Source organism: Pan troglodytes, chromosome 1, assembly GCF_028858775.2.
Source record: "Pan troglodytes isolate AG18354 chromosome 1, NHGRI_mPanTro3-v2.0_pri, whole genome shotgun sequence".
In the NCBI taxonomy this organism is placed as follows: Eukaryota; Metazoa; Chordata; class Mammalia; order Primates; family Hominidae; genus Pan; species Pan troglodytes.
This window is the reverse complement of record NC_072398.2, coordinates 96,581,959-96,654,047: the sequence shown is the minus strand read 5'-3', so window position 1 is coordinate 96,654,047 and position 72,089 is coordinate 96,581,959. Positions and strand designations below refer to the sequence as shown.

The following is a 72,089-nucleotide window of genomic DNA, read 5'->3' as shown; positions in this document are numbered from 1 at the left end:
AAGTGAGGACAGGCACTCCTGGTTTTGCACCCAAATGTTGCATTTTCTAAGCCCCACTCTGACCCACCATGCCTCACATCCTGGGCCCATAAAATCTTCAAGACCCTAGTGGGCATGGACACAAGTGGCTGGACGTGGAGAGGAGCAGAAGAGCACACTGACTGATACCAGCAGACGCCAGCAGTCCATCAACAGCAGGACCTCGTGGAATTCAGTGGGGGCAGTTGGAGGCCAGCTGGCCGCTGGGTGGTCCAACTCCAGCTGAAGCCTATCTTCCCACCCCATCCCCTTGCTGGCCCCCCCCATCCATCTCACTGAGAGCTACTTCCACCACTCAATAAAACCTTGCAGTCATTCTCCAAGCCCACATGTGATCCGATTTTTCCAGTACACTAGAGCCTACAGAATATGGGATACAGAAAGCTCTCTGTCCTTGTGATAAGTCAGAGGGTCTAATTGAGCTGATTAACACAAGCTGCCTGCAGACCGCAAAGCTGAAAGAGCACACTGTAACACACGCCTACTGGGGCTTTGGGAGCTGTAAACACTCAACCCTAGACACTGCCATGGGGTCACAGCCCAAAAATGCTCCCAGGACCTGCCCATTTGCATGCTCCCCCTAGCGGTTCGAGCAGCAGGACATCAAAGAAGCGAGTCACACCCCTGTTGCATGCCCTGCAAATGGGATAAGGGAACTCCTCCCATTTCAATGGCACACTCTGTGCTGGGCAAGGCATATTCAAGAGTAAAGATACTATCCCTACCCTTAGGCTGATAAGGTAGTGGGGCTGAGAGATAAGTAGGAAACTAAGTCTGAGCCAAGTGAGGGTGCTGAGATACACGTGTGTGGGAGTCATCAGGCCTGAGGTCAGAGTTGTTGGAGGTTAGTCCCTTGTTGTTCTGCAGTGACTTGTAGTGAATGATGAATACAGATGGTGTCACCTGCTGTCACTTGGGATGGTTGACGGGGTGAGTAAGATGTGGATCCTGTGTCCGTCCAAGGACAGTAAACTCAGGCATGGCAACTAAGAGGAACTTGTGGACCCAAGAAGCATGAAGGGGGTGATGAGGAGGAAGAGATAATGGTGGGGTGAGGAAGGATGGGGCTGACAGAAGCATTGGGGCATCTACAATCTTGAGGACAAGATGATATGCTCATTCAGAGCATCTGTTTTGAGACAGGAACTTCCTAGTTTAATCTTTGGCCACTTCTCCTAATAGCTGTGTCAAGGTAGAGATGCCCGAGGCAGAAAAATCTATATGGAGACAAGATGATCCAGGGATGTCCCAGGTAAAACCAGAGACAGGGATAAGAAATCTAAAATGGCTGTGATGGTAATGTGTCACAGATTAACATACATTTAAGACATTATGTCAAGATCTTAGTGACTATAGTATTGATTCTAAGAGAGCCAGGAAAGAGAGTGATTCGAATGGCTGGGATGGCTAAGAGAGATTAGTCCAACGATTAATGGTAATTAATGGGTGTGTTATAATGAGGTTGATGGGATAAACGTGAACACCTGACATAAAGTAGACTAAGTTTGCAGAGACAGATCTAAACTCTATACTATTTTCCATACTATTTATTTTATATATATATATACACACACATATATATGTATACACACACACACACACATTTCATCCTGAATCATGATATATTAAAAATAAGTAAAAATGAGGCCAGGATTGGTGGCTCACATCTGTGATTCCAGTGCTTTGGGAGGCTGAGGTAGGAGGATCCCTTGAGTCTGGGAGTTTGAGGCCAGCCTGGGCAACATAGGAAGACCTCATCTCTACCAAAAAAAAAGGAAAAAAGAAAGTAAGAAAAATATTTAAACTTCAAATATATGCTCAAATCGCAATATTTTGATAAAATATTCTTATTTATTTTGGTTTAAAATGGTTGACTAGAAGCAGCAAGTGTGCACTGCTCTTATGGAGAGGATACAAAGCAGTGAGTAAATACTAGCTCTTCAAGTGAATTGTCAAAGAGATCATATTGGGATTTACCAAGGAAGTGACAGGACCCACAGAGAGCAGAGAGGAGCAAAGCTGGGCAGCCATTCATCTGAGACTGGCACAGAGCTGGGGGAAGCTCCCTAAAGCAGAGAAAGAGTGAGTGAGAGTTCCCGGGAACTCACACTTCTGCCATGAACCTTTGCAATACTAGGCATAGGAGAGCCCCTCTGACTCCTCGAGCCTCCAGACCAACACAGAGAGCCTGTGCAGAGGCACCAGTTAAGTCCACTTGGAGCCCCATAGGCCTTGTATCCCTAACAGCCAGTGCCAGCTGCTTTAGGCCAGCCAAAAGGGGGCCTGGGCTCTTTTGCACACCCCTGGGATAGCTGCTGCTGCTGCATGGCTGAGGAGTGGCCAGGATTCAGACTCCATCCCCTGCTGCTACTTAGCAGATAAGGCCTGCATGCCTGGGCTCCCTGAGCAGTGGCCTCACCCCCACCTGAACAGTGCAGTTAGTCATGGTCCTATACTCCTCTGCAGCAAAACTCCCAGAGTAACAGACAAGGCTTGGCACTTTTGCATACCCCCAACCACAAAATCCAGTGGCAGCAATGGAGACTGGTGGCTATGGGGGCACATAGCATGCTGAAAATGGGTCCCCAGTCTCTTCCAGCTTGTAAGGTTTCTGATGAGTAGTCCACTGTTAGCCTGATGGGCTTCCCTTTGTACGTGATTTGACCTTTTTCTCTAGGAGCCTTTAAGTCTGACTATATGCCTGGGTGATGTTCATTTGTATATGCATCACTTGGTGGGAGAGAAGTGTGAGCATATCATGTGCCCCCATAGCCACCAGTCTCCATTGCCACCACGGAGAGGCCCTGCCCTCCCCAGTGAAAGGCCCACAGCACAGCAACCTGCCCTGCCTGAACATTTCAGCTACAGCCCAGAGCCCTTCTAAAAACTGAACCCTCACAGGCCTATAATACTTCCTAAGGCTTTACCACCCTAAGCATTCTGTCTGCCACTGCCTAAGAGTTTGGCCCATGACCCAGCCCAGCCCTTCCCATCACAGCCAACACCTGAACTTTGGGCTAGCCTGACCCTTGTCCAACCCCTTCAGGACTCATATGCACTGTCCAGGGGGCCATGTAGGAACTGGGGAACTCCCCACCCCATTACAACTCTGCTGGCACCTGACTACTTGCCTCATGGCCTGAAGTTGGGCTGACCTAACCAACCAACACCACCACAACCAGTACCCACTCACACAGCCCCGGTGATGTAGCCCCTCTACTTACAAGAAGTGGCTGTATTGCCTCATTAGAGAACAGGTGAGCAATAAAGCTATCTGTTTTAGGCTGAGTGACAACATTAGGCTCTGAAAACACTCCCATGGAGTATCACAAAACATGCATTTCCCATGGCTGTCAACCACATTGTGGTCAAGAGATAGACTACAGTGTGCTTCTGAACTAGGAGTCATGAGTTCTGGGTCAAGGGTATGATAGGGAAACAGATCAACTTCCTGCCTACCTAAGATGAGGAAGCAGTGCAGCTTCCTTGTCTCCCCATGGAGACTTCAGTGTGCTTCACCAGAAGTTCCTGTCAGCCACCTTTTTCAGGGCTTGTGCCTGTGCTTGCCATTGGAGTGTTCATGGGCAAGCCAGGGACTCCAGTTCTGCCCAGCAGTGTGCCCCTCCTCCTGTGGAGCAGGAAGCTCAGGGCACTGGGTGCTCCACTGTCCATCCTGTCACCTGAAATAACAAAGAGCCCTTCACAGTAAACAAAAATTATACCCACCTGCTTGTGCTGCAGCTGGATCTTACCTGCAAGCCCTGTCTGCTGGCCTGTAGGTTGAACTGCACAGCCCAATATAAAACCTACTAACATAAGTGCACAGCGCTATAAAAATAAAGCCAAAAGACTTTTCCCAATATACTTTACAGTCATACCCTAAAGGGAAAGAAAGAATATATAGGAAAAGAGAAAAAAAGTCTATTTTCATGAAAATAATTACAATAATTAGAAGTGCCAGCCTTTCTAGATGAGAACAAACTGGTATAGGATCTGGCACCATGAAAAATCTGAATGTTGACACACCACCAAAGTATCACACTAGTTCTACAGCAATGGTCCCTAACCAAATGGAAAAACAGAAATGACAGATAAAGAATTCAAAACATGGATTTCAAGGAAGTTCAACAATATCTAAGATGATGTTGAAAAACAACACAAAGAAAATTCTAAAGCAATGCAGGAAACAAAGGAAGAGATAAACATCTTAAAAATAAATCAATTGGAGGTAATGAAATGGAAAAACTCACTTAGGAATTTCAAAATAAAGCTGAAACCTTTATCAACAGACTCAACCAAACAGAATAAATAATTTAATAGCTTGAAGACTGGTCTTTCTTTTTTGTTTTTTAAATTATACTTTAAGTTTTAGGGTACATGTGCACAAAGTGCAGGTTTGTGACATATATATATACATATGCCATGTTGGTGTGCTGCACCCATTAACTCGTCATGTAACATTGGGTATATCTCCGAGTGCTATCCCTCCCCCGTCCCCCGACCCCACAACAGGCCCCCGTGTGTGATGTTCCCCTTCCTGTGTCCATGTGTTCTCATTGTTCAATTCCCACCTATGAGTGAGAACATGCGGTGTTTCGTTTTTTGTCCTTGCAATAGTTTGCTGAGAATGATGGTTTCCAGCTTCATCCATGTCCCTACAAACAACATGAACTCATCATTTTTTATGGCTGCATAGTATTCCATGGTGTATATGTGCCACATTTTCTTAATCCAGTCTATCATTGTTGGACATTTGGCTTGGTTCCAAGTCTTTGCTATTGTGAATAGTGCCGCAATAAACATACGTGTGCATGTGTCTTTATAGCAGCATGATTTATAATCCTTTGGGTATACACCCAGTAATGGGATGGCTGGGTCAAATGGTATTTCTAGTTCTAGATCCCTGAGGAGTCACCACACTGACTTCCACAATGGTTGAACTAATTCACAGTCCCACCAACAGTGTAAAAGTGTTCCTATTTCTCCACATCCTCTCCAGCACCTGTTGTTTCTTGACTTTTTAATGATCACCATTCTAACTGGTGTGAAATGGTATCTCATTGTGGTTTTGATTTGCATTTCTCTGATGGCCAGTGATGATGAGCATTTTTTCATGTGTCTTTTGGCTGCATAAATGTCTTCTTTTGGGAAGTGTCTGTTCATATCCCTCACCCACTTTTTGATGGGGTTGTTTGTTTTTTTCTTGTAAATTTATTTGAGTTCATTGTAGACTCTGGATATTAGCCCTTTGTCAGATGAGTAGATTGCAAACATTTTCTCCCATTCTATAGGTTGCCTGTTCACTCTGATGGTAGTTTCTTTTGTTGTGCAGAAGCTCTTTAGTTTAATTAGATCCCATTTGTCAATTTTGGCTTTTGTTGCCATTGCTTTTGGTGTTTTAGACATGAAGTCCTTGCCCATGCCTAAAGTCCTTGCCATGTCCTAAATGGTATTGCCTAGGTTTTCTTCTAGGGTTTTTATGGTTGTACATCTAATATTTAAATCTTTAATCCATCTTGAATTAATTTCTGTATAAGGTGTAAGGAAGGGATCCAGTTTTGGCTTTCTACATATGGCTAGCCAGTTTTCCCAGCACCATTTATTAAATAGAGAATCCTTTCCCCATTGCTTGTTTTTGTCAGGTTTGTCAAAGATCAGATAGTTGTAGATATGCGGCATTATTTCTTAGGGTTCTGTTCTGTTCCAATGCTGTATATCTCTGTTTTGATACTAGTACCATGCTGTTTTGGTTACTGTAGCCTTGTAGTAGAGTTTGAAGTCAGGTAGTGTGATGCCTCCAGCTTTATTCTTTTGGCTTAGGATTGACTTGGCAATGCGGGCTTTTTTTTGGTTCCATATGAACTTTAAAGTAGTTTTTTCCAATTCTGTGAAGAAAGTCATTGGTAGCTTGATGGGGATGGCATTGAATCTATAAATTACCTTGGGCAGTATGGCCATTTTCACGATATTGATTCTTCCTGTCCATGAATGTGGAATGTTCTTTCATTTGTTTGTATCCTCTTTTATTTCATTGAGCAGTGGTTTGTAGTTCTCCTTGAAGAGGTCCTTCACATCCCTTGTGAGTTGGATTCCCAGGTATTTTATTCTCTTTGAAGCAATCGTGAATGGGAGTTCACTCATGATTTGGCTCTGTGTTTGTCTGTTATTGGTGTATAAGAATGCTTGTGATTTTTGCACACTGATTTTGTATCCTGAGACTTTGCTGAAGCTGCCTATCAGCTTAAGGAGATTTTGGGCTGAGACAATGGGGTTTTCTAGATATACAATCATGTCATCTGCAAACAGGGACAATTTGACTTCCTCTTTTCCTAACTGAATACCCTTTATTTCCTTCTCCTGCCTGATTGCCCTGGCCAGAACTTCCAACACTATGTTGAATAGGAGTGGTGAGAGAGGGCATCCCTGTCTTGTGCCAGTTTTCAAAGGGAATGCTTCCAGTTTTTGTCCATTCAGTATGATATTGGCTGTGGGTTTGTCATAAATAACTCTTATTATTTTGAGATACATCCCATCAATACCTAATTTATTGAGAGTTTTTAGCATGAAGGGCTGTTGAATTTTGTCAAAGGCCTTTTCTGCATCTATTGAGATAATAATATGGTTTTTGTTGTTGGTTCTGTTTATATACTGGATTACGTTTATTGATTTGTGTATGTTGAACCAGCCTTGCATCCCAGGGATGAAGCCCACTTGATCATGGTGGATAAGCTTTTTGATGTGCTGCTGGATTCGGTTTGCCAGTATCTTACTGAGGATTTTTGCATTGATGTTCATCAGGGATATTAGTCTAAAATTCTTTTTTTGTGTGTGTGTGTCTCTGCCAAGCTTTGGTATCAGGATGATGCAGGCCTCATAAAATGAGTTAGGGAGGATTCCCTCTTTTTCTATTGATTGGAATAGTTTCAGAAGGAATGGTACCAGCTCCTCCTTGTACCTCTGGTAGAATTCGGCTGTGAATCCATCTGGTCCTGGACTTTTTTGGGTTGGTAAGCTATTAATTATTGCCTCAATTTCAGAGTCTGTTATTGGTCTATTCAGAGATTCAACTTCTTCCTGGTTTAGTCTTGGGAGGGTGTATGTGTCGAGGAATTTATCCATTTCTTCCCGATTTTCTAGTTTATTTGCGTAGAGGTATTTATAGTATTCTCTGATGGTAGTTTGTATTTCTGTGGGATCGGTGGTGATATCCCCTTTATCGTTTTTTATTGTGTCTATTTGATTCTTCTCTCTTTTATTCTTTATTAGTCTTGCTAGTGGTCTATCAATTTTGTTGATCTTTTCAAAAAACCAGCTCCTGGATTCATTGATTTTTTTGAAGGGTTTTTTGTGTCTCTATTTCCTTCAGTTCTGCTCTGATCTTAGTTATTTCTTGCCTTCTGCTAGCTTTTGAATGTGTTTGCTCTTGCTTCTCTAGTTCTTTTAATTGTGATGTTAGGGTGTTAATTTTAGATCTTTCCTGCTTTCTCTTTTGGGCATTTAGTGCTATAAATTTCCCTCCACACACTGCTTTGAATGTGTCCCAGAGATTCTGGTATGTTGCGTCTTTGCTCTCATTGGTTTCAAAGAACATCTTTATTTCTGCCTTTATTTCGTTATGCACCCAGTAGTCATTCACGAGCAGGTTGTTCAGTTTCCATGTAGTTGAGTGGTTTCGAGTGAGTTTCTTAATCCTGAGTTCTAGTTTGATTGCACTGTGGTCTGAGAGACAGTTTATTATAATTTCTGTTCTTTTACATTTGCTGAGGAGTGCTTTACTTCCAACTATGTGGTCAATTTTGGAATAGGTGTGGTGTGATGCTGAAAAGAATATATATTCTGTTGATTTGGGGTGGAAAGTTCTGTAGATGTCTATTAGGTCCACCTGGTGCAGAGCTGAGTTCAATTCCTGGATATCCTTGTTAATTTTGTCTCATTGATCTGTCTAATGTTGACAGTGGGGTGTTAAAGTCTCCCACTATTATTTTGTGGGAGTCTAAGTCTCTTTATAGGTCTCTAAGGACTTGCTTTATGAATCTGGGTGCTCCTGTATTGGGTGCATATATATTTAGGATAGTTAGCTTTTCTTGTTGAATTGATCCCTTTACCATTATATAATGGCCTTCTTTGTCTCTTTTGATCTTTGTTGGTTTAAAGTCTGTTTTATCAGAGACTAGGATTGCAACCCCTGCCTTTTTTTGTTTTCCATTTGCTTGGTAGATCTTCCTCTATCCCTCTTTTTTGAGGCTATGTGTGTCTCTGCACGTGAGATGGGTTTCCTGAATACAGCACACTGATGGGTCTTGACTCTTTATCCAATTTGCCAGTCTGTGTCTTTTAATTGGAGCATTTAGCCCACTTACATTTAAGATTAATATTGTTATGTGTGAATTTGATCCTGTCATTATGATGTTAGCTGGTTATTTTGCTCATTAGTTGATGCAGTTTCTTCCTAGCATTGATGGTCTTTACAATTTGGCATGTTTTTGCAGTGGCTGGTACCGGTTTTTCCTTTCCACTTTTAGTGCTTCCTTCAGGAGCTCTTTTAGGGCAGGCCTGGTGGTGACAAAATTTCTCAGCATTTGCTCATCTGTAAAGGATTTTATTTCTCCTTCACTTATGAAGCTTAGTTTGGCTGGATATGAAATTCTGGGTTGAAAATTCTTTTCTTAAGAATGTTGAATATTGGCCCCCACTCTCTTCTGGCTTGCAGAGTTTCTGCTGAGAGATCAGCTGTTAGTCTGATGGGCTTCCCTTTGTGGGTAACCCGACCTTTCTCTCTGGCTGCACTTAACATTTTTTCCTTCATTTCAACTTTGGTGAATCTGACAATTATGTGTCTTGGAGCTGCTCTTCTCGAGGAGTATCTTTGTGGCGTTCTCTGTATTTCCTGAATCTGAATGTCAGCCTGCCTTGCTAGATTGGGGAAGTTCTCCTGGATGATATCCTGCAGAGTGTTTTCCAACTTGGTTCCATTCTCCCTGTCACTTTCAGGTACACCAATCAGACATAGATTTGGTCTTTTCACATAGTCCCATATTTCTTGGAGGCTTTGTTCATTTCCTTTTATTCTTTTTTCTCTAAACTTCTCTTCTCACTTCATTTCATTCATGTGATCTTCCATCACTGACCATTTCTTCCAGTTGATCCAATTGGCTACTGAGGCTTGTGCATTCTTCATGTAGTTCTCGTGCCATGGTTTTCAGCTCCATCACATCCTTTTAGGACGTCTGTGCATTGGTTATTCTAGCTAGCCATTTGTCTAATTTTTTTCAAGGTTTTTAACTTCTTTGCCATGGGTTCAAACTTCCTCCTTTAGCTTGGAGTAGTTTGATCATCTGAAGCCTTCTACTCTCAACTCTTCAAAGTCATTCTCCATCCAGCTTTGTTCTGTTGCTGGTGAGGAGCTGCATTCCTTTGGAGGAGGAGAGGTGCTTTGATTTTTAGATTTTTCAGTTTTTCTGCTGTTTTTTCCCCATCTTTGTGGTTTTATCTACCTGTGGTCTTTGATGATGGTGACGTACAGATGGGGTTTTGGTGTGGATGTTCTTTCTGTTTGTTGGTTTTCCTTCTAACAGTCAGGACCCTCAGCTGCAGGTCTCTTGGAGTTTGCCGGAGGTCCACTCCAGACCCTGCTTGCCTGGGTATCAGCAGTGGAGGCTGCAGAACAGTGGATATTGGTGAGCAGCAAATGTTGCTGCCTGATTGTTCCTCTGGAAGTTTTGTCTCAGAGGAGTACCTGGCCTTGTGAGGTGTCAGTATGCCCCTACTGGGGGGTGCCTCCCAGTTAGGCTACTCGGGGGTCAGGGACCCACTTGAGGAGGCAGTCTGTCTGTTCTCAGATCTCAAGCTGCATGCTGGGAGAACCACTACTGTCTTCCAAGCTGTCAGACAGGGACTGTTAAGTCTGCAGAGGTTTCTGCTCCCTTTTGTTTGGCTATGCCCTGCCCCCAGAGGTGGATTCTACAGAGGCAGGTAGGCCTCCTTGAGCTGTGGTGGGCTCCACCCAGTTCGAGCTTCCCGGCTGCTTAGTTTACCTATTCAAGCCTCAGCAATGGCGGGCGCCCCTCCCCAAGCCTCGTTGCTGCCTTGCAGTTTGATCTTAGACTGCTGTGCTAGCAATAATGAGGCTCTGTGGGCGTAGGACCTTCCTATATACACATATCAGATAAAACAGACTTTAAATCAACAAGTAAAGAAGGGCAAAGAAGGGCACTACATAAACTATAGTTCAACATGAAGATTTAACTATCCTAAATATATACACATCCAACATTGGAACACTTAAATTTATAAAACAAGTACTTCTAGACCTATTAAAAGACTTAGACAGCCATACAATAATAGTGGGGGACCTCAATACCCCACTGACAGCATTAGACAGAGCATCAAGGTAGAAAACTAGCAATTCTGGACTTAAAATCAACATTTGACCAATTGGACCCAATAGACATCTACAGATCCCTCCACCCATCAACAACAGAATACATCTTCTTATTTGCGTCTAGAACATACTCTAGGATTGAACACATGCTTGGCCATAAAGCAAGTCTCAATATGTTCAAAATCATTAAAATTATGCCAGTCATACTTTCTGATCATAGTGGAATAAAATGGGAATCAATATAAAGAAGATTTCTTAAAAACTACAACATGAGTTGGAAATTAAACAACTTGTTCCCAAATGACTTTTGGGTAAACAGTAAAATTAGAGCATAAGTCAAACAATTCTTTGAAATAAATGAAAACAGACACACAACATACCAAAATATCTGGCATGCAGCAAAAGCAGTGGTAAGAGGAAAGTTTATAGCACTAAATGTCTACATAAAGAAGTTAGAAAGATCTCAAATTAACAATCTAACGTCATCCCTAAAGGAACCAGGAAACAGGAAAAACTAGCCCCAAAGCTAGGAGAAGAAAATAAATACTTAAAATCAGAGCAAAACCAAATGGAAGAGACCTAAAAATTCATACAAAGGATCAATAAAACCAAAAGCTTGTTGTTTGAAAGGATAAACAAGATCAATAGACTGCTAGCTAGATTAGCAAAGAAAAAAAGTACAATTACAAATGACAAAGGTGACATTACGACCCAGCCCATAGAAAGATAAAAGATCCTCAGATACTATTATGACCACCTCTATGCACACAAGCTAGATAAACTAGAGAAAATGAGAACATTCCTAGAAACACACAACCCCCCAAGACTGAATCAGGAACAAAACAAAACCCTGAACAGACCAATATTGAGTTCCAAAATTGAATCAATAACAAAAAAACTTACCAACCAAAATGAGCCCAGGACCAGATGGATTCACAGCCAAATTATACTAAAGGTACAAAGAAGAGCTGGTACCAATCCCACTGAAACTATTACAAAAAAAAACGAGGATGAGGGGCTCCTCTCAACCTCATTCTACAAACCCAGTATCATTTTGATACCAAAATCTGGAAAAGAGACAATGAAAAGGAAAACTATTGCAAATATCCCTGATGAAACAGATGCAAAAATCCTTAACAAACAAACTGAATGCAGCAGTACCTCAAAAAGCTAATGCACCATGATCAAGTTTGTAGGCTTTATTCCTGGAATGCAGAGTTGGTTCAACAAAAAGCAAATCAATAAATGTGATTCACCAGCTAAACAGAATTAAAAGAAAAACTATATGATAATCTCAATAGATACAGAAAAAACTTTTGATGTAATCCATCATTGTTTCATAATAAAAATCCTCAACAAACTAGGTATTCAAGGAACATACCTCAAAATAATGAGAGCCATCTATGACAAACCCACAGCCAACATCATACTGAGGGGGCAAAAGCTGGAAACATCCCCTTAAGAACAGGAACAAGACATTAATTATCACTCTTACCACACCTATTCAACATAGTGCTGGAAGTCCTAGTCAGTGCAATCAGCCAAGAGAAAGAATAAAAGGCATCCAAATAGGAAAAGAGGATGCCAAATTCTCTCTGTTTGCTGAATGTAAAATAAAAGTTGAAATTATATAATAAAATCGTTATTCAAAAAATTATTAATACGTATTTAAAAAACACTATTATTACATTAAACATGTCTGAGTATCCTGATACAGGGAAGTCTGTAGGTGTGGCCATCTTTTTTATTTGCTCACATACATTATAGCCAAGTAGGAAACAAAAGCACTTTCAAGACACTTGGGTGAATGGGGTTGTTCCCTGAGAATGAGACTGGGAAAGGACGAGGACTTTTCAACTTTCAAACAAACATTTCATGGTTGGAATAACCACCTATTCCTTGCCTCACTAAGCTCTTACCTTGGGTGTGGAAGCAAGCAGATATTAGATGTCCTTTTTGTATCCACTAAGACAATGATATCCAATGTCAAAAGTTTGCCCATGATGGGAGCCTTCACTGGGTTTAGCCACCCTTTACCAGCATCTGTCAAGTGCTCCAGAGTGGGAATCCAATTGAATATAGAGCCACCTTTGTCTAAATCTGCTGCCAAGCAAGGAAGCCAGAAGATGCCTCCAATGGGCCCCTGGAACATAAGCTCCCTGAGAGGGGACTTTGTCTTGTTTCAAACTGATCCAAGCACCTAGACCAGTGCCAAAAAAGTATGTACTGAATGAATAAATTTTTGAATGAATGAGGCTTGGCTTAGAAGTCCCCTGATGAGGACTGAAAAGTCTGTCTTCACACTTACTGAGACCTCACTTGTAGGAATCAGCTTCCAGTGGCGGGTCACCACTGCCATAACTTCTGGCTCCCATGAACTGTACTAATGTCTGAACCCAAACTTTCTTAGTTGATTCTGGTGCCACCTTTCTACATCTTGGAGTAATTCACTGACAGCAGGAGTTCTAGTGGTACTTTGGAGCACAGATCTGACTCCACAGGCACAGCTAAGTCTCTGTGCTCAGGTCTAGGGATCCTTTTTTTTTCATATTTCTTAAAACATTTTAGAGAAATTCAGGGTACCATGGTGGTCAGGAGCATGTGGTCAGTGAAACTGTCTGGGTTTGCACGGCAGCTTCTGGGAGACCTTGGGCACCCATTGTACATTGATTCCCCTCTGTAAAATGGGAGAAGGCTAGTGTCTAACTCAAAGGACTGCAGTGAGGATTAAGTTATTTACTGTATGTCAAGCCACTGGTACATTATGAGTCCTATATAAATTATAGATCCTATGAATACATATCCAATTTGCAACTCCTGAAATGATCTCATTTTTTCCCCTTTCCCTAAGTTCCTCTCAGTATATGCCCTTGCAACCACCTCCATTTCTCTCTTTGCACCTGTCACCTAGTTAGCTTTCAAGGATCCCTTCCTACCCCGTCAACACCCAGATCTTCCCTATGGAAATAATATGAATGTTTTCTCTGCAGCCGTGTGTCCTTCTGCAACCTCTTTCCAGTCCTAACACATAAACTCCTCACGGTCTCCCTATGAATGGAGATAAGTGACATTTCTCATTCTTCTTGTCCTGTGAGGCACTTAGCCTGGGAGATAAGAAGGGGAAGAGCAATGGAGCAGCCTTGGGAGGGGCAAAATAGAAATGTAGGTGGAGAAGAGAAGCTTTATTTTTCACAGAGTGAGACATAAGTGCTGCTAAGCACTGAACAGAACATGGGTGTGGAGACAACCATGACGGACACCCAGGGAGACCACTGGAGATCACTGACAACCCTCGTCAGGATGAACTCAGGAGCTCAGACCATGGGCAGGAGGTTAGGAGTGGGTACAACAGACTAAGGTTAATCCTGGGCACTTTGGGTCTCTGGTTCCTCTAAAATTGCTCATCTCAATGTACTGCCAAGGTCAGCAGTAATTCTCTAGCAATGGCTGGAGCCCCTGGAAGGCTCACTCACAGCAGTAGAGGCTGTGGTGCCTGTGCCAGTAGAAAAGATGGGGCCTTTGATAGGTCAAGCAGCAGTGCCACACTAAAGTTAAAGTGACCCCTGAACTGGGGCTGCAGGGAAAGGCTGGAGGTGGGTATGAGGCTTAGTACTGGGGTGTGCACTTTGAAGGCTTTGGGGGTTACTACTGCTGCTGGTTTTGCTGGAGGGCATCTCAGAAGGCATCAATAGAATCAGATGTGCTTGTAATGCACAAACCTCTGTCAATATCTCTTCTGTGATGGGTGTCATAGACCCCATGCTCTACTACTGAACTAAGAAATACACGGGAGAAATGAAAAGTTACTTGGAGTTAGTTTACCTTGGAAAAATGCATTTTTCTCTGGTCTCCTACTGGAAAAGGATGCTGAGTCTTTTCTAATTGGGCCCCTCAGGGATCTTTTCTCCATGTAATCACAGAGGAGAATAAGCCTGTTTGGGTAAACCTTCCTTGATGATGTCTGGTGAGATCAGTGCATCTCTCACAACATATGTAGGAAGAAGATGAGGGTGTGCTGAAAACCCATTACCTTCACAGTCACAGGACACCTGAAACATCCTGGGAGGGTGCCCATTAACCCCACACTCTTCCTGGTGCCTCCATCCCAGACCCTCTGCTTCCTTCTCCCCTGATGGAAGCCTGGGCTTGTCTTCCTAGGTCTTCCAGCTCAGGTCCTGTCTCCAGCTAGACATCCATCTGATTTCATAGAAGCCAGAGAATGCTGATTTTGAGAAGTCCGTGGACTGGCGAGCCCAGGACAGGAGCTCCTAGCATGTGAGGGGCAGCATGAGTGGGCTGCTGGGGGAGTTGACAGCACTAAGCACCCCAGCCCAGCTTCAGGACTTATCCACCTTCCCTGGAACAGGATGGCATGTTTGAACACAAAGAGCCTGGTCCTCACTTGTGCATCTTCCACCCAGGCCTACATGTGTCCTTAAAAGAGGCTGTGCCCTGTGCTTTGTGGTGAAAGGTAGAGTTCAATATGACATGTCACCTGACCTATAGAAATTAATTGTCTAACTGCACAGGCAAACAAGTAAATAGGGAGCCTGCTTCCATGAGAAAATTGCTATAATGTAAGTCACTATGCACAAAGTTTGCAGGTCTTTGTCCATCTACTTTTTTCTAACATGTTCCTTTAGGAAAACCAAACACCCAGATGTGGTGTTGGGGTGGTGACTTGCTGTTGGGGCGGTGACTGAGCTAAGGACGCTGGACATTCAGTATGGGCTGTGTGTAAAACAGATGGAAGCCTAAAGTCAGGGGAGGTGAGGGTCCCTGAAAGAGCCCCCGGGCAGGAGAGGAGGGGAGCCAAATGAGTCCCCGATTGAAGGGCAAATGTAGAGAAGGAAAGTACGATAGTTGCAGTAATAAGAGTCACAACTGACGCATTATAAAAAAGCATGACGTTCCATCAAAATCCAAGGAATGTGTGCTCTTTATTTGAAGATGATGAAAACACTGAGGGAGGAGTCGTTCATCTGCTTGGACTCGGTAAGGAAGTTGTGCAAATGTGCATGATAATGGATGGGCTTGATGAAGATGGCTTTGCTGTATGTGTTGCTGCTTATGAAGTTGATGGTAGTGCTGGGTGCATCTCTTGTAATGAAGCTGACCTGATGGTGTCTATGTTTTGGGTATGCAGAATTGATGCAAACTGAATGCTATTTCCCTGTTAATTTCATTTTAATTTTAAATAATTTATCATTCAATTAATCTCTAATATTAAAAGACCTTTTGCTAGATATTTTTCAAGATAAATCACAGTCAGGACTGTAACCAAACTTTAGCCATATTAAAATTATAATTTTCAAAAAAAATTAAATTATGTTCATTATCAGTGGGTGTAATTTTTCTCTTATTCTGCCTAACAGTTTGCCCCTTTAAGTACATAGTGATGCCTGTAGGAGCATAAATGCACCGGGCTGTAGGGAGAACAGTGGCTCTGTGTGGATGGGTAGAGGGTGGGTGCAGATTTTGATATCCTCAGCAGCCTTTTCCTGCCTCCAGCCCATGGTCCCTGCCTCTGGTTGGAAGGTATTTTCAGAATCATCTCCAGAACTACTCCTGAGTGGCTGTTTTTCTCATATTGTTTAGGGTTTCTTCAGTAGACCCTGGCCTGCAAAAAGGCACTTAAGAAAAATGGACCAAGTACTTTCTCTTGGTACCTAGATTGTGAAGCTGAACAAAGCTGGGTGGCCACTTTTGCTTCTTAGGTGTAGAATCTCTAGTCTTTGGGATACAACAACAGAGGAGTAAGTTCTAAAGTTTCAAAACACCCCAGAACTGTAGTGGGGGCCCTCCTTCTGTCTCATGGAATGCAGCAGATGTGTGCATATGGGCCTCTCCACAGCCCCTCCCCCGATGCCTGGCTTGGGAGGCTCCATACTTGTCCTGGTGAGGATGCCCATCAACCTTTCTTCCCCTTCACGAGGAACTCCCACTTTTTGGACCCTCTGTTTGTTATCAGAGCAGGAGCTCTGTAGGTTCAAGGCTGAGCAGGTGTCTTGGGATGACAGAGGCTTGGCTGGAGGACCACTGCCCTGCCACTTACCCAGAGCATGACATCAGCTCTCTGAGGGTAATCTCTACCAGGAGTACCACCCTTAGATCTCTGGCTTTCTAAGGTTCTGCGAGGTCAGGTGACAAGAGAACCTGGCCTGGCTGGATGTATCTGGATAATTTCATGATTTAGTAGTGCCAATGGGAATGATGGGCACAGGTGGTATAGTGGCTCAGGTTTGGCTCTTTGGAGTGCATTTTAATCAGGTCATATAAAATACACGTAAATGACAATCTAAATAACAAAAAGATCTTTTTCATTCCCTGCAGAACACAGCTTCCTTTCAGTTTAGGACCTTCCCATCCCCAAACCATTAGCATGACCATGGCAAGCAGCTGAGACAATCTGGGTTCTCAATGTTATCCTTGTGTCCCTAGTGGAGGCACAGGTACCACAGAGAGATGTGAAGCCCTCCATGTTGTGGTGGTTGGGAGTAAAAGGGGAATGGGAAGAGAGCCTTACTAATGGAAAGGATCCAGGAATCCCCCAAACTGTCCAAATATCTGTTCTTTAAATCTTCTGTAGGCCTACCATCTCTTATTTTTCTTTTTGTCCTTCCTCCCCTCATCCCTTCTCTTCTTCCTTCCTGCCCTCCTGCCCTTCTCTTTCCCTTCCTGCCCCCTCCCTCTCTATTCCTTCCCCATTCCCTTTCCCTTTCCCTACCTTTCCCTCCTTCTGTCATTCTTTCCTTCTTTACTTTGGAATATGTTGAGCTGAACAACTGTAATCTCTATTACTACGCCCTCTATATCTTCTTGGGCAGATGCTAAGAGTTTTCTTGTGAGGGAAGTCACAGGACTCTTGAAATTCCTGGGGCCCAGCCTTCCCGTAGGCCTGTCATTTTAATTTTTTCTTTCATTCAGTCATCCATTTATTCAATTATTCAAGTGAGATGTGTTGTGCTGATATGGCACACCAGGCATTTTGCTATACACAGGAGAGTTATAAATGAATAAGATTTGTTCTCTGTTCTTGAGTAGCTCACAGTGCAGTGGGGCAGACAGACAAATAACAAAGTAAGCATGATCCAATGTGGCAAGTACAGGAATGCAGGTGTGTGGAATGTCCTTGGGCTCAAGTTCAGACCCTTTGGGTGTCAAACCCTTTTTACTTGGAGTGACCCTGTGGGGGAAAATGTGTCTAGATGTTGCCACATGCTATCATTTGAGGATGAGATCACTGGCCTTTGATAATAGTATCTGTGCAAGTAGCAGGAGCAGAGGTATAAATCCTTGATCTGTCTGTGGGCAGCCAGCCAAGATGGTGATACCCAGAGGAGCTAATGGAACCCAGCTAATGGAACCTCACCAGGAGGAAGAGATAATGCTGTTGCTAAGGAGAAGAGAGCTGAGGGGGACCCTGGGGGATCTAAGACAAAGTGGAGGGGGCAGGATAATGGGCTTGTTCAGAGCATTCATTTTGGACTCAGACATTCCTGAGTTTGAATCCTGCTTCCCCAGGTAGCAGCTGGTATCAAGGTGGGAAGCTATAAAGTGATAGAGGCACAATGGACCAAAGATGTGAGGGGCAAAATCAGAGAAAGAGACAGGAAGTCTATAGAGGCTGTGAGGACATGGTTTACAAATTAAAGTACATCTGAGGGCCATTGTATCAGTATCTTAGTGACTGTGGTATTTACTCTAAGAGCTCCAGAGTAGTTTCAGGGAGGGAGTGATCCACCTTAGTTGGGGTGGCTAAGGGAAATTAGCTGAGCTGTGAATAATACTTCATGGATGTAGTGATGATGAGGCCAACAGTGGGGAAGCTTGTGAACACTGAATGGGCAGTGATTGAACAGGATTTAGCAAATTGCAATTACATAAGCTATGTAGTATTTTTTCCATTGCATTTTATATAACATTAGAGATGCATTGCCTCTGAAACACCACCTTTAAAAATGGGACAAATCTTTTAAATCAAAAACACAAATTAAAATGATCACAAAATGTTACTGTCTTTTATAAACGTTGATGAAAATTTTGTGTCTGGTTATCCTGTTACAGGGAGGCGTATAAGTGATGAAATCTCCATTAGATGATGAAATAGTTAATATTCGTGGGATGAAAAGTGACCCTGTGAGAAGAGGTTTATTCACAGGGCTGTGGAGACAGGGAGAGAGATGGGGAAGGGCATGAGGAGAGAGGCCTGCTTGTGCAATAACTTTGTCCCCTTGGTAGTCATGATTTATCCTTTCTTCTTTCTTGGCTGTTGTCTTTTGATGTGGAAGCTAGAAAACACTTGATGCCCTTTCCTTTTGTCACCACCAAAGCCACTGTCTCAGAGCCTCAATATTTTGCCTAGGCTGAGTGTCTTCTCTGGGTTTATTAAATAAACACCAGTGTCCACTCACCTCCAGAGGCTGAGAGGCCAACTGAGGAGAAGGCCACTGTGATTCACTCTGCAATGCATGCAAAATCGGGAACTGTCTCCTTTGGAACAGTTTTGAATGTGAGGTCCCAAAAGACAGAAATTTGTCTCTCTGATTCCTTATTGTGTCCCTAGTGCCTACAATCAAGCACATAATCAATGCTCAATAAAAATGTGTCAAGTGAATAAATGGGTCCAGGGCTCAGGACTTGGTATTGCCCAGATGCAGTTTGGGACTTTGTTTTTCTCTGCTGCTGGAAACTCCCTTATTGGGCTCCATTTTTGAGAGGTCCTTTTATACTTCTTTATAGATTCCCAGGATCTCATTGATTTGCCAGCAATGTTGACTCTGCTCCATTTTCTCTCCACTCAGATTCGATCCAACCATAGCCAGAACCCCGTCATTCTTCAGTGTAGTGGAATGAGGTGTTCTGGGCCTCCAACCTTGTTCTGCAGCCCCTTACAGGAGGCAGGCTCTAATTCTCCAGTTTTGTCCAGCCTGTGTCATGCTGCTTCCAGGTCTGCACAGAGATGCTGGGTCTGCATGTGGGTATCACTCACATTCCAAGTGTGGAGCTTTGCAGGCTGTATCAGCCATGGCACACTCTTCCCTGGGGGCAGGCCTTTCACCCCCTTCACTGTCCCTGGGTGAGAGCTCTCCAGTGATTTCAAACCGAACTTAAACCAATGGCCCAAAGCTGTGCCTCCTGCTTCAATTTCAACAAATTTCTCTTTTTTTAAAAATACCTATTGGTGCATATCTGAATATCTGATATTAAACTTCTCTCAGGTTCTTTTTTTTTCTTATTTTTGGAGGTGGAGTCTTACTCTGTCACCCAGGCTGGAGTGTAGTGGCACAATCAGCTCACTGCAACCTCTGACTCCTGGTTCAAGCAATTCTGCCTCAGCCTCCTGAGTAGCTGGGATTACAGGTGTCCACCGCCACGCCCAGCTAATTTTTTGTATTTTTAGCAGAGATGGGGTTTCACCATGTTGTCCAGGCTGGTTTTGAACTCCTGACCTCAAGTGACCCACCTGCCTTGGCCTCCCAAAATTCTGGGATTACAGGTGTGAGTCACCATGCTGGGCCTCAGGGTCTTTTTGATCCCTAAATTTTAAGAATTAATTTATAGGATTTGACAAAATCCTTTTTTAGTTCAATGGACTTATAAGGTTATCCATCTTTATTTTTAATGCCCCCCCTCCACCTGCTCTACTTAGCCCTCACATCAACTTCTCTTAATATTTGTAATTTGACTGTAGCTCTACGTGACACTTCTCTGGTTTTCTGGTAGTCAAAGTGAGATGTTACTCTTAGTTCACAGAAAAAAACATTCCTTCAACCCCAGGAGCATCTCAGTCTCACAATTTAGGCCAAAACATGTGACTCCATTGAAGTTGTAACTTCCATGTGTTGATGTCAAGGTCGTGTAGTTACAAAATTAATAATTTGTTGCTTCTTTGGTATATCTATTTATAATTCCAGGAACACTTCTCATTTTCTGCCTTTTTCTTTTTCCTAAAATTCTCATTTTGCACATTCCAATCATCTCATTGACTAAACTCCCAGCCACATCTCTGCTCCATTATCTCATTAATTTAAGCACCTCTCTCAGCTTTCATCTCTCTCCCTGGATTTTCAGTCACTGAGTTATACTTCTTCCCAAGGCTTACATCTCTTCCCTCCATCTTTTCATTCTGCTTCTCTTCTGCCTATTTTCTGTTTTTTTTGCCTTTTGATTTCTGGTTTCTTAGTTAGCACCCCAGAAACAGCTCATCAAAACAAACTAGTGGTCTTCTGTCATACACTGGAAATTCCCCAATTGTATTAATGTCCTCTCAGATTTTACAGGAAAAGTCAATTTTTGCACTGATACCCTCTTTGAGTTTGAGGTTGAGTTTCAGGGCCTCAAACCAGCACAACCTGTATCGTTCTCTCCCTCCCACTACAACATAAAACTCTCCCCTTCCCTGCCATCAGTGGAGCGGGGTCGGATCCACTATGTTTTCCTGGTGCAGAGATAAGGTTTGGCTCCTGAGCTGGGTTGTACTGACCAAAGAGCTGAGGAGAGAGACTGTGAAATGCCCAGTGGGACGCTGGTGGTAATGAGGACAGGGAACTTTATCTTTTTTACGAGGTTGGGCACAAGCACTGCCAATCCTTGGCAGGTACAGGGGTAGGGGGACATATGACATCCTGTACATAAAACAAGAAGTGCCTTCTGGGGAGAGCTCAGATCCCCCACAGGAAAACCCCCAGCTCAGCCTGTGAAAGTCAGAAGAGAGTATATGGGAAGGCATGCGTCAGATGGGGCTGTTCCTGGCCTCCTGGGATTCTTGTTTCCTCCAAAGATCGCTGGTCTCAGCATCAGGATCTGGATCAGCAGCAGCCCCCAGAACCGTGGCAGCAGCCAGAGCCCCCGCCTTGCTGACCACTGCCCCTGTCACAGGAGTCGGACCTCTGGCGCCGGCATTGATGGTGGCGCCTGTGGTGGTTCAGGAAGCAGCCACCCTCGGAGCTAGGGCCACAGCCCCCAGAGCTTGGGGCACAGCCAGAGGAAGCTGGAGGCAGACACTGTACTGGGCTCTTTGGGGGACACTTGGGTGAGGGGCACTTGGGTGGGGGTTGGCACTGCTTCTGGTTCTGCTGGCAGGACATCTTGGCAGGAGTTGAGATGTCCTGGAGAAAACGAAGCCACTTCTTAGTTCAAAATCTACAGTCCAACGTCTCTAAGACCAGCTGCCTCCTGAGGCAAGAGCTGCAAGAGGGTGAGGGAAGCTGATGTGGAGCTGGTGGGACATGCCAGATACTTCTCACATTGCTCTCCACCCGGGACAGACTGCTGTGAGTCTAAGTGGGCACGTGTGTTTCTGTTTCTCCAAAGAACCCCTAGGGAATGCACCCTTTTGGGAAAAAGAATTCTGTAGAATGGATGTTACAGGAAATGTGCCTGCCTGAGTAGAAAGAGGATGGGAGGGAATTGTGAGCTCTGTGGCCTTTGCAGGTCATGGAATTGCTGTCAGTTCCTGCAGGGTCTCCCTCCTACCCCCTTCCCCCATTGCTGCCCTCTCACAGTCCTGTATCTGGGTCTTTGTTTCAAACCTCTCTGTTTCCATCTCTTCTGCTATGGCCTTAGCTTTCTGTTCTAACATCCCATATCAAGCCCTGTCCCCTGCTGAATACTTACCAGGTGCAGAGAGGCAGGAGAAGGCTGTTCCTGAGGAGACTGCGGAGGAGCCCAGGGCAGGAGTGCTTTTATCCTGTGCAGGGTGTGTGATGCACAGGCTGGCCATGCTGCTGCTTTCACAACCAGGGGAGGTGACAGCCAGGCACACCCTTGGGACTATCCATTCATCACCTTCCTGTGTACTCACCGAGATGCCTGACAAGAGGGAACCAGGAAGGTCTGACGCCTGTTTACCTTCATCTCATTCAGGCCTGCTGGGGGTTGCAATCCTACCTTCCTTGAAGAAATTGTTTTTATCACCACTCATTAGTAGTCACTCCTTATTCCACATTGCCCCTCTGGCAACCAGTAATCAATTTTTTGCCTGTATGGACTTGCCTCTTCTGGACACTTCATATAAATAGAATCATATAATATATGGCATTTTGCATTAGCTTCTTTCACTTAATATATTGTTTAAGATTTATCCATGCTGTAGCATGTGTCAGAACTCCATTCTTCTTTATGGTTGAATAATATTTCGCTTTATGAATTTAGCACGTTTTATTTAACCATTCATCAAGTGATGGACATTTGAGTTAGCTCCAATTTTTGGTTATTGTGAATAATGCAGCTACAAACTTAATCTTTATTATTTCCTTCCTCCTGCTTTATGTTTAGTTTCTTCTTTTTTTCAGTGTTTTAAGGCAGAAGGTTAGGTAATTGATTTGAGATTTTTCTTCTTCCTTAATGTAGGCATTTGCAGCCATGTATTTCCCTGTAAGCATTTCCTTTGCTGTATCCCATAATTTTTGGTATGTTGTATTTTTATTTTCATTCATCTCAAAGTATTTTCTAATTCTCCTTGTGATTTCTTTCTGAACTCATTGGTTGCTGAAGACATTTCTGAATTTTCCAGTTTTCCTTCTGTTATTGATTTCTAGTTTCATTCTCCTGTGGTTACGGATGATACTTTGTATGATTTCAGTGTTTTAAAATTTAATGACACTTCTTTTATGACCCAACAAATGGTCTACCCTGCAGAATGTTCCATGTGCAATTGAGAAAAATGTGTATTCTGCTATTGTGGTTGGAGTGTTCAACAAGATGTCTGTTAGATTTAATTGGTTTATAGTGTTGTTAAAGTCTTCAGTTTCTTTGTTGATTTTCTTCCTAGTTGTTCTTCCATTAATGAAAGTGGAGTATGAAAGCTTCAAGTATTATTGTTAAATTGTTTATGAGTTGTCTGTTTCTCCCTTCAATTTTGTTAGTCTTTGTTACATGTAATATGGGACTCCATTGTTAGGTGCATATATATGTATAATAATTATTTCTTTAATAGATATGGATCCTTTTGTCATTATAAAATGTCCTCTTTGTCTCTGCCATTAATTTCGTCTTAAAGTCTATTTCGTCCAGTATTGTATAGCCACTCCAGATCTCTTGATTACCATTGCACGGTGTATGTTTTTCTACCTTTTACTTTGAATCTATTTTGTCTTTGAGCCTAAAATGTGTGTCTTATAGATAGCATATAGTTAGTTCATGCTATTTTATCCATTTTGCCAGTCTTAGCCTTTTGATTGGGGTATTTAATCTATTCACAATTAATGTAATTACTATTAAGGTAGAATTTATGTCTACCATTTACTATTTATTTCCTATATATTTCATAACTTTCTTTGCCCCTCTTTTTCTTCACTATGGCTTTGTTTTTTATTGAACAGGCATTTTCTAGTATACCCTTTTAATTTCAATGTTATATATTTTAGTATATTTTTTGAGTTATTTTCTTAGTGGTTTCCTTGGGAGTTCTTATTAACATCTTAACTTACAGTGATTATAACTCAGATCAATACCAACTTAATTTTGATAGCACGCAAAGCTTTGCTCCTGTGTAGGTTTGTTCCCTCCCCCTTCTGTATACTGTTATTGTCATATAAATCATATCTTTACATTAGAAGGCCATCAATGCAGCTCTATAAGTATTTCTTTATGCAGTTGTCTTTCAGATCAAATTGGAGAAAAAAGACTTAAAAGCACAAAATGCATTTATACTGTCTTTTATATTTACCATGTAGTTAACTTTACAAATGCTCTTCGTTTCTTCATAAAAATTTCAAATACTCTCTAGTGTTATTTCATTTCAGACTGAATTAATCCTTTTAGTATTTTTTGTAGAGTAGGGTTTCTGGAAACAAATTTTCTCAATTTTTGTTTATCTGGGAATGTCTTAATTTTTGGAGAATAGTTTTGCTGGATATAGAACTCTTGGTTTACTTTTTTTTTTTCTTTAGCACTTTGAATGTGTTATCCAACTGGCTTCTGTCCTCCATGGTTTCTGATGAGAAACCAGCTGTTAATGTTATTATTAATTTTTTTTGTATTTGATGGGTCTTTTCTTTTTGCTGTTTTAAAAATTCTCTCTTTGTCTTTTGACATTTGTACTATGGTGTGTTTAGGTGTGGAGAGGTTTGACTATACCCTGCTAGGAGTTTGTTGATCTTCTTAGATGTGTAGATTAATATTTTTCATCAAACTTGATAAGTAATTAACTGTTATTCCTTTGAATATTCTTCCTGTCTTTTTATTTCTCTCATCTCCTCCTGGGATTCTTATTATAAACATGTTGGTGTGCTTGATGGTTACCCACAGGCCTCTGAAGGCTCTGTTAATTTTTATTCAATCTTATTTCTTTCTGTTCCTTGGGTTGGATAATCACAATTGACCTATCTTCAAGTCACTGATTTGTTCTTCTAGTTCAAACCTGCTGTTGAGCCCTTCTAGTCAATTTTAAATTTCAGTTATTATATTTGTCAAGCCTCAAATTTCTATTTGGTTGTTTTAAGAAATTCTTTTTAATTCTTTGTTGTTATTCTCTATTTGGCAAGACAACATTCTTATGTTTTCTTTTAATTCTTAAGATGTAGTTTATTTTAGTACTTTAAGCACATTTAAAATAGTTGATTTTTATCTTTGTCTAGTAAGCCCAATGTTTAAACTTCTTCAGGGACAGTCTCTCTTGACTACCTCCCTGGACCTTGCCCCTTGTGTAGGTCATACTTTCTTGTTTATTTGTAGCTTTCTTTCTTTTTTGGTTAATGATTGGACATTTAAAATGATATAAAATCCTGGAAATCAAATTTCCCAACCCTCTCTGGGGTTTGTTGCTGTTTGTTTTCACTGTCCATTTGCTTCATGACTTTCATGAACCAATTTTGTAAAATCTGTATTCTTTATTGTGTGTAGTCATTTAACTCTCTACTCAGTTAGCTTAGTAGACAGAGATTTCCTTAAATGCCTTGAGTTAATGTCTTTCAACCTTTGCTGAGGACCTCTGTGTGTATGTTGGGGCATGTTTTCAAGACTTCAGAAGACAGTTTACAAATCTGTCTTAGGTTTCATTTCCTGCTTGGATGGAACTTCAAGATCAGTCAAAGCTGAGATATTAGGGTCTTCCCAGGTCTTTTTTGCGCATGCACACACCCTGTAAGTCCACATAGTCTCCTAGATTTCCAGAAATGTGTCATAGATTTTTAAAACTCTCTATGAGAATCTCATTCCTCAGATTTTCCATCTAAGTTTTTGGTCAACTTCTGGTTTGCCCAACTATTATCACCATCACAGGCAGCTGTGATGCTAAACATTTTTTACTGATTGTTTTTGGCAAACACCCTGGGGTAAAAGCTGTTTTCTGTGAGAGAGTTCTGACTCAATTGGAATGAAAACAAGCTTGGCTAGTTGGGATTTCTAGGGGAAATGGGAATGGGATCTTCATTATGTGCCATATAGTCAGATAATGACATTTCTCTAGGGATGGGGTTTTTGGATAGTTTCAGATATGTTCTGTTACCTCCATGTGCTACTAGCATTTTAGATTTCAAGACTATGATGGCACTGGGAACAGGGAGATGATAATAGGGCAAGTTAAAATGTCACAAAGCTCACTGCTCTTACCCATATTCAACTGCTTTTCTTAAGTGAACACTCTAATATTTTTGCAAGCCTTTGGTAAATCTCCAGAGTTTTGCAAAAGTTGATTTTCACAATTTTTCATTTTCAAGGTGCTTTTAATGGAAGAGCAGATTTTTGGAGATCCTTGCTCAATCATTCCCAACCTTGTCTTCTTAAGTGAAAACATGAGTCCCTAGTTTGTCATCTGGGTCACAAACTTCACACCCAATAAGCATTATTATTTTGAGATATACAGCTCTTCTCATCACCACAGGGATGCTTCCATATAATATCCAGGTCATATATGAGAAAGTAAGATTAAGCTTTTCCTCTTTTATTGAGATTTGACAAAAATAACTGCCAACTTGTAAACAATAGGCACAAATAACTCTCCACCTTATAAAGAGGTTGGAAGGAGCCCTGAGATGCTATCACTCTTCTCTTGTTATAGTGATGAGAAGTTTTCAAAACTGGATAGAATGCTGTGGATTTTCCCCTTACATTTCACATGGGGAAGCAACAGGTTATTACTCTTACCCTCCACTAGAGGAAAAGTCATAGAAATTTCAAGGGGACAAATTGTAGAACTTATCAATGCCTAAAAAACAGAAAGACTTGGCCAGGAGCAGTGGCTCATGCCTGTAATCTCAACACTTTGGGAGGTGAAGGTGGGTGGATCACTTGAGGTCAGGAGTTCAAGACCAGCCTTGCCAACGTGGTGAAACCCCATCTATACTAAAAATACAAAAATAGCTGGGTGTGTTGGCTGGTGCCTGTAATCCCAACTACCCAGGAGGCTGAGGCAGGAGAATCGCTTGAACCAGGGAGACGGAGTTTGCAGTGAGATGAGATTGCGCCACTGCACTCCAGCCTGGGTGGCAGAGCAAGATTCCATCTCAAAACAAAACAAAACAAAACAAAACAATAAAACACACACACACACACACACACAACCCAGGAAGACTAAAATTTCAGGTCTCAGTGTCATCATTGGACTTGCTGAACAGTTCTCTGGCTATTCTGGAGACTGAAAAATAATTGGAAAGGGAAAATGGAAAGGAGAATGGGGAAAAGAGAAGCAGCCAGTCCCTTACTGCTTGACATGGCCAGAGTTCATGAGTTTCCCTGAGCCAGTGGACAGTTTGGAGGGCAGCTAGGCATAGCTGTACTGCCACAGTCCTGCTGGGAATGTGGCTATCAAGGCAAGAGGCCTGTACCAATGGGGCTAAGAGTGTAGGGGAGTGTCAAAAGAGGCCAAATTTTTCACATCAGGTCACTGTGCTAAAGGTTCCTTAAAGAAATCAGTCATTTATCTGGTAAGAGAGCCCTCATGGGTCAGCACAGAGAGGATGCAGCCACTGAGAGACACTAGCAGTACCAGCCAAATATGAGATATTTGCTTTGTCCCCCCTTTTCTCATTCTGGCCTCAAAACAGTGCAGAATAAAGGGAACCCACAGGGGAGAGGAGGAGGTGGACAATAAATGATGGAGCTAACCATGTCTCTTTTCCACACACTAGATGCCTGTTTTCCACACAGTCCTTTAGGAGACAGTTGGGCTGTGCTGGGTTGGAGAGGGAGGAGTTAATATTCTTATTCTGAGTTATATCCAACTGGACAGGATAGGATGCTTCCTGAATACCTGAAAAATGATTAGAAAGGCCTGAAACACACTTGAGATATTATCAAAGTAGAGTCAGTATAACATAGTAGAAGACAGAGACTGGAGGAAAAATAAGTCACTATTTGTATCTGACACTGAGTTCAGACTACTTAATAAACTTCAGAGGCCCTTGGAAGATTTTCCTGCCAAGGATCTCTCTTGGTTCTTCCTCTCTTTCCAATATCAGTCAATAAATAAATCAATACTCAATTTCATAAATTGCATAATATTTTTAAAACTGCATTTAGGAAAACATTCCTTCTTGGAGCTAATTATCACTGTAAAATCAGGGCTTTGTGGTGAAAAATGTGAAAGACTTCAGATGTCAACAATGAAAAGTTTTGTCTCCAAACTCCATGTCACCCTCAAACCCTTCAGTTTCTGTGAGCTATCTTGGGTTGTCTGTGACATGATCTTTCTTTACTCTTGAGCTGGGCTCCAATTTTCAGTACAGGTCATGGTGGGCCTGGAGTGCTGAGGAATGGGTCAGACCTCCGATCATCCAGGGGGCTTTGAGTTGCTAAGAGTGGTGTAGGGAAGGCAGATAAAGTTGAAGAAAGTTTTGTTATTTCAGAAAGTCACATATAGAAAGAGGAGATGGGGGCGGGGGAGGTAGGGAGAAGATGGATGCCAGGAGATCAGGGAGGTGGAATTTCTGGAGAGAAAAGAGAATCCTCTACCTCAGAAGTTCTCAGCTTTGGCTGCACATTGGCATCATCTCGGAGGGTTTTTTAAAAATACAAAACTCTGAGTTTCATCCCTCAAGACGCTGGTTGGCTTGGGCTAGGCATCAGGGTTTTAGTATCTCCCAGGTGATTCTGATGCACAGTCAGGTTTGAGAGGATCAGATCACATGAGGTGGAAGAGAAAGAATTGGAGGTTGGAGAATGAGATCACCTGTGGGCTTACGTGCATACGTACCTATTGTCCACAAAACAAACAAAAAATTCTTTGGCTACAGTACTAGTCTCTGGCTGGTCAGGAACTGGCTGATTTCTCTAGTCTCAACTTCTACTATCCTCTTCTACTTCTTTACCTGTCTTTGTCACACCAAGGGGTCTGAGGCTTCTGCCTGGGCCTGAGCTGGGGGGCACCTTAGTGACTGAAGCTTGGTGCTCAGGGAGTGTCTGTCTGAACACCTTGAGGAAAGAGGCAGATGTCTCAGGAAGTTCTAGTTCATAGACTGTCTGGACAGGATCTTGTTACCAGGTTCTATGTTGCTTGCTTATAGGCTGCAGGGTCCTGGTAGTAGGCGGGGGGCGGGAGGTGTGGGGGAGGAAAGAGTAAGTTTTTCTAAGAGGAGGATCTGGGATGCCCCAAGACTGTCCGGGTACCTATTTCTTAAGTTTGTTTTTGGTGTGTTTTCTTCTCTTTCTCCCATCCTCTTTTGCTCTCCCCCTCTCTTTACATTCCTTCTTTACTTTCTTCTATTCTCTAAAAAATGAACAGATATTACACAGTGGGCATGGTGATAGATGTGCAATCCATTGGATGGTGGACACACCTAATTATAAATAAATGAGATGTGGTTCTGGTTGAGTAGCTCACCGTGTAGCAGGGCAGACAGGTGATCAAATGACTATGACCCAAGATGATGAAAGCTACATAAAACATGTGTTGAGTTCTGAGGCTTATGCAAGAGCTTTTGGCTATCAGTCTCCTGTCTCCTCAGTGTGCCCAGAGGTTGTCATTTGGTATCACTTGAGAGTAGTTGAGGTGAGGTCAGCAGCCTATAGGAGCTGAAGATGGGCATGGAGCAGGAACAAAGGGATAAGGAGTCTGACCTCCCCTTGCAGTTTATGGTCAGAGAGACACAGAGAAACTCATGAAACCTAGGAGGCAGAGGTGTCCCTGCAGAGAGAAGGGGGATGGACAAAATTCCTGTCTGAGGACAGAATGTGGTGGATAGAAGCGGCCAGAATAATAGGTTCATTAAGAACATAGGTTGGGGAGTCAGATATTTCGGGCTTTGTTTTCTTATTTCTTCAGGTGATAGTTGTCATAAGGTAAAGGTGTTTGAAGAGAGAAAAAACTACAATGGAATGAAAGCACAGTGGACCACGGATGTTAGAGCTGCAACCAGAGATGGAGATAAGAAACTAACCTACATCTGATGAACGATGTGTCAGTAAGCCACTCACTTTGTAAGTTTCTGAGTTGCAGACATGGGTCAGAGAAGAAGGTGATTCACCCAGGCTGGGATATTCAGGGAGAATTTATCTGAAAGGTAAATTATAATTAATTGAAGGTGAATAATTATAGATACATTTTGTAGTGTTATTATGTATACCTGATGTAATGCAATTGATGTGTGACTAATGCCTGTAAAAACTGCATTTGAATCAGCTCTGTAGAATTTTCCTATTGCATTTTATTATAACAATAAAGATGCATTTTCTTCTGAAATATAAGCATACTCAAGAATAAGACAAATCTTTTATATCACACAGGTAATTAACAATATGTATTTTTTTCAGACAAATACACCAGTGGTTCAGAATAGAAAGCCAAAAAATAAGGCCACACACCTACAACCATCTGGTATCCAACAAAGCTGACAAAAACAAGCAATGGAGAGAAGACTCCTAGTCAATACATGGTGCTAGGATAACTGGTTAGCCATATGCAGAAGATTGAAACTAGACTCCTTCCTTACACCATATACAAAAATCAACTTAAGATGGATCAAAGACTTAAATGTAAAACCCAAAATTATAAAAACCCTGGAAGACGACTGAGGCAATACCATTCCAGACATAGGAATGGACAAAGATTTTATGACAAAGACACCAAAATCAATTGCAAAAATTGACAAATGGGATCTAATTAAACTAAAGAGCTTCTGCACAGCAAAATAAACTATCAATACAGTAAACAGACAACCTATAGGAAGGGAGAAAATATTTGCAAACTATGCATCTGACAAAAGTCTAATATCCAGCATCTATAAGGAACTTAAGCAAATCTACAAGAAAAAAAAAACAAACAAACAACCCAATTAAAAAGCAAGCAAAGGACATGAACAGACACTTTTCAAAAGAAGAGGTGCATGCAGTCAATAAGCATATTTTTAAAAAGCCCAACATCCCATGGATCATTAGAGAAATTCATATCAAAACCGCAATAAGGTATCATCTCAAACCAGTCAGAATGGCTGTCGTTAAAAAGTCAAAAAATAGCAGGTGTTGTAAGGTTGCAGAGGAAAAGGAATGCTTATACATTGTTGACGTGAGTGTAAATTAGTTCAACTGCTGTTGGAGACAGTGTGGCTATTCCTAAAAGACCTAAGGACCGAAATACCATTCAACACAGCAATCCGTTACTGGGTATATGCCCAAAATAATATAAATCGTTCTCTCATAAAGACACATGCACACATATGTTTATTGCAGCACTACTCACAATAGCAAAAACATGGAATCAACCTAAATGCTCATCAAAGAGAGACTGGATAAAGAAAATGTGATACAGGTATACCATAGAATACTATGCAGCCATAAAAAGAGTGAGATCATGTCCTTTGCAGGAACATAGATGGAGCTGGAGGCCATTATCTTTAGCAAAGTAAGACAAGAAAAGAAAACCAAACACTGCATGTAGTCATTTGTAAGTGGGAGGTAAATAATGAGAACACATGGACACATAGAGAGGACAACAGACACAGGGACGTACCAGAGGGTGGGGAATAGAAGGAGTGAGAGGACCAGGGAAAATGACTAATGGGTACTAGGCTTAATACCTGGGTGACAAAATAATCTGTACAACAAATCCCCATGACATAAGTTTACCTGTATAACAAACCCGCACATGTACCCCTGAACTTCAAATAAAAGTTAAATAAAAATGCACGGCTTTTGAGAAAACATTATTAGTACAGTAAATGTGTCTGTTTATCCTACTACAGGAAAGCCTATAGCTGTGGCTACCCACTTTGAGATAAGGTCTAACAGGAGGAAAATGAGAGTACCTTCATACTACTGGTGCAAACATTATTTTTTCCACTGGCAATGGTCTGAGAACATAGGCCTTCTAGTGCACTAATATTCTTCCCATCACCACTAGCAACTCATCCCTTATTCTTACTTGATTGCTGCCTGTGGTATAAAAGTAAGGTGTTACTACATGAGCTTTTTGCCGTAGCAAAGCCAGTATATTTAATCATCAATGTTGTTCTCAGGCTAGTGTCTTTCATTGTGTTTATCAAAGCTACAATGCTGCCTCCTCAATCCAGAGATATGGGAAACCAACTGGATAGAGGGGTGTTGATACCTTACTTTGCTGTTTTACAAGCAAATCAGAGGACTGTTTTGAATGGACCCACTAGATTGGAAGTTCCCTGAGAACATCTTATTTTTTCATTTTCTCTAATGTATCTCCAGTATCTATAGTGGTGTCCGTATATAATAAATGTTTAATAAATAGTTTTTAAATAATGAATGATTAATTATTAATTATTGAATCCTAGGCTGGGTTGAGGTGGTCTTTATTAGTGACCTGTTGGGGTCCACTTTTAGGGGCAGCATCATGAACTGCATAACATCTATCTTTGACTGTCTTGGTATTGCAGGTTCAAACTTCATAAGTTGGTCCAACTCCTATTTCTTCTCCCTCCTGAGTGGACTCACAGTGGGTGTAAGAATTGGCGGACAATTTGACATCAAGAGCTTGACCTTGGTAGGTGCTTGGAGCCTCCAGTCCTCTTTCCATAGACTTTGATGGCAGGCTTTATTTCTTCAAAGGCTGGATATTTTCTCTTTCAGGTGATATGCAGTTAGGAATTTGTCTCATGAATTCTAGTCCTGCTCTAAACAGTGGTCCTCAGTTTCTGGACTAGTGGAGTGGTTCTGGCTAGATCTGTGGGCTCCTTGGTGTGGGGTCCATGTGGCAAGGCCTCACACACAGGGTAGCAACTCCAATCTCCCAGCCAACCTTATGCATTCTCAATATTTTTGAGACATATTTGAATCATGACTTGACACTGTTTCTGTCCCATGGTGGAGCGCTACCCAAGAATGTCTCCGGTTTTGAGTAACAAGCAGCTTGTGGTGATGAATCAAACAGGACGGCTGTGGTTCCTACTTTCAGCAATTGTGCTGAGCTGGAGAGTAATCAGAACTGGTTAGAGTATTTCTCACATCAGACTCCTTGAGAGCCCTTTTCTTTACTAAATTTCAGAGATTTTAGAAATCCTGAGTTCTTAGACTTTGCAGTAAAAATAAATAGGCAGTTTGACATTTTCAAAAGGATATTTTTGATTCAATAAACTCCTAATGTGCTATCTATATTTATTTATTTTTGCTTGTTGTACCCAGCTCCACACAGAGTTCTCCCACATTTTCAATTTGTAATTTAATTCATGTCCTGTGGTGTTCCTTTGGCTTATTCTAAGAACTATATGAATGGCTTTGATGAACTGTTTCTCTACGCTAGTATTTCAACAATCTGGCAGACAGACAGACTCATCTCTAAGGAGGTAATTCAGCCTAGAGGGCGGTTAAGTATCACACATCCAAAACATGACAGAGAAAAATTTTTAAAAAGTTTTATTGAAGTTATGAGTCACATAGTTGGGCTCTTAGCTCTGTAGATTTAAAAAAATCAAACAAAAATAAAAACAAAACACAAAGTTAAACAGGACAAAATAAATGTAAAGTAGAAAATACTAATTGTTTCTAAAGATCTCTTGAAAAGTCTCCAGGGAGGGACAAGTGGCATCAGCCAGGATCACGGACTTACTGGCTGGGTCCTGTGCAGAACTGTTGGACCCACAATTTCCCTGTTTGTAAAATATAGTTATTAAGAGCACCTGGCTTATCGAGTTAGAAAATTAAATGAGTTCATAGTAGTCACTTAGGGTTTTCTAGCACCTAATAAGCAAATAAGTTTTTGATCTTACAATTATTCTAATTTATAAGCCTAGCAATACTTCTCATTTTCTCTCTTCCTTTATCTTAATGGTCTCGGTCCACACCTTCCACATTACTACATTCCCTAAGCTCTCAGCTCCATTTCTCCCCTGACCCAGGACTTCTTAAGCTTTAATTAATTCTACTCCCTCCACCTTCTCTCTCTGAAAATTTAATTGTGTATGTGGAGTTATCTGTTTTTCCTGAGACCAGCTTTTTCTTTTTTCTTTTCTTTTCTTTCTTTTCTTTTTGAGATGGAGTTTCACTCTTGTTGCCCAGGCTGGAGTGCAGTGGCACAACAGGCTCACTGCAACCTCTGCCTCCCAGGTTCAAGCAATTCTCCTGCCTCAGCCTCCTGAGTAGCTGGGATTACAGGCATCTGCCACTATGCCAAGCTATTTTTTTTTTTTTGTATTTTTAGTAGAGACTAATCATATAACGTGGTTTCATCATGTTGGTCAGGCAGTCTCAAACTCCTGACCTCAGGTAATTCACTTGCCTCAGCCTCCCAAAGTGCTGGGATTACAGACAGCCGAGGCCATTTTTTTCTTTACCCGTCTTTTAATTTTAGTCTAAAGGTTTTCAGCCTTGCAATTATTGGACTTTTTGGGGCAGATAATTCTCCACTGTGGGGCTGTTCTATGCTTAGTAGGAGGCTTAGCTGCATCCCTGGCCTCTGCCCACTAGATGCCAGAAATTCTCTTTCTACCTCTAAGTTTTGACAACAAAAAATGTCCCTTGGAGAGTCAAAGTTACCCCTTTAGAAGAAATGCTAATTCTGCCTATTTTTTTGATAATTGCCTGCTACATCTTCACTGTTTTGTAATAGAGATGTCAGAAACATCTAGTAGCTAGCTCCTCCTACGACTGGGGAGTCGATCATGAGAGGACAATCACATTTTAGTCATTCTTTTCTGACAGTTAGAGGCCTCACTACAATCCCTCTCATCACATCCTGTCTCCCACTGCCTCACAATTCCAGCAGAAAAAGACTCGACAGATTCCTGAATTTTGCAGACCTCGAGCTAGAATTCTGCATCTTCCCTGTGGTGGTGCTGGATGTCAGGGGCAGACAGGAGGGCACACTTCCAGCCCTACCTAGGGAGAGACAGAGTGAAATGCCAAGGGAGACACCGGTGGTAATGAGGACAAGGAGCTTTATTTTTTGATGAGGTCAGGCACAAGCACTGCCAATCCTTCACAGGTACAGGGGTAAGGGAACATGTGACATCCTGGACATCAGACAGGAAGTGCCTTCTGGGGAGAGCTCAGACCTTCCACAGGAAAACCCCCAGCTCAGCCTGTGAAAGCCAGAAGAGGGTATCTGGGAACTCATGCATCAAGATGGGGTTTTCCTGGGCCCTTGGGATTCTTGTTTCCTCCAAAATCACTTGTCTCAGCATCAGGATCCAGGTCAGCAGCAACCTCCAGAGCCATGGCCGCAGCCAGAGCCCCCGCCTTGCTGACCACTGCCCCTGTCACAGGAGTTGGACCTCTGGCGCCGGCATCGGTGGTGGCGCCTGTGGTGGTTCAGGAAGCAGCCGCCCTCAGAGCTGGGGCCACAGCCCCCAGAGCTTGGGGCACAGCCAGAGGAAGCTGGAGGCAGACACTGTACTGGGCTCTTTGGGGGACACTTGGGTGAGGGGCACTTGGGTGGGGGTTGGCACTGCTGCTGGTTCTGCTGGCAGGACATCTTGGCAGGAGTTGAGTTGTCCTGGACAAAACAAAGCCATTTGTTAGTCCAAAATCTACAGTCCAATGTCTCTAAGACCAGCTGCCTCCTGAGGCAAGAGCTGCAGGAAGGTGAGGGAAGCTGATGTGGAGTTGGTGGGACATGCCAGATGCCTCTCACTTTGTTCTCCACCAGGGACAGATTGCTGTGAGTCTAAGTGGGCATCCATGTTTCTGTTTCTCCAAAGAGCGTCTAGGAATGTACCCTTTTGACAAAAGGCATTCTGGAGAATGGAGATCATAGGAAACATGTGCCAGCCTGAGTAGAAAGAGGATGGGAAGGAATCATAAGCTTCTGTGGCCTTTGCAGGTCATGGAATTGCTGTCAGTTCCTGCAGGGTCTCCCTCCTGGCCCCAGTTCCCACATTGGTACCCTCTCTGCCATCCTCTCTCCGGGCTTTTGTTTCAGATCTCTCCATTTCCCTCTCCTGCTATGACCTTAGTTTTCTGTTCCAACATCCCAAGTTGAGTCCCATCCCCTGCTGGACACTCACCAGGTGCAGTGGAGGCAGGAGAAGGCTGTTCCTGAGGAGACTGTGGATGAGGAGCCCAGGGCAGGAGTGCTTTTATCTTGTGCACGGTGTGTGATGCACAGCCTGGGCATGCTGCTGCTTTCACAACCAGGGGAGGTGACAACAAGGCACACGCCCAAGACTAGGTTTGTAGCTTGGGCACTTCCATAATATCCAACCAATGACATTGAACCTGGAAGCAGGATCACTGTCCACATACCTCTTACCTGGGAGGCTACCACTGCTTCCTTTCTTCCTCCCTTCTTCCTTGTTTCAACTCACGTGCTGTGGAGCAGAGTCTGTCCTTTACAATTTCCTGGGAATTAGTATGACATAATTCTTTCTTGAGTCATGACTGGAGAAATAATAGTCATTTCAACAAATAGAGCTGAAATAATTGGACATCCATATGTAAAAGAAATCATACCTAATGCTAGATATAAAAATTAATAGATCATAATTTAAAAAATTAAACTATGAAACTTCTACAATAAAACATAATAAATCTTTGTGACTTTGGGTTATGCAAAATTTTTCAGATATGCCAAAAAGGTACAATTCAAAAAGAAATATAGGACTTCATCAAAATTAAAAACTTCTGCTTTTCAAAAGGCACTGCTAGGCAAATGCAAAGAAAATTCACAGACTTGGAGACAATATTGTAAAACACATATCTTACCAAGGACTTGGTTCAAGAATTTTTTTTTTATTTTTATTTTTTGAGACGGTGTCTTGCTCTGTCGTCCAGACTGAAGTGCAGTGGCGTGATCTCGGCTCACTGCAAGCTCTGCCTCCCGGGTTCTCGCCATTCTCCCCCCTCAGCCTCCCAAGTAGCTGGGTCTACAGGCGCCTGCCACCACACCCAGCTAATTTTTTTGTATTTTTAGTAGAGATGGGGTTTCACTGTGTTAGCCAGGATGGTCTCTATCTCCTAACCTGTGATCCACCCGCCTCGGCCTCCCAAAGTGGTGGGATTACAGAGCCACCGTGCCCGGCCAGTGTTTTTTAAATTCTCAAAAATAGGTAATAAGACAGAAAATATGGGCAAAGTATTTGAAGAGTCATTTTAACAAAGAAGATATATGGGTGGCAGTTAAGCACATGAAAAGATACTCAACCTAATTAGTCATTAGAGAAATGCAATTTAAAAGCAAAGTGAGATACCACTCTATACACATTGGAATGGCTAAAATGAAATAAATGACAATATCAAGTAATATGAGGGATGAAGAACAACAAGAAGCCCAAGTCATTGCTGGTAGAAATGCAAAATTACATTAGTTGGCAGTCTATCAAAAAAATTAAACATACAACTTACAATTTGCCCCAGAAATCCTATTCTTAGATATTTAGCCAAAAGAAATATAGTTGTATGTTCACAGAAAAACCTGTAGCCCAACATTTATAGTGGCTTTATTCATAACTGCCCTGAATTTGAAGAACCCCACATGCTCTTCAACTGATGAATAGAGTTTTTAAAATGGTATATTTATGCAATGGAAGGCTACTTATCAATAAAAAAGGAATCAACTACTGATATATAAAACAACAGGGATGAATCTCAAATGCAAAAGAAGTCAGACTTTACATACTACATATTATATAATTTTAATTATAGGGCATTCTGGAAAAGGCAAAATTATAAGAACTGAAAATAGGTCAGTGGTTGCCAAGGGCTGGTATGAGGGAGAGGCTGATTTAATAAGCACATGAGGGAATATTTTGAGGTGATAGAACTGTTGTATGTCTTAGTTGTTGTGGGGTTTACCGGACTATATATGTTAGTTAAAGCTCATAGAATTGGATAATTAAATGAATGATATTTTGGTATACAAAATCTCAAGAAATGAAACTTAAAATAGAAAAAATAATTAAAATAACAATTTTTAGAAATAAAAAGTAATGAAATATACCAAAAGGGAAGCAAAGAATGATGAATACAAGATTTAGGATCATGGTTATATTAGATGGGACAGGCAGGGACATGGGTGAAGGCTGAATTACACAGGTGCATATAATTTACTATCAAAGTTATCATTTTCGCTTGGATGGTGAATTTTTGTGTGTTTGTTATTTAAATAATAGACAAACAGGTAGGCACATTAATTAAGAAGGCCAAGCATGGATGAATTGTGAGCATATAATATGAACAGAGGGTATTTGTTAATCTAATTTTGTGCTTCTGAAATCCAATAGTAAGAAAATTAAATGACATAAACTCCATGACAACTTGGACAACTTCCCAAGTTTCCATTGTTGGCTTGCTCATCTCATCTTCCCCAAGAATGACTCAGCTGCTTTTCACAGCATCAGTCATATATTGCAAAGGAGAAGGGTTGATCCTTGGTTGGTTGTTTGTCCACTCATTTATTACTAATATGACTTCTCAGAAGATTCACCCTGGAACTAGACCTCAGATAAAGCACCTCCTGGCCCAGAGTCAACATGCTTGTTATTAGGTCATAACATCCTCATTTTGAGCCAGTCAAGTAAATTTCTTCTTCATTATCCCAGGTCCTCAGGATGTCAGGGATACTAAGAAGTTCTCACAGTGCAGAACATTTGGAGCTGCTCCATGCTCTGAGAGAAGTAACTGGGCTGTGGACTGTGTTCTGAGAAGAACAAGTGGTTGGAGATTTCATAAGAGATGTGTGAGATTAAGGAGTTCCATCCCAAGAAGAAAAAGAATGTCTCCAAATCAGGATATGGAGACAGAAACTCAGAAAGGGACCCAGTGGTGGAGCTAAGAAAAAGCCAGCTACAAGTCAGCTTTCAATTCATGAGGAAAGGTGGACCCTCCTGCTGACAAGTTCTGAAATGCTTTGAGTCACACTGACAGGCGGACATGTGTTATACTCAAAATGAAGTCTTACAGCAATTCAAAGTTGTACATCATTAGGAGTAAATACGGACTCTGTACTTATTTCTGGACAACGACTGTACATGGAAAAGTAATTATTCACTTCTGAAGCTAGGTTTGAACTCCAAGACAAAGACAGTTCTCTCACCCACACTATAATGCCTACATTTTGCCTTTGGGCTCAGTCATCACAGATATAAATACCATATTTGTGTAGTGTCTATCTTCTCTGCTAGGTTGTAAGATCCCTGAAGAAAGTAAATGTGCCCCTTATTCAGTGCTGAAACCCAAGCTGAGCAAGCCACTTACTGGCCTTAGCAGATATTCAGCTTGTGTTTCTCAAATAAAGGATGATGAGAGTCAATTCCAGCATGTAAGATTGGTGATGGCATGTCGGAAAGAGAGAGGCTCAGATCAAACTTTGGGCTTGAGAAGAAAAGTTATAGAGTGATGTCTCCAGTGAGGGTTGCAGATCAGGGGTCAGGGTAGACCCAACAGGGCGTCTAGGATTCTCTGGGAGCACCCTCTCACTCCTCTCACTCAGGCTGCCCCATTCCTGTTCTCTAGGTTTTAGGTCTGACACCACTGGCATTTTTTCCGATATTTTTTTTCCACTCTCTTGGTTCCTTTTCAGCCTCACCATCTAGTTTGACCTAAAAAAGCACATTGCACCTGTTATGGGACAGTCACTAGAAGAGCTAATGGCTGCTCTCAGTGCAGCAGTTAAGCCGAAAATGCAAATACACCTAGAAACCCGGAAGGGAATGAGGATCTTATGTTGAAGACCGAGAGGACTTTTGTACATGGGGTGAGATAAGGGTCCAGTTTCATTCTTCTGCATGTGAATATCTAGTTTTCCCCAAACCATTTATTTAAGAAACTATCCTTTTTCCATTGTGTGTTCTTGGCACCTTTGTCAAAGATCAGTTAACAGGAAGTGTGTGTGTGGGTTAATTTATGGGCTCTCTAGCTCTCTATTCTGTTCCATTGATCTATGTGTCTGTCTTTTTTTTTCATGCTGTTTTGATTACTGGAGCTTTGTAGTACATTTGAAATCAAGTGGTGTATTACGTCCAGCTTTGTTCTTTTGTCCTTAAGATTGCTTTGGCTATTCAGGGTATTTTGTAGTTCCACATGAATTTTAGGATTTAAAAAAAATTCTATTTTATTTTTCAAGATGGTATATTGGAGGCTTTAGCATGACTCTTCCACTTGGAAATAGCAAAATAATGCATAAAGATCAAAATTATGGCTTTAATTCAAGAATGAAAATGGGAATTCACTGGAAAGCAAAAGACACCACAGTTCCTAAGGAGGCGAAAATGGGCAAACAACCCTTGTTATAGAGTCCAGCTGAAAAGTGAGTGAAGCCCCAATATGTGAGAGGGGCACACATTATGACTTAGCTTTCTAATGGGGATCCATGCAACCCAGGCCAAAGGAGAGCATCATATTTCTCCCATGCCCTGGAGCTAGCTTGAGAAGAGGTTGGGAGACACTGAGAGGGAAAGACACTGGGAAAAGCTGCGGATATTTTCCCGAACCCAGTACTGAAAGCAGGATGCCATTTTTAATCCAGGCACATACAAAGTCAGCCATTCTCTGATGACTTGGCAGTATGGCTGTGCAGGCATTTTAGTCTTGGGCCAGAGATTGGAGCACTTACCCTGGAGTAGGGTAGGGGTCTCTACAGCCAGAATCTAATGGCAAGTGTGGAAAGTGCCCCACAAGTAGGTGCTGGAACTGTGTTCTCCCCTATCACCGCAGTAGGAGAACTACTGCAGCTGCTGTTTCTTCTGGGTGGTAAGACTTGCAGCCAGGGCCACCTGGTGTGGAGACCCGGTATTAGTCTGTATGTGTCATTCATGGGTGCTCCAGCCTGCTCCCCTGAGACTGTGCTGCAGCAGGGCAATTTCTGCTCCATGCTCCCACAGATCTTCAGACATTCAGGACTCCACTTGTCTGGATCAGCAGCCTGAGCTGCCCCATTCTTCCAGTGCAGATTGTGGTAAAGCAGGGCCCTCTATGCTCTATGCCTAGGCAGATATTCAGGCATCTGGAGCACCCACTCTCCTGGATTAGGAGTTCAAGCTGCCCCCCAACACTTCCATGCAGAGAACTTGGGGCCAAGGAGGTTTCCCAGCTCCAGGCCTAGGCACCCCACTGGGAGCCTTTCTCCCTTGGTGCTGGTGCTTGTGCCTGCCATTGGAGGATCTGTTAGTGGGCTGCCCAATGTGGCTCTACCCATCTTTGTATGCCCCCAAGGACTTAGCAGGGAGCTCAAACCACTGAGCACCCCACAGATCAGCCAATTGCCTGAGGCAATTCAGAGCTTCTGTCCGTAAACAAGTATCAAATATATATCTATTTGCATTGGCCACTGCTGGCTTTTACTCATAAGCACCATCTACTGGCCTGTAGGTCAAACTGATCAGCCCAAAATAAAACCTGCCAATAGAAGTGCCTAGGGCATAGGGCTACAGAAGTAGTCAAAAGACCCTAGCCAACATTTTCTACAGTCACACCTTCTAGGGAGGAAGGGGGAAGGAAAAAAAAAAAAAAGAACAAATCAATAAAATTATAGGGAAATAAATAAAGAAAAAATCTTATCCACATGAAAATATTTACATAGAAGTGCTAGCTAGCATCACCAGATGAGAAAGAACTAGCACAAGGACTCTGGTACCATGAAAAGTCTGAATGTCGTGACACCTCCAAAAGATCTTCAGCAATGGTCCCTAACCAAAATGAAATCTCAGGAATTACATATAACAAATTCAAAACATGAATTGCAACAAAGCACAATGAGATCGAAGACAAGGTTGAAAATCAACATAAAGAAACTTCTAAAGCAATGCAGAAAATAAAGGAAGAGATAAAAAATCTTAAATCAATCAGAGATTCTGAATTTAAAAACTCACTTAAAGAAATTCAAAATATGATTGAAAGCTTTACCACTAGACTAGACCAAGCAGAAGAAAGAATTTCACTGGTATGAATACCAATCTTTTGAACTAATCCAGTCAGACAAGAATAAAGAAAAAAGAATTTAAAAAACGAACAAAGTCTTTGAGGAAGGATATTCTGTAAAGCAACCAAACCTACAAATTACTGGCATTTCCAAGAGAGAAGGAGAAAGAGTAAACAACCTGGAAAGTATATTTGAGGGAATAACTCAAGGAAATTCCCCTCATCTTGCTAAAGAGGTAGACATTAAGTCACAAGAAATATAGAGAATGTGTGCAAGATACTATACAAAACAAACATCACCAAGGCAGGTAGTCACCAGACTGTCCAAGATTAATGCTAAAGAAAAAAATCTTAAAGGCAGCTAGAGAAAAAGGTCAGACCACATACAAAGGGAAGCCCATCAGGCTAACTGCAGAGTTCTCAGCAGAAAACATACAAATCAGAAGACATTGGGGGCTCATTTTCAGCATCCTTAAAGAAAAGAAATTCCAACCAAGAATTTAATCCCCTATCAAACTATGCTTCATAAGCAAAGAAGAAATAAAATATTTTCCAGACCAATGATTACTAAGGGAATTTGTTACCACTAGACTAACCTTACAAGAAATCTTTAAAGGAGTTCTAAACATGGAAACAAAAGAACAATACCTGGTCCACAAAAACACAGTTAAGTACATAGCTTGCAGACCCCATGAAGCAGCTACACAATAGAAACTACAAAGCAGCCAGCTCACAACTTCACAATAAAAAATTCACATATCAATATGTGGGCTTGAGTGTAAATGGTCTGCATGCCCAATTTAAATGGCACAGAATGGCAGGTAGGATGAAAAAGCAAGACTTATCCATCTGATGTCTTCAAGAGACCCATCTCAAATGTAGCGACAATTATAGGCTCAAAGGGGTTGGAAAAGGATCTATCATGCAAATGGAAAACAAAACAAAGTGGGAGTCAATATTCTTAGATAAAATAGACTTTAAATCAACAAAAACTAAGAAAAAAAACCAAAGAAGGCAATTACATAAAAATAATGCATTCAATTAAACAATAAGATTTGACTATCCTAAATATATATGCATTCAACACTGGGGCACTCCAGTTCATAAAACAAGTACTTCTAGGTATATGAAAAGAACTTAGCCACACAATGATAGTGAGGACTTCAACACTCCACTGGCAGTGTTAGACACATTATCGAGGCAGAAAACTAACAAATTCTGGACTTAAATTGGACACTTGATGAATTGGGTTAACAAACTTCTACAGAGTACTTCACCCATTAATCACAAAATAAATTCTTCTCACCTGCACATGGAACATACTCCAAGATTAACCACATGCTCAGCCATAAGGTGAGTCTCAATAAATTTAAAAAAATTGAAATCATACAATTTATACTTTTGGACCACAGTGGAATAAAAACAAAAGTCAATACTAAGGAGATGTCTCAAAACCAAACAATTACATGGAAATTAAACAGCTTGTTTCTGAATGAATTTGGGGGAAACAACAAAATTAAGGCAGACATAAAAAATTCTTTGAAATAAATGAAAACAGAGATGAAACATCCAAAAAGTTAACAACCTAACATCACTCCTAGAGGAACTAGGGAAATGAGAACAAATTAACCCAAAGTTAGAAGAAAAGAAATAACTAAAATCAGAGCAAAACTGAATGAAATTAAGATCCAAAACCACACAACTTCCCAAGACTAAATCAGGAAGAAACTGAAAACTTGACCAGACCAACATGGAGCTCCAAAATGGAATTAGTAATAAAAAAACCCTACCAACCAAAAAAAGCCCTAGACCAGATGGATTCATAGCTGAATTCTACCAGAGGTACAAAGAATAGCTGGTACCCATTCTACTAAAACTATTCCAAAAAATTGAGGAGGAAGGACTCCTCCCTAACTCATTCTATGAGTCCAGCATCATTCTGATACTAAAAATCTGGGAAAGATACAATGAAAAAGAAAAATATAGGTCAATATCTCAGATGAACAGACACAAAAATCCTCAACAAAATACTAGCAAGCTGAATCCAGCAGCACACCAGAAAGTTAATTAACCACAATCAAGTAGGCCTTATTCCTGGCATGTAGGTTTGGTTCAACATATGCAAATCAATATAAGTGATTCACCTCATAAACAGAATTAAAAACAAAAACCTTATGATTGTCTCAATAGTGCAGAAAAATCTTTTGATAAAACCTAACATCTTGTCATAAAAACCCTCCACAAACTAGGCATTGAAGGAACATACCTCAAAATAATAAGAGCCATTTATGACGAACTCACAATCAACATCATACAGAATGTGTAGAATCTGGAAGCATTCCCCTTAAGAACATGAAGACAAGTAGGCTCCTTCTCACCACTCCTATTAAATCTAGTACTGGAAATTCTAGTCAGAGCAATCAGGCAAAAGAAAGAAATAAAAGACATCCAAATAGGAAAAGAGTAAGTCAAATTATCTCTTTTCTCTGATTCTGTACCTAGAAAACCCTAAAGACTCTGCCCTAAGTTTCCTAGAACTGATAAGCAACTTCAGTAAAGTTTCAGGATACAAAATCAACACACAAAAATAAGTAGCACTTCTACTCACCAATTATGTTCAAACTAAGAGCCAAATAAAGAATGCAATCCATTTACAATAGACCCCCAAAAATACCTAGGCATACATCTAACCAAGATGGTGAAAGATCTCTATAAGGAAGACTAAAAATCACTACTGAAAGAAATAGTAGATGACACAAACAAATGGGAAAACATTCCATGCTCTTGGATTGGAAGAATCAATGTCGTTATAATGACCATATCGCCTGAAAAAATCTACAGATTCAACACTATTCCTATCAAACTACCAATATAATTTTTCATGGAATTTTAATAAAAACTACTCTATATTCAATATGGAACCAAAAATGAGCCAAAATAGCCAAGGCAATTCTAAGCAAAAAGAACAAATTTGGAAGCATCATATTACCCAACTTAAACCATACTGTAAGGCCACTAACCAAAACAGCATGGTACTGGTACAAAAACAGACATATAGACCAAAAGAACAGACAGATTACCTAGAAATAAAGCAATACCTCTATAGCCAGCTGATTTTTGACAAAGTCAACAAAAATAAGCAATAGGGAAAGGATTCCCTATTCAATAAATTATGCTGGGATAACTGGCTATCCATATGCGGAAGAATGAATCTGGACCCCTACCATTCATCATATACAAAAATTAACTCAAGGTGAATTAAAAATGTAAATGTAAGACCTCAAACTATAAAAATTCTGGAAGAAAGCCAAAGAAATACAATTCTGAACATCAGCCTTGGCAAAGAATTTATGATTTAGTCCTCAAAGGCAATTGCAACAACAAGAAAAGTCAAGTGGGACCTAATTAAACTAAAGAGCTTCTGCACAGCAAAAGAAACCATCGCAGAGTAAACAGACAACCTACAGAATAGGAGGAAATATTCACAAACTATGCATACAACACAGTTCTAATATCCAGAATCTTTAAGGAATTTAAACAATTCGACAGGCAAAAAAACCCCACAAATAACCCCATTAAAAAGTGGGCAAAGGACATGAACAGACACTTCTCAAAAGAAGGCATATAAGCGGCCAATAAACATACTCAATATCACTAATCATCAGAGAAATGCAAATCAAAACCACATGAGATACTGTCTCACAACAGTTAGAATGGCTATTATTAAAAAGTCAAAAAATAACAGATACTGGCAAGGTTGTGCAGAAAAGGAAATGCTTGTACACTGCTGGTGGGAATGTAAATTAGTTCAGCCACTGTGGAAAGCGGTTTGGAGATTTCTCAGAGAACTTAAAACAGAAATGCTATTCGACCTGGCAATCTCATTACTGGGTATATATCCAAAGGAAAGTAAACTGTTCTACCAATAATAATAGTAATAATAATAACCTATACACTCTTAAATTCATCACAGCACAATTCACAATAGCAAAGACATGGAATCAGCCTAGATGCCCATCAACAGTGGATTGGAAAATTATAACGTGGTACATATACACCATGGAATATTACACAGCCATAGAAAAGAATGAAATCATGTCTTTTGCAGCAGTGTAGATCCAACTGGATGCCATTATCCTAAGAAAATTAATGCAGGAACAGAAAACCAAATACTTCATGTTCTCACTTATAAGTGGGAGCTAAATACTGGATACACATAAACATAATGATGGCAACAATAGACACTAGACAACTAGAAGGGGAGAGAGGAAAGGATGCAAGGAGTGGAAAACTACTATTGGGTATATGCTCACTACCTGAGTGATGGGATCATTTGTACCCAAACCTTAACATTGTGTAACATACTAATGTAAACAATCTGCTCGTGTACACCTGAATCTAAAATAAAAGTTGAAACTATAAAAACAACATCAAAAAATTCTGTCAGAATGTCATTGGAATTTTGATAGACATTGCAGTAAATCTGTAGATTGCTTTGGGGAATATGGACACTTTATTCATTTATTTATTTTAATGTATATTATTTTTAATTGACAAACTAGAATTGTATTACATTTATTGAGTACAATGTAATGTTTTGACATTTTGTGTAGTGATATATTTGAAATTTGCTCTCTCTATTTTGAACTAAGCCATACATAATTATTGACTGTATTCACTCTCCTGTGTGATAGATCTTAAAACATATCCCTGCTGTCTAGCTAAAAATTTTAAGTTTTTGATTAACAAATCCCCAAGTCCTTTGCTGCCCTCTCCCTCTAGCCTCTGTTAACTACCATTATACTGTCTGCTTCTATGAATTCAGCTATTTTTAGATTCTATAAATAAGTGAGATCATGCATTGTCTTTCCATATCTGGCTTATTTCACTTAGTGTAATGTCCTTTAGGTTCATCCATGTTGTCACAAATGACGGGATTTCCTTATTTTATAAGGCTGAGTAGTAGTCTATTGTGTACGTATACTACATTTTCTTTCTCCATTGATAGACACAGGTTTATTCCATATCTTAGATACTGTAATTAATGCTGTAATAAATATGGGAATGTAGATATCCCTTTGATACAACGATTTCAATGCCTTGGATATATTTTCAGAAGTAAGATTGCTGAATCATATTTTAGTTCTATTTTTAGTTTTTTCAGGAACATACATATCATTTTGTATAATGTTTATTATAATTTACATTCCCACCAACAGTGTACAAGTGTTCCCTTTTCTCTGCATTCTCACCAACACTTTTCTTTTCTTTTCTTTTCTTTTAGATATATAAGCCATTCTAACAGGTGTGAGTTGTTATCTTACTGTGGTTTTAATTTGCATTTTCCTGATAATTAGTGATGCTGAGGTTTTTTTTTTACCTAAACCCGTTGGTCATCCCTAGGTCTTTGTTTGAGAAGTGTCTGTTAAAGTTCTTTCCCCATGTTCAAATTTTTTTTCTTGCTACTGAGTTGAGTTCATTACATATTTTGGATATTAACCCTTTATCAGATATATGGTTTGCAAATTTGTTTTCCACTCTGTGGGTTGTCTGTTCACTTTGTTAATTGGTTCTTTGGCTGTGCAGAAGGTTTTTAGTTTAACTAACAAAAGCAATCCAATTTTTCTATTTTTGCTTTCGTTGCCTGAGCTTTCAGGGTCATATTCAAAAAATTATTGCCCCGAGCAATGTCATGGAGCTTTCACCCTGTGTTTTCTTCTAATAGTTTTAAAGTTTCAGGTATTATGTTTATGTCTTTAATCCATTTTGAGTTTATTTTTGTGTATGCTGCAAAATAAGGGTCTAATTTCACTTTTATGCATGATAACCAGTTTTCCCAGCACTACTTATTGAAGAGACTGTCCTTTACCCATTGTGTGTTCTTGTTACCTTTGTCAAAAGTCAATCGACTGTGAACGCTTAGGTTTATTCCCTGGCTTTCTACTCAATTGTTCCATTTGTCTATGTGTCTGTTTTTATGCAAGCACTGTGCTGTTTTTACTACTGTAGCTTTGTAGTAGATTTCAAAAATAGGTCAGGTGATATCCCCAGCTTTGTTATTTTTGTTCAAGATTGCCTTGAACTGTTTGTGGTCTTTTGTGCTTTCACGTGAATTTAAAGATTATTTTTGGCCTGGCGTGGTGGCTCACACCTGTAATCCCAGCACTTTGGGAGGCCGAGACGGGCGGATCACAAGGTCAGGCGATCGAGACCATCGTGGCTAACACGGTGAAACCCCGTCTCTACTAAACATACGAAAAAATTAGCTGGGCGTAGTGGCGGGCACCTGTAGTCCCAGCTACTCGGGATGCTGAGGCAGGAGAATGGCGTGAACCCTGGAGGCGGAGCTTGCAGTGAGCCGAGATCGCGCCACTGCACTCCAGCCTGGGCGACAGAGCGAGACTCCGTCTCAAAAAAAAAAAAAAAAAAAAAAAAAAAGACTTTTTTTTTTCTATTTCTGTGAAAATGGCAATGGAATTTTGATGTAAGTTGTATTGCATCTACAGATCACTTCGAGTAATATGAACATTTTAACAATGTTAATTTTTTCAAACCATGAACATATTTTTATATGTGTTTTCTTAAATTTATTTGATTAGTGTTTTAATAGTCTTTAGTATACACTTTTTTCACCTCCTTAGTTAAATTTACACCTAAGTATTTTATTTTCTTTTTTTGCTGATATAAGTGGGATTGTTTCCTTAGTTTTCTGCTTGGATAACTCATTAGTGTATAGAACACTACTTATTTTCATATGTTGATTTTGTGGCCTGCAACTTTACTGAATTTATCAGTTCTAACAAGTTTTTGGTGGACTCTTTAGAATTTTCTTTATATGAGATTATATTGTCAGCAAATAGAAACACTTTCATTAATTCCTTTTGTCTTAGGATTCCTTTTATTTCTTTCTCTTGCCTAGTTGCTCTGGTTAGGACTTCCAGAACTACGTTGTAAAGAACTGTGAGAGTGGGCCTCCTTCTTTTATTCCTAATCTTAGAGAAAAAGCTTTCAACTTTTCATGATTAAGTACGATGTTTGCTATAGGTTTGTCAGATGTGGCTTTTATTGTTTTGAGGTACATTTCCTTTATACCTATTCTATTGAGAGTTTTTATCATGAAAGGATATTGAGTTTTGTCATATGCTTTTTCTGCATCTAATGAGTTGATTACAGGTTTTTATTCTTCATTTTATTAGTGGAATGAGTCACATATATTCATTTGTATTTTTTGAACCATCCTCGCAGCCCAGGGTAAATCCCATTTGATCAGGGCAGATGATTCGTTTAACATGCGGTTGCATTTGGTTTGCTAGCAGTTTGGTAAGGATTTTTGCGTTTAGGTTTATCAAAGACATTGGCCTGCAATTTTTTTTTTCTTGGAGTGTCCTTGTCTGGATTTGGTATCAGAGTAATGTTGGTCTTGTAAAATGAGTTTGAAAGTATTCCTTCTTCTTCAATATTTTGGAAGAGTTTCAGAAGGATTGGTATACAATCTTCTTTAAGAGATTGGTAGAATTTATTTCTAAAGCCACCCAGTCCTGGGCATTTCTTTGATAGGAGCCTGTTACTGATTTAATCCCTTATTTATTGCTGATTTGATCCCTTTACTCACTATTGGTCTGTTAAGGTTTTCTATTCATGAGTCAGTTTTGTTAGGTTGTATGTGTTTAGGAATTTATAAATTTCTTCTAGATATCCAATTATCTGGCATACAATTGTTATAATCATTTGTATTTCTGTGGCATCAGTTATAATGTGTCCACTTTCATTTCTGATTTTTATTTCTTTGAGCCTTCTTTCTTTTTTTCTTAGTTAGTCTAGCTAAGGTTTGTCGATTTTGTTTATCTTTAAAAAAACACAATTATTTGTTTCATTAATTTTTTTCTGCTGTTTTCCTAGGCTCTATTTTATTTATTTCTGCTTGGATCTTTGTCATTCCTTTCCTTCTCTTAACTTTGGGCTTAGTTTGTTCTTCTTTTTCTAGTTCCTTGAGATGTAACATTACATTGTTTATTTGAGATCTTTCGTCTTTTTGATATAGACATTTATTGTTATTATTTTCCCTCTTAGCACTGCTTTTGCTGCATCCCACAAAATTTGTTTTGTTGTGTTTTCATTTTTGTTTATCTCAAGGCATTTTTTGATTTTCTTTTTTTATTTCTTCTGTGACCCATTGGTTTTTAAGAGCATCTTGCTTGATTTTCACATATTTTAAAATTTTATAAGGTTTCTCCTGTTACAGATTTCTAGTTTGATGTCATTGGTTGGTTGGTATAATCTTCCGAGATTTGTTAAGAATTGTTTTGTGGCCTAACATACAGTCTATTTTAGAGAATATTCTATGTGCTCCTGAGAAGAAAGTATATTCTGTTGCTGTTTGGTGGAATGTTTTGTATGTGTCTGTTAGTTCTCTTTGGTCTGAGGTGTAATTCAAGCCTAGTGTTCCCTTATTAACTTTCTGCTTAGATGAGCTGTCTATTGTTGAAAGTAGAGTATTGAGATTTCCTGTTGTTATGGTATTGCAGTCTATCATTCCCTTCAGAAAATTTAATAATTGCATTGGTATATATGTGCTCTTATGTTGGGTGCATATATATTTACAATTATATTCTTTTGATGGCTTAGCACTTTCTATTGTCGTAAAATGACCTACTCAGTCTTTTTTATAGTTTTTGACTTAAAGTATATTTTATATGCTATAAGTATAGCTACCATGCTCTCTTTGTTTCCATTTTTATGAAGTATCTTTTCCCATCCCTTCATGTTCAGTCTATGTATGTCCTTAGAAGGAAAGTGAGTCTCTTGTAGGCAGCATATGGTTTGATCTTTAAAAAATCTATTGAGCTCCTCTGTGTTTTGATTAGATAACTTAATCCTGTTACATTCAAGATAATTTTTGATAGTTTAAACTTACTACCATTATTTTCTTAATTGTTTTCTGGTTGTTTTCTTGATCTTTTGTTTCTTTCTTAATTTCTTGTTCTCTTCCTTTGTGGCTTATAGTTTTCTGTGGTGGTCTTCTTTGATTTTTTTTTAATATTTTGTTCTACAGGATTTTGCTTTATGGCTACCATGGGGCTTATATAAAACATCCTAAATTTGAAACAGGCTATTTTAAGCTAATAACTTTAATTACAAACAGAACTGCACATTAATTCCCTCCTTCCCCTTGTATACTTTTGATATTTACCTAGTTTTATAATTTATATCTCTTAATTATTTATTGTAGCTACAGTTATTTTTAATAGTTCTTTTTTTAATCCTCATAGGACAGATAAAATTATTTTATGCTTCACCCTTACAGTTTTAGAATATTCTGAATATGATTACATAGTCATATTACTTATACCATTGAGATATTTACTTTTGTGTTTTTTTATTAATTAGCAGCTTTTCATTTTAGCTTGAAGAACTCCCTTTAGCAATTCCTATGGAGCAGGCCTAGTGATGATGAATTCCCTTAGCTTTTGTTTGTCTGAGAAAGTTTTTATTTCTGCCTAATTTCTGAAGAGCAGACTTTCCAGGTAATGTATCCTTGGTTAGCACTTTTTTCTTCAGAATTTTGAATATATTGTTCTACTTTCTCATGGCCTGCAGAATTTCTGCCAGGAAAGCTGTTAACAGCTGTATTGGGACTGCTTTGAATGTGATGTTTCTTATCTCTTGGGGTTTTTTTTTGTCTTTCATTTTTGATAATTTTATTCTAGAATTTTTTGATAATTTTATTCTAGAATTAATGTTTGGGTTGAATTTACTTGGAGACTTATGAGCTTCCTATACCTGAATGCTGTCATCTTTCTTCAGATTTTGAAAATTTTTAGTCATTATTACCTTAAATGTGCTTTCTGGGCCTTTGTCTCTCTCTTCTTCTTCTTCAGAAACTCCTATTATGTGGAGGTTAATTCTCTTAATAGTGTCCCATAATTTCTGTAGGTCTTTTCCATTCTTTTTTCTTTTTACTCCTCTAACTGGATAATTTCAAATATCCTATCTTCAAGTTATTCTTTCTTCCACTTGATCAAGTCTGCTGTTGAAGCTTTCTATTGAATTTTATAGTTCTGTTATTACATACTTTATCTCTAGGATTTCTATTTTTATTGTTTCTATTTATTTGGCAATCTCCTCATTTTGTTTTATAAATTGTTTTCCACATTTAATTTAGTTTTTTATCTGTATTTACTTGTAGTCCCCTATAAGTAATACGACTATGTATCATATTCAGAATATTCTAAAGCTGTAACAGTGAAGTATAAAAAAGCTTTATCTCTCCTGTGAAGATTAAAAAGACACAACTATTAAAAATAACTGTAGGTACAATAAATTATTAACGGATACATTTTATAAAACTAGGTGAATTTTTTTTTTTTTTTTTGAGATAGAGTCTTGCTCCGTCACCCAGGCTGGAGTGCAGTGGCATGATCTCGGCTCACTGCAACCTCTGTCTCCCAGGCTCAAGCAATTCTCCTGCCTCAACCTCCCAAATAGCTGGGACTACAGGTGCATGCTGCCACACACGACTAATTTTTTGTTTTTTAGTAGAGACGGGGTTTCACCGCGTTTAAGATAATTGTTCTGAATTCTTCATCAGTCATTTTATAAATCTTCACTTCTTCAGGATCCCTTATTGGAGATTTATTAATTTCCTTATGATGATGATGTATTTTTTCAGATTTTTCATAATCCTTGTGTCCTTGCATTGCTGCCCAACCATTTGAGGAAATGGCCAACTATTCCGCCTTTGTTGTGTTATTTGGCCATGGTATACCTTCACTATTTGATCAAACCTGGAATTCTGATTAAGCAAGTTGGTGGTGACCTTGAACGGGAAGACCTTGCTGTCATGCTCTCTAGCTGGGCTGAACTGTTAACTGTACTGGTTGAGTAGGATTTCTGGCTCTGTTCCATGGTCTGGTGAGAGAACTGGCTGGACTCTATAATAAGACAGAGCTGCTGGCTGAAATTGCCTCTGATTGAGCAGTATTGTTGGTTGTCTTCCTTAGATGGCCAGTACTACAGTTTTGAATATGTAGTTGGGCAAGGCCATGTTTTAGGTGTCAAGGCTGAACAAAGACTCTGAGATTGCTACCTAACCATGCAGGGTGACAGGACCAGAGGCTGTGCTCCACAGATACACATGGGCATGGGTTCAGCTCTAATCCTGGGATGACCTAAGGCAGAGCACCATGGCTTGATATATTAGCCACTTGGATGCTGGGCCTGGGTGGAACAGATGCTCCTTCTACAGTTAATTGCCACCATGCCCCTGTTTTCTGGCCTTAGGAAGCGTTAAGGAGCACAAAGGGCAGGGCTTGACTGGGTGAAAGCTTGGCAGCTGGGAATGGTTGGGGCCAGATGTTCTCTTTGCAGGTAATTGCCATCCTACCCTTATCTCCTGGCCTGGGGAAGTTTCAAGGGGAGCACTGGGGCTGAGTGTGGAAGCTGAGCAGAGATTCAAACCTGGCAGACTAATCAACTGTGCTTCTTGTTGAGCATTGCAAGCCTCTCTGGTGGTGTGCCTCTGCTGGCCAGAATGCAGAGCAACTATCAAGACCCCTGAACTGGTCACTATGAGTCTCACCCTGTTCTGAGTTTCTAAATAAACAATGCTAATGTTTCCTGTGGGATAAGACAAGAGAGTTTCTTCTGCGAAGGATTCCAGAATGGTGGGAAAGCTGAATGTTCATTCTCAACTCTCTCTTCCCTCTGTAAAAGCCATGGGTTCTGGGAATCCTCTTATGTGTGATGTGCTGGCTTGAGGGAGGGACAGTGTGGTCAAAGTAAAACCTCCTCTTGCTCTATGTGTGTGGTTTTTCTCAGTACTGTGGTCCAAGGGGATGTCTGTGCCTCACTTCAAGTTCTGAGATATTCACAAGGGTATTCTTGTCTGCTGTTGGTTGCTAGTTGGATTTCTGTGGTGGGACTTCTGGAGTCAGAGAATTCCTATTCTATTCTATTTCTAACATCTCCCCTAATATGAACATTTTAGCAACATTCACTTTTCCAGTCTGTGAACATGTAATATCTTTCTATTTGTGTCTTCATTTTCTTTCCTCAATGTTTTATAGTTTTTAGTATACAGATCTTTCACTTCTTTGGTAAAATTTATTCCTAAGTATTTTTTGGATGATATTATAAATGGGATTTTTAACTTCTTTTTTTGGATAGTTGTTATGGTATGTGTAAGTGCTACTGATTTCTGTATGTTGATTTTGTATTAAAGTCTTAAACATAAGACCTGAAATTTTAAAACTACTGGAGTAAAACACAGGGGGAAAACTTCTTGACATTAGACCTGGGCAAATATTATTTTTGAATTTTGACCCTAAAAGTACAGGCAACAAAATAAAAAATAGACAAATGTGGTTGCATCAAAGTAAAAAGCTTCTGCAAAATAAAGCAAACAATTAATGGAGTGAAGAGACAACATACAGTATGTGATAAAATATCTGTGAACTACACATCTGATAATGAGTTAATATTCAAAATATTTTAGAAACTCAAACAACTCAATAGCAAGAAAACACATAAACCAATCAAAAAAGTGGGCACAGGGAGTTTCCCAAAAGAAGCCATACAAATGGCCTACAGTATATATAAAAAAGTGCTCAACGTCGCTAATAATCAGGGAAATGCAAGTTAAAAACACAATATCACCTCACATCTGCTAGAATGGCTATTATCAAAAGACAAGAAATAACAAGTATTGGCAAAGATTTGGAGAAAAGGGAACCTTTTTACAGTATTAGTGGGAATGTAAAGTAGTATGGCCATTGTGGAAAACAGTGTGAAGTTTCCTTAAAAAATTAAAAATGAAACTACTATGTGATTCAACAATCCCACTACTGGGTATATATCTAAAGGAAATGAAATCAGTATTTTGAAGAGATATCTGCACTCCCAAATTTATTGCAACATTGTTTACTACAGTCAAGATATAGAATCAACCTAAGTGTCCTTTAGTGGGTAAATGGATTAAAAAACATGTTATATAAGTGTAATGGAATACAACTCAGCCTTATATAAAAAGGGAAGTTTCTAATTTGTGACAACATGTATAAACCTGAAAGATATTATGCTAAGTAAAATAAGCCAGATATAGAAAGACAAATATTCGTGATCTCACTTATATGTGGAATCCTAAAAAGTCGAGTGCGTGGAAGTAGAAATGATCATTATCAGGGGTTGGGTTGGGGAGTGGGGAAGAACTGGGGAGATGTTGGTCAAAGGATACAAAATTTCAATAAGACCAGAGTAATAAATTCAGGAGATTTATTGTACAGCATGATGACTATAACAATGTATTGTATTTTTGAAAATTTCTAAAACAGTAGACTTTGAGTGGTCTTATTACAAAAAATGGTAAGTGTGTCCAGCTGTCATTCCTGAAGAACACCTGAAAACCATCACCCTTTGGGACCATCAGTGCAATAGAGGACTGACTTACAAAGGCTGTGGTCTTAGGCTTGAAGTCTTTTTAAACACTTCTGTGATAGTGCTTATTCCATCAGATCAAATATATTTACTTTTCTGAGTGATAGTCCATTTAGGCTGTAAGGTGCTCAATGGAAGAAATATGTCCAATACATCTCCATACTACTACTGTTGAAAGAAGTAAAACGAACAGAGCTTGTGAATGAACAAGCAGAGGTGGGCAGGAGGTACAGGGTGGACCAGAGTGGGAAGTACTTCTGCAGTCATGAGGACATCCTGCTTCCATCTTATTAAATCTTTAGGCATGTGCCCAGGAAGACACAGGGGTCATCTTGTTACACCTTTAGGCACATGCTGAGGAAGCAGGCAACTGGGAAGTGTCTGGTGCTGTCACCTCCCTGGTTGTGAAAGCAGCAGCATACTCAGGTAGTGCATCATCGTGTACACTGCACGGGATAAAAGGGCTCCTACCCTGGGCTTCTCATCCACAGCATCCTTAGGAGCAGCCTTCTTCTCCTACTTCCTCTGCATCTGGTGAGTGGCCAGCAGGGGACAGATCCTCAGCTGGGAGTGTTTGGGAAAGAGAGGCCCAGAAGTGAAATGGAACCATCAGAAAGAAGCCCACAGTGGGCAGCAGTGGGGGAGGTGATGGAGAATAAGGAGCCTCTAAGGCACATGTCAGGGACCCGTGAGCTGCAAAAGCCGCAGGACCTTAGGATTCCTTCACATTCTTGTTTGGAGCATGTTGTCAGTAATGCACATAGATCCATTTTATATTCTTAAGGATGCTTTATCCAAATGCATGTGTAGCATTCCCTCTACTACATTCCCATTTCTGCCCCACAGATCTTGGCTTAGAAAGTGGCTTCATCAAGGGGGTCAGTGTGTGACAAACCCAAAAATAAGGAGATGGTCTGAGGGTTCTGTGCTCTAATGTTTCTATTATTCTGTTCAAGGTAAAATTCCTGCAAAGATGTCCTGCCAGCAGAACCAGCAGCAGTGCCAGCCCCCTCCCAAGTGTCCCTCACCCAAGTGTCCCCCAAAGAGCCCAGCACAGTGTCTGCCTCCACCCTCTTCTGACTGTGCTCTAAGCTCCGGGGGCTGTGGCCCCAGTTCTGAAAGTGGCTGCTGCCTGAGCCACCACAGGCACTGCAGGTCCCATCAATGCCGGCGCCAGAGATCCAACTCCTGTGACAAGGGCAGTGGTCAGCAAGGCGGGGGCTCCTGCTGTGGCCATGGCTCTGGGGGCTGCTGCTGACCTGGATCCTGATGATGAGACAAGTAATCTTTGGAGGAAACAAGGATCCCAAGGGCCCAGGAAAAGCTCCATCCTGATGCATGCTTTTCCAGATACTTTGTTCTGGCTTTCACAAGCTGAGCTGGGGGTGTTCCTGTTGAGTATCCAAGCTGTCCCCAGAAGGTGCTTCCTGTCTGGTGTATAGAATCTCACAGTTCCCTCATCCCTGCCCCTGCCAAGGATTGGCAGTTCCCTGTGCCTAACCCTGCCAAAAAATAAAGCTTCTTGTTCTCATTACCACGGTGTCTCACTTGTTAGGAAACTATCCAGGATTTATCCATCCAGGCCAGGTTCTCCTGTCACCTGAACTCACAGGACCTTAGAAAGCCAGAGATTTAAGTGTGTTACCCCTGGTAGAGGTGACCCCAGAGAGCTGACCTCATGCTCAGGCAAGTAACTGGCTGTGTTCTCCCAGCCAACCCTCTGTCATCACAGGACACTTGCTCAGCCTCAGACCTGTGTAGTTTTTGCTCTGATGACAAACAGAGGGGCGAGGAATTGGGAGCCTCATGGAGGGGAGGAAAGGTTGATGGGCACCATCACCAGGATGGGTATGGAGCCTCCCAAGCCAGGCATCAGGGTTGGGGCTGTGGAGAAACCCATTTGTGGACATCTGCTGCATTCCATAGGAACAGAAAGGGCCCCCCATTACAGTTCTGGGGTGTTCTGAAACTTGAGAACTTACTCCTCTGTTGTTGCATCCCAATGACTACAGATTTTACTCCTAAGAAGCAAAAGTGGTCACTCAGCTATATTCAGCCCCACAATCTGGCTACCATGAGAAAGTGCTTGGTCTATCTCTTTTAAATGTCTCTTTGCAGGACAGAGGCCACTGAAGGGACCCTTAACATTATGAGTAAAGTGGCCACCCAAGAGTATTTCAAGGGATAATTCCTGAAAATACTTCCAAGACAGAGACAGGGATCATGTGCCGGAGGCAGGAAAATGCTGCTGAGAATATCAATACCTAAACCTACCCTCTCCCCAGTCCACATTTAGAGCCACCCTCTTTCCTACGGCCCAGTGCCTTTATGCTCCCACAGGCATCACTATTTCAGTTTGCTAGGGTGGGCTGTCAGGCAGAATGAGAAGACAAAAATTATAACCCCAATAGTGAACATAATTCAATTTTTGTTGACAATTATAATTTAATTTAAATATGTATAAAGTTTGATTACAGCCTGACTGATTTATCTTGAAAAATATCTAGAAAAAGGTACTTATTTTAATATTAGAGATTAATTGAATGAGAAATTTATCTAAAATTAAAATGAAATTCACAGGGAAAATAGCATTCAGTTTGCATCAATTCTCCGTACCCAAAATATAGACATGATCAGGTCAGCTCCATTACATGAGATGCACCCAGCACTACCATCAACCTCAAAAGCAGCAACACATATCAAAGTCATCTTCATCAAGCCCATCCATTATCATGCATGCTTGCAGAACTTCATTTCGAGTCCAAGCAGATGAATGACTCCTCCCTCCGTGTTTTCATGGTCTTCAAATAAAGAGCACACATTCCCTAGGTTTTGATGGAAGGTCATGCCTTTTGTAATGTGCTTACTGTGACTCTTGGCACTCCAATTGTTGTACTTTCCTTCTCCATATTTGCCCCTCAATCAGGTATTCATTTGGCTCCCCTCCTCTCCTGCCCAGGGGCCTATGTTACCTCCTGGGTACCAGTGAGGCTCTTTCAAGGGTCCTCATCTCCGCTGACTTTACGCTTCCATCTGTTTTACACACAGCCCATTCTGAATGTCCAGCATCCTTACCTCAGTCACCACCCCAACAGCAAGTGCTGATCACATCTGATGCTTGATTTTCCTAAGGGAACATTACAGAAAAAAGTAGATGGGCAAAGAACCATGGACTTTGTGGGTAGTCATTTACATTGCAGTACTTATCTCGTGGAAGCAGTCTCCCTATTTACTTGACTGCCTGTGCAGTTAGACAGTTAATTTCTATAGGTCAGGTGATATGTCATATTGAACTCTACCTTCCACCACAATGCATGGAGCATGGCATATTTTAAGCACACATGTAGGCCTGGGTGGAAGGTGTACAAGTGAGGACCAGGGCTTCCTGTGTCAAACATGCCATCCTGTTCCTGGGAAGACGGTGAAGGCCTGGACCTGGGCTGGGGTGTTTGGTGCTGTCACCTCCCCAAGCAACCCATTCATGCTGCCCCTCACAATCTAGCAGCTCTGTCTTGGGCTTCGCAGACCATGGACTTCTTTCGAATAAGCTTTCTCTTGCTGCCATGAAATCAGGTGGATGTCTAGCTGGAGACAGGACCTGAGCTGGAAGACCTAGGAAGACAAGCCTGGGTTTCTTCCATCAGGGGAGAAAGAAGCAGAGGGTATGGGATGGAGGCAGCAGGAAGGGTGTGGGGTTAATGGGCACCCTTCCGGGATGTATCAGGTGTCCTGTGACTGTGAAGGTCATGGGTCTTCAGCACACCCTCATCTTCTTCCTATATATGTCCTGAGAGATGCACCGATCTCACCAGACATCATCAAGGAAGCTTTACCCAAACAGGTTTATTCTCCTCTGTGATTACGTGAAGATAGGACACCTCAGGTGCTCAATTAGAAAAGACCCAGTATCATTTTGTAGCAGGTGACCAAAGAGAAAAGAACATCTTTCCAGGATAAACTAACTCCAAATTGATTTTCATTTCCTCCCTATATATATATATATATACATATATATATATATATATATTTTTTTTTTTTTGAGATGGAGTCTCGCTCTGTCACCCAGGCTAGAGTGCAGTGGCGTGATCTCGGCTCACTGCCAGCTCTGCCTCCCGGGTTCACGCCATTCTCCTGCCTCAGCCTCCCGAGTAGCTGGGACTACAGGTGCCCGCCACCACGCTGGGCTAATTTTTTGTATTTTTAGTAGAGACGGGGTTTCACCGTATTAGCCAGGATGGACTCGATCTCCTGACCTGGTGATCCGCCTGCCTTGGCCTCCCAAAGTGCTGGGATTACAGGCGTGAGCCATGGCGCCTGGCCCTCCTCCCTATATTTCTTAGTGCAGAAGTACACCCATCAGAGAAGAGATATTACACAGATTCATTTGCATTATTGCATTCTCTCTAGAGTCATTGATGCTTTCTGAGATTTTGTGTCAGCAAAACGAGCAGCAGGGATAGCCTCCAAAGGCTCCCAGAGTTCCCCACCCAGTCTGAGCCCCATGTCTAGTCTACCTTCAGTCTTCTCCTGCTATGGCTCCAGCTCCAGGGGTTGCTTTAACTCTTAGGGGGCAGCTGCTGCCTGGGCTACCACAGGTGCTGTCTATTCCACTGGCACAGGCATTAGAGACATGACTGCTGTGAGTTTACCCACTGGCAGCTGCAGCTGTTGCCAGAGCTTTGGGCACTGCTGCTGACCTGGGCAGTGCATTGAGATAAGCAGTTGTAGAGGAATCAGAGACCCAAAGTGCCCAGGATTAACCTCAGTCTGATGTACCTGCTCCTAACCTCCTGCCCATGGTCGGAGCTCCTGAGTTCATCCTGACAAGGGTTGTCAGTGATCTCCAGCGGTCTCCCTGGGTGTCGCTCATGGTTGTCTCCACATCCATGTTCTGGTCAGTGCTTAGCAGCACTTGTGTCTCACTCTGTAAAAAATAAAGCTTCCCTTTCTCACCTACATTTCTATATTGCCCCTCCGAAGACTGCTCCATTGCTCTCCCACGCCTTATCTCCCAGACAGAATGCTTCACAGGATGAGAGGAATGAGAGACAACACTTCTCTCCACTCATAGGGAGACCATGAGTTGCTGCTAGGAAGAGGCTACAGAAGGCCACATGGCTGCAGGAAGGAACGTTCACCTTATTTCTATATGGAAGATCTGGGTGTTGAGGAGGTAGGAAGGGATCCTTGAAAGCTGAATAGTTGATGGGTGCAAGGAGAGAAATGGAGATGGTTGCAGAGGTATACACTGAGAGGAACTTAGAAGAAGTAAGAATAATAAAAACCTGATCATTGCAGGAGTTGTAAACTGGATATATTCATAGGGTCAATGATTTGTATACTACTCATGATGTGCCAGTGGCTTGACATACAGTAAATAATTTAATCCTCACTCCAGTCCTTCAAGTTACCTACAACCCTTGTCCCATTTTACAGATGGGAATCATCATGGAATGAGTGTCCAGGGTCTCCCAACAGCTGCCATGCAAACCTTGGCAGTTTTGCTGAGAAGCCTATGCTCCTGATGACTGTGGTGTTCTGAGTTCTTCTAAAATGTTTTAAGAGATGTGAGTAAACAATGGATTTGTTTTGTAATTATTTTAGTCCACAGTATTTTGTTGTTTGAATTATACATCACTAAACCACCAAACCATATGAATCACACTTTTAAGGAGTTCGCCTCCCAGAGTTTGGATCCAGAGTGTAGTATTCAGCTGCACCACAGGATTAAAATAATTATTTTTGATGTGCATTAAAACAACAATTCACTTTCACTACCAATTTTGAGAATGTTAATGAACTGGAGAAAGACTCAGTAAAAATTCAAGCCTTGGTGCTCATCAGTAAAATACTAGCAATCCAAGGAGGTCTCATAAACTCTGAGCCAAAGTGAAAGAGCAGATCTTAAGAGTAGTTTAGGGCTAGATACAACAGAGAAATTAATGTATCCAGTAATAGGTGAATATATTAAGTTTTAGAAGCTTTTTTTCCAAGCTCTTGGGAAATAGGGAAAAGAAAATTACTCCCCTCTTCTGTGTTCATAGAAATTCATTTTCTTAACTCATTGGGATGAAAAAGGTACCCAAAGGGATCCTATGGGGAAGTTGATGTCAGAACTGCTCTGATGAGTTTAGATTGACTGCCCAGCTCAATTCCTCTTAGTTGCCATGTCTGAGTTTATTGCCCTTGGATGGATACAGGCTCCACATCTTACTCATCCCATCAACCATCCCAGGTGACAGCAGGTGACACCATCTGGATTCATCATTTACTCCGGCTGGATTCATCATTTACTCATTCAACTAGCTAAGAAAGTTTTCTTTAAGAAGTTACCACAGCTGTAGGACTTATAAAAGCCTATGTTATAGACTTTTGATTCACTACGACAACCACTTGCTACTCAAAAATTGAGAAACTCTTGAATAAAATCAGCCCCGGAGACATAAAGAATGTTGTGTTATGACTTCTAGACCAAGTCCAACACCCATCCATTCATAATTTATCTGCTCAACACGTAGTTATGTGGCACTGGTCTAGGTGTTTAGATCAGTGTGAAACAAGATGAAGTCCCCTTTCAGGCAGCTTATGTTCCAGTGGGCCCATTGGAGACATCTTCTGGTTTCCTGGCCTGTCAGCAGATTTAGACAAAGGTGGTTCTATATTCAGTTGGATTCCCACTCTGGGGCACTTGACAGAGGCCGGTAAAGGGTGGCTAAACCCAGTGAAGGCATCCATCATGGGCAAACTTTTGAGAACTCAATATCATTTTTTGGGTGAATACAAAAAGGACATCCAATGTCTGGTTGTTTCCACATCAAAGGTAGGAGCTTAGTGAGTCAAGGGGTAGGTGGGTGATTCCAATGGTGAAATGTTTGTTTAAAAGTTGAAAAGTCCTTCTCCCTTCCCAGTGCCTTTCTCACTTCCCATTTCTCAGTGAACAACCCCATTCACCCAAGTATCTTGAAAGTGCTTCTGTTTGGTGCTTAGCTATAATGTATGGAGCAAATAAAAAAAATGGCCACACCTATACCCTTCCCTGTATCAGGATACTCAGACACATTTAATGCAATAATAATGTTTTATCAAAACCTTGTCATTTTAGGATATGTTTGAAACTTACGTGTGTATTCCATTTTTACATACTTTTAATATATCATGATTCAGGATAAAATATATATCTATTATTATAATAAATGCATTGGAAAAATACTATAGAGTTTAGTGCTGTCTCTACAACCTTGGTCCACGTTGTGTCAGGTGCTCACGGTGATCATATTAACCTCATCATAATCACACCCACCAATTATCATTTCTATTTGGACAAATCTCTTTTAGTCATCCCATCCAATTTGAATCACTCTCTTCCCTGGGTCTCTTAGAATCAATAGTAAAGTCGCTAAGATCCTGACACAAGGTTCCTTAAATGTATGTTAATCCATGATGCATATTACCAAAGCTATTGTAGATTTCTTATACTTGTCTCTGAATTTACCTGTGATATCCCTGGGTCATTTTGCCTCCATGTAAACAGATTTGTTTTGCCTCAGACATCTTTACCTTAATACAGCTATTAGGAGAAGCAGGGAATGATTAAAACCTGGAAGTTCCTGTCTCCAAAACAGATGCTCTTAATGAGCAAATTATTCTGCCTTCAAGATTGTACATGTCCCCAGTATTCCCCTCAGCCCTGTTCTACCTCGACCTCAGCATTGTCTCTTTCTCCTGGGCACCTCCTTGATGTTTCTTGGGTCCACAAATTTCTCTTAGTTGCCATGCCTCGATTTACTGCCCTTGGATGGATACAGGCTCCACTTCTCACTCATCCCATCAACAATCCCAAGTGACAGCAGGTGACACCTGTTGGATTCATCATTTATTCGGAGTCGCTACAGAACCAAAAGGGACTAATGCCCCAAAACCCTGACTTCAGGCCTGGGGACTCCCACACACTGTATCCCAGCACCCTCGCCTGGCTCAGGCTTAGTTTCCTACTTATCTGTCAGTCTCACTACACCATCAGCCTGAGGGTAGGGATGGTATCTTCTTCAGTCTTGAATCTGCTTTGCCCAGGACAGTGAGTGTCACCATCTCAATATAACTTGTTTAAAGAAGGAATGATGTTAATGAATGAAAAATAAAGAATTGCAGACCTACAGAAAGACTGAGGCACAGGTATGTGAATAGTTACGGGGTTTCTTGAATCCCCACTCTCCTCAAAACTCTTGACACCTGCCATGGAGATGCAGAGGCCTTGGGGCTACAGAGGCAAAGAAGCTGACTCCTAAACGAGACTCACATTCTCACCCCTCCCAATCCCAACACCCATTTCTTGCCTGCAAAAGAAAATAGAAAAAGAGCTCTAAGGTTTGCTCAGTCCTCACTGGAATCGGGATGCCTCAACCCAAGTTACTTTCTATTTCCTGCACTCCTCTGCTCGGGAATTTTTCCTAAGTTGTGGATTCAAAGCCACATATGCTTTGAAATAAACATAAAAAGATTCAATTTTTGATCCTGTTTGAGCCATCACAGGCTTTACACATCCCACAAGGCACAGCATCAGCCCTCTGGATGCTGTCACTCATGCAGTGACCAGGGCACTGAAAACCACAGTGGAGCAGGGCTGGATGATCCAGTGAAGCAAAGAGAGAAGCCTCTTCCCAGTGTGGTGATTTTCCTCCTCCCTCACCTCTGCTCTTCCTTGGTGGAGAAGTCCCATGGAACATCAGTAAAGATGATAAGGGTGGGAATGCCCTTGTAGAATTTACTGTTAATAGTCTGAGAATTGGGCATGTACTATAAATCCTAATCTTTTGTGTTTCAAAGCCATTTTGCATCAACAAATGTTTGGTTTCGAACTCAGCATATCCTTGTCTTAGTAATCCCTTCTTAGGTCTTATTACCAGAAAGATCCTCACTCAACAGAATGCCCAGGTGCAGTTCCAGTCAGAACACTCTTGTGGTGCCCACTCCCAATTTTCTCTGTCAAACATCATTGAGCTCTTTCAATGCTTCCATTCACTTTTCCCCCAACCACTCTGCTGCAGTTTTGCATCCCACAGTGAACAAGCTTGTGTCCATTCCAAGCCCCCTGGAGATGAGACCTCCCTCAGAGCCATAGTATATTCATTGAGCAGAGTATCTGTCACTAAAGTGATGCAGCTGCCTGGGACCTAGCACAAACCCTTCATGCCCCTAATATGTCCATTCCTCTCCCTACATTCAGGATAGGCAGAATGTTGAAAGAAAACATGGTAAAAGATAACTGTAGCAAAGAATTGGCAAAAGAGATGGCAGGTGTTGAAGAAAAGGAATTTGTCAAGGGTCATATTGGTCAGGGTCTTCTATTGCCTCCCAGAGAGTTTTCCTTTTTCCCCATGGACCACAGGTAAGTAGCACATGAATATTCTCACCATCCAACACCCAACTCCCTGTCCTCCCTCTTGATCTTCTAAGATACTCCTATCCATGAAAGAGTTCCTCCCTGACCTTCCAAACTCCATCATGTCTCCAGTAACTACCCAGTTTCTACTTCCAGTTGCCTTTACAGTACCTGTGTGTGGTCATTATGAAGCTTCCACCAACATTCCTGAACTTGCTTCTCGTTTGTCCTTGGGGACCTGAAATCTTGGCATTTATTGATTTGATTGATGCTAGAAAGGGTGGGAGAATCCAAAACTGCCCCTTTCTTATAAAAACCCAAGAGCCTACTAAGTTGTGTATTGAACAGTCTAAAGTCAGTACAATAAAAACATGAAGCATTGTCTTTTCCGGTCATTGTTTTTTCCTATGCTCTGTTGAATCTCTCTTGAAAATACCTCAGGGAAATTCCACATTTTCGTCAGTCACTTCTATGGATATTAAAGTCCAGACCAGCTAAATTTAATTCTGAACAAAATTTGAAACTCAAATTCTCCCTTGCACACAAGCATTGTCCAGGTATCTCCCAGGAGACTGGAGTTGGAAGGGGAATATGATAGGCTCTTTCTCTCATTCACTACCATCCCTCCACCTTCTTCCTCAGTAGCCCTTCCTCCTCCATTGTATTGGGAGATGGAAAAGGGGAGGGAGAATCATTACACATGTGACTGTACCACTAGCCTCCTCTGTTGGCAGGTTCTGCGGGAGGGCTGTCTCTGCTCCTTCTGTGTGGCAGGTTCTGCAGGAGGGCTGTCTTATAGGGTGGTTTTGTGAATCCTGGAGTATCTTCAAGCATTTTCCTAACAGCATGATTTCCAGACATGGGATGAGCAGTCAGATTTAACCCTTCACGTACTCCCTAAGCTCCTACCTTCATTGGCACCAGCCATAGCTTCTCGATAATGAGGTCTCTCTGCCCAACAGAAAACCATCCTAAGCACAACACTAGCAAGACTGTGGAAGCTGGTCTTCCTTCTTAGATGTCCTCTGCTGTTATGTCTCAATGTCCTGTTCTATCTCTTCAGTTCCTTTTCTTTATTCAACAATAGGCTCAGAGGTTAGAACATCAAGTTTACTACTACAGCAGACATTCTGCTGAGGGATAAAAATGCTGTCTTTCTTTCTTGAAGGAATCTCTAACATCTACAGGCTGTCATTGTGAATCCTGCCCTTTCAATTGAGCTCTGTTGTAGGAGAACAACCAGTTTCCCTCCCATGTACAAGATTAGGGGGAGACTACAACATTGTCTTTTAGGATAATAACTTTCCTATCTAAAAAATTCTCACCAAAGTTCAACCTTCCCAATATATAGCTGAACCACAGAAATAGAGTTCTATTTTTTTTTCTTAGCAAGTCTTGCAGAGATTTTCAGCAGCTTATCCTAAGGTTACTTTAGTATATGGGGATAAGAGGCATCTACTATTTTCATCTTTTGACTTCAGCCAACATCCTAATACAAGAAGAAAATTTGAGTCCAACATCTTCTTACACACTGGGTCCTACCAGAGCTTTCTCAGGAGAATAGAGAGGTGTAAATATCTCAAAATACTATTTAATCTGAGGGAAAAATTCAAATCCATATAAGAAACTTAGGCACGTTGGAGGTATATGGCACTTTCTGGCCACTGCTTCCCATTTTCCTTAAGAATGACTTAGCTGCTTGCCTTGGAATTTGATTGTCGCAGACATGGCAGGAACAGAATGGAGAAGGAACTGTGAGTTGTAAGCAAAGGGAGAAGAATTCTGTTTGTTGACTCATCCTTGATTGCTGATGTGGAATGTCCAAAATGCACTCCAAGGAGCTAAATCTGAGGTCCTGCAGTGCCTGTTCCTATAGTACCAATTGGAATGACTAAGTCATGAAATTTTTCCTGGATTCATCCAGCCAGAGCAGTCTCTGTATTTCCTTGATGTCTTTGGGCCACAGGAAGCCAAGGCTCCTCAGGATGGGACTCTCAGGACTAGTGATTCTCAGGGAGGTGCCCTTGTGCTATAGGGGAAGTGACCAGATCATGATCTTATATCTACTGTTTGTCATCACGGGACAAATCCTGTGCGTGTGAGAACTGTGGACACCTGATTTCAGGAAGAGGAGAGTGGTGACAGGAGCAATCACTAAGGTAGAAGGGAGATTAATGAGCTCTCCAGGTCTTGTGGGGAGGCTTTCAAGACAGGCAGTCAAGAATGGGGCTGGAGGAAAGCCTAACAGTCATCTATTGTGTTTTATAAAACAGAGGTAACACGATATATTGAATGTCATTGGCAAGGATGTTTTGTTCCTTTGAAACTTGTCCAAAATGTGTGATGTATGTTTCTTTCTCAATTAACGCTTCCACCTCCTACCTCCCTCAGCTGCCAATGACTCAGGGTTGCAACCCATGCAGGAAAATGGCTATCATGCTTGCTCTGTTGGGAGGACAAGGCTTGCTTATGATAAATACAAGATACAGAGAAATAAACGTTCAGATTTGCAGCAAAGTCTAAACCCCAGTAATTTTTAACTGAATTTTTCAACAGATTGTGTCCCTCTTCAACTTCACCAGTATGGAATGAGAAAGTACCCATTTCAACCATCATGAGTAATTCCTTCCAATGCACTAGCAATTTGTGTGTTCGAAAGAATGCAAAAGAAATGGACACCTAGTGTAGTCCCGGGGCTAAGCCCAAAAATATCCCTTCAGCAAGAGGCTTCTGCAGGCAGAAGAATATCAGAGAGGAGAGTCAATGACAGGTCTGATCCTTTTCCTCTTCCTCCATTCCCAAGCCACATTCCTAGAGACAATTCACTTTCTTTTAAATATCTCAAAATAAATCATGGAATTCTGCCCCCCACCTCCCACCATGTTTTAAAGAGGGTAAGTTGTAAAGTGCATACTCTGTTAAGGAGTTTGTTGTCTAAAAGCCACAAATTATCAAGTACAGGGAGCAATAACAGGCATTTACCATAAACATGTATTATTTAAAATTACCATTTAACTTAAATTTAATGTTCTGTTATAGTTCTGACTTTAATTTTTTAGAAACAAATAGCAAAGTTCAGGTATTATAATAATAGAGATGAATTCAGTGAAAAATTCATGTCTAAAACTATTATAAAATCAAATGGGAAAAATACGAATCAGACTTTATATGTCAACCTACAGAAACCTTAGAATTTATAAGGTTTGTTCCATTAAATTTGATGCACATGATGTTACTACCATCACTAACCTCATCATCAACAATACATTGAACAAATCATGTTCGTGACTCACACCAATTATCTTACATATTTTATGCTTATGGACCATTTTATTTGCTTATAATCAGTATCATATATCCCATGGGAAGTTAAATATGGGCAAATTGACTTTTTTCATATTAAGTATGAGTCTTGTGATCTCAACTATTGTATATTCCTTAATGATTTTGTCTGCTTATTCATATAATCCTACCTTAATTCTCTTAAGGGCCCCAACAGCCCCAGACAGGGCTTGTGTCCCATCCTCCATTCATTACCTAATACATCTCACTCCCAGGGTCCAATAGTCTCAGATCACCCAACATCCCCAAGAGTCAGAAGCCAATTACATCTCAACAAACCATGCCCCTGGGGAATATGCAGAGGAACAGGGAAGTGACGTCCAAAAAAAGACGTCCTGGGATACCCAGGACGAATCACATGATATCATATCAGACACATAAGTTTACATCTCTGATGTTAGTCCAGTTAACTTTGAAAGGCTCAAGGTCAGGAAATGTGTCATATGCATCTCTACATTCTCCCTCAAAGTGCAAGAGGCAGAGCTCAAACTAAAGCATCCGAACTGAATGAGTGAAAGGAGAAGAAATGACAGGTCCCCAACACACGTGGAGATCTGTCATCAAGACTTCCTGGTTGCCTCTTGCCAGGCATCTTGGCAAGCATGAAGCAAGATGCTGGAGGCCTGGGATGGGAGTGTTTGGCTCTGCCACCTCCCCTTGTTGTGAAAGCAGCATGCCTGGTCTGTTCATCACTAACCCTGCACAAGATAAAAAGCCTCTTATCTTGGGCTCCTCATCCACAGCCTCTAGAGAGCAGCCTTCTCCTCTTCAGCATCTTCTGTATCTGGCAAGTATCTAGCAGGGGACCCTCAGCTGAGGGTGTCTGGGGAAGATAAGCCCAGATTTTACTAGGGAAGGGGGAAGCAGAGGTGTCAGATGTACAGACAGCAGGAAGAGGACTTCAGAGGGCAGCTGAGGGTAGGGGAAGGGGCAGTGAGCAAGGAACCTCTTTGGGGTGCATGGGAGTCTGTGACACACCAGAGCCCTGGCTCTCAGCATTCTCTCCACTCTTTTCCTGGGAGATGTATACATGCCCAGTGATATTCTCTGAGAATCATTACTCAATTAAGTGCTTTTGCATCAGTGTTTTTGTGAAGACAAGAGAACTTGGGGCCCAGTTAGAAGACATCAGCATTCTTTTCTGGAAGAGGGAAAAGTGGAAGGAAATGTCTTACCAGGCCAGTTTTACTTGAGATCAGTTTCTGTTTTTATTCCTGAAGTGCATATCTCAGGAAGCAACTGGTATTAGGAGTAAGGGCTTCATAAAACCATTCGTAGAGGAGACATTAGCCTGGAGCTTTTGCGTTGACCTTTTCCTTTTATCTATCCAGGCTCTCACCTCCTGCCAAGATGTCCTGCCAGCAGAACCAGCAGCAGTGCCAGCCTCCGCCCAAGTGCCCCTCACCCAAGTGCCCCCCAAAGAGCTCAGCACAGTGTCTGCCTCCAGCCTCCTCCTGCTGTGCTCCAAGCCCTGGGTGCTGCGGTGGCCCCAGCTCTGAGGGCGGCTGCTGCCTGAGCCACCACAGGTGCTGCAGGTCCCACCGATGCCGGCGCCAGAGCTCCAACTCCTGTGTCAGGGGCAGTGGTCAGCAAGATGGTGCCTCCGACTGTGGCTATGGCTCTGGAGGCTGCTGCTGACCTAATTCCTGATGCTGAGAAAAGCGACTTTAGAGGAAACAAGTATCTCAAGGAACAAGGAAAAGCCCCAACTTGATAGATCCTTTCTTAGACATGCTAATTAACCATTCATTCATGGGGAAGAATTGTGCTTTTTCCAAAAGGCTCCACCCATGTGTTTTCCAAGATCTTGGAAGCCTCCTTTCCTCCTGACAATGTTATCACTTGTGTCTGATTATACAGAGAAATAAAGCTTCTGAACAGCACCTGCATCTCACTTGTCTTTCACTCTGCTCTACAGAAGGCTGCTCAATGGGTCTCCCCTCCCTCAGCTCCTGAAGGTCTAGCACACCCTGCATCCAGAATAATACTGGCTTGTGGCTGGAAAATTAAACGTTCATATTTTTCTTCATGCAGGGAGTCCCTGTGGGAGATTTGAGGATAGAAGTGTAGGAGAAAGGGGAGGTGTTGGGAGAGGTTGGTGAAAATCTCTTAAAAAAGGCCTAAAATCAGAGCAGAACTGAAGGAAATAGAGACACAAAAAAAGCCTTCAAAAAATCAATGAATCCAGGAGCTGGTTTTTAGAAAAGATCAACAAAATTGGTAGACCGCTAGCAAGATTAATAAAGAAGAAAAGAGAGAAGAATTAAATAGATGCAATAAAAAATGATAAAGGGGATATCACCACCGATCCCACAGAAATACAAACTACCATCAGAGAATACTATAAACACCTCTACGCAAATGAACTAGAAAATCTAGAAGAAATGGATGAATTCCTGGACACATACACCCTCCCAAGACTAAACCAGGAAGAAGTTGAATCTCTGAATAGACCAATAACAGACTCTGAAATTGAGGCAATAATTAATAGCTTACCAACCCAAAAAAGTCCAGGACCAGATGGATTCACAGCCAAATTCTACCAGAGGTACAAGGAGGAGCTGGTACCATTCCTTCTGAAACTATTCCAATCAATAGAAAAAGAGGGAATCCTCCCTAACTCATTTTATGAGGCCAGCATCATCCTGATACCAAAGCCTGGCAGAGACACAACAACAAAAAACAAGAATTTTAGACCAATATCCCTGATGAATATCGATGCAAAAATCCTCAATTAAATACTGGCAAACCAAACCCAGCAGCACATCAAAAAGCTTATCCACCATGATCAAGTGGGCTTCATCCCTGGGATGCAAGGCTGGTTCAACACACACAAATCAATAAACATAATCCAGCATATAAACAGAACCAATGACAAAAACCATATGATTATCTCAATAGATGCAGAAAAGGCCTTTGACAAAATTCAACAACACTTCATGCTAAAAACTCTCAATAAATTAGGTATCGATGGAACGTATCTCAAAATAATCTAAGAGCTATCTATGACAAACCCACAGCCAATATCATACCGAATGGACAAAAACTGGAAGCATTCCCTTTGAAAACTGGCACAAGACAGGGATGCCCTCTCTCACCACTCCTATTCAACATAGTGTTGGAAGTTCTGGCCAGGGCAATCAGGCAGGAGAAGGAAACAAAGGGTGTTCAGTTAGGAAAAGAGGAAGTCAAATTGTCCCTGTTTGCAGATGACATGATTGTATATCTAGAAAACCCCATTGTCTCAGCCCAAAATCTCCTTAAGCTGATAGGCAACTTCAGCAAAGTCTCAGGATACAAAATCAATGTGCAAAAATCACAAGCATTCTTATACACCAATAACAGACAAACACAGAGCCAAATCATGAGTGAACTCCCATTCACAATTGCTTCGAAGAGAATAAAATACCTAGGAATCCAACTTACAAGGGATGTGAAGGACCTCTTCAAGGAGAACTACAAACCACTGCTCAATGAAATAAAAGAGGATACAAACAAATGGAAGAACATTCCATGCTCATGGGTAGGAAGAATCAATATCGTGAAAATGGCCATACTGCCCAAGGTAATTTACAGATTCAATGCCATCCCCATCAAGCTACCAATGACTTTCTTCACGGAATTGGAAAAAACTACTTAAGTTCATATGGAACCAAAAAAGAGCCCTCATTGCCAAGTCAATCCTAAGCCAAAAGAACAAAACTGGAGGCACCATGCTACCTGACTTCAAACTCTACTACAAGGCTACAGTAACCAAAACAGCATGATACTGGCACCAAAACAGAAATATAGACCAATGGAACAGAACAGAGCCCTCCGAAATAATGCCACATATCTACAACCATCAGATCTTTGACAAACCTGACAAAAACAAGAAATGGGGAAAGGATTCCTTATTTAATAAATGGTGCTGGGAAAACTGGCTAGCCATATGTAGAAAGATGAAACTGGATCCCTTCCTTACACCTTATACAAAAATTAATTCAAGATGGATTAAAGACTTAAATCTTAGACCTAAAACTATAAAAACCCTAGAAGAAAACCTAGGCAATACCATTCAGGACATAGGCATGGGCAAGGACTTCATGTCTAAAACAGCAAAAGCAATGGCAACAAAAGCCAAAATTGACAAATGGAATCTAATTAAACTAAAGCGCTTCTGCACAGCAAAAGAAACTACCATCAGAGTGAACAGGCAACCTATAGAATGGTAGAAAATTTTTGCAATCTACTCATCTGACAAAGGGCTAATATCCAGAATCTACCATGAACTCAAACAAATTTACAAGAAAAAAGCAAACAACCCCATCAACATGTGGGTGA

The 72,089-nt window shown here is 41.1% G+C and overlaps 4 protein-coding genes across 4 annotated transcripts; 2 read left to right on the top strand and 2 right to left on the bottom strand.

Annotated features, from left to right (window-relative positions):
* Positions 1-20,955: 20,955 nt before the first annotated feature.
* LOC735937 (late cornified envelope protein 3E) lies at positions 20,956-22,081 on the bottom strand. Its single transcript, XM_003308474.4, has 2 exons — positions 22,040-22,081; positions 20,956-21,531 (listed from the first exon to the last, which is right to left on the bottom strand). The coding sequence occupies exon 2, from the start codon at positions 21,508-21,510 to the stop codon at positions 21,232-21,234; it is 279 nt and encodes a 92-aa protein (XP_003308522.1). The 5' UTR covers positions 21,511-21,531; positions 22,040-22,081; the 3' UTR covers positions 20,956-21,231.
* A 12,597-nt stretch (positions 22,082-34,678) lies between these two features.
* Positions 34,679-35,814, bottom strand: LOC735629 (late cornified envelope protein 3D). The gene is made up of 2 exons (XM_001135124.4): positions 35,767-35,814; positions 34,679-35,255 (listed from the first exon to the last, which is right to left on the bottom strand). Exon 2 carries the CDS (start codon positions 35,232-35,234, stop codon positions 34,956-34,958), a length of 279 nt encoding a protein of 92 aa, XP_001135124.2. The 5' UTR covers positions 35,235-35,255; positions 35,767-35,814; the 3' UTR covers positions 34,679-34,955.
* Positions 35,815-55,528: 19,714 nt separating this feature from the next.
* LCE3C (late cornified envelope 3C) lies at positions 55,529-56,507 on the top strand. The gene is made up of 2 exons (XM_001135198.6): positions 55,529-55,579; positions 56,002-56,507. Exon 2 carries the CDS (start codon positions 56,019-56,021, stop codon positions 56,301-56,303), a length of 285 nt encoding a protein of 94 aa, XP_001135198.1. The 5' UTR covers positions 55,529-55,579; positions 56,002-56,018; the 3' UTR covers positions 56,304-56,507.
* Positions 56,508-69,116: 12,609 nt separating this feature from the next.
* On the top strand, positions 69,117-69,404 carry LCE3B (late cornified envelope 3B). Its single transcript, XM_001135276.5, has one exon. It carries the CDS (start codon positions 69,117-69,119, stop codon positions 69,402-69,404), a length of 288 nt encoding a protein of 95 aa, XP_001135276.3.
* Positions 69,405-72,089: the final 2,685 nt, after the last annotated feature.

What these genes read in the sequence shown, in the direction of transcription:
- LOC735937 (XM_003308474.4), bottom strand. Translation starts at nt 21,510, where the DNA reads ATGTCCTGCCAGCAGAACCAGAAGCAGTGCCAACCCCCACCCAAGTGC.
- LOC735629 (XM_001135124.4), bottom strand. Translation starts at nt 35,234, where the DNA reads ATGTCCTGCCAGCAGAACCAGCAGCAGTGCCAACCCCCACCCAAGTGC.
- LCE3C (XM_001135198.6), top strand. Translation starts at nt 56,019, where the DNA reads ATGTCCTGCCAGCAGAACCAGCAGCAGTGCCAGCCCCCTCCCAAGTGT.
- LCE3B (XM_001135276.5), top strand. Translation starts at nt 69,117, where the DNA reads ATGTCCTGCCAGCAGAACCAGCAGCAGTGCCAGCCTCCGCCCAAGTGC.